Consider the following 72,089-nt stretch of genomic DNA (forward strand, 5'->3'; position numbering starts at 1 on the left):
TCTCACAGTCTATGGTCAGTACATCCTTTCCTGCCTGACCAATTTAAAACTTAACATCTCAGACTTTGCTGAAAAGAAACGAACTCCTTACCTACAACACCAGGAAGAAGCACCATCTGGATGTACCTTTTTGTAGGCTTAGTAAGTAGAAGAACTGCTATCCTAGCTTAGCGCTTCGCATGTATAATGCCCTTCCAGATAATCTCAAAGAAACTCAACCCTCCTCACTTTGAAACCCAACTTAAAAGCTGGCTATTGTGTAGGCCCTTTTATTCAGTCGGGGAGTTCTTCGATGCACTATCATAAGCCCTGGCGCCATGTAAAAATGTAAATATTGTAAATATTCTAAAATTTCATTTTACTTTGACGACGCTGTCTATCCAGTTGTACTGGTCATCGACTAAGGTGGAGGTAATTAAGGTAATTAAGGTAGGTACTCCTGTTTAAAAAATATCATAGAACTCTATATTACACCATAAATGCTTTCACTAAAAAGACTACGTCCTTCCATTTAGGGAATTGCATGTGAAGTTGTGGGTAACTACTAGCATAAAATAAAAACAATGAAATGGCAGCTTTGAAACCCAAGATCTGAACTCTTATTCAGATTTACAAACACAGATCATACCAAAGTGCTGATTTACACCACGGCACCTGCACAATATTTATGATGACTTTATTTGAAAAGATGATAAATCTAGTTTATCCCTGAGAATAAATATTTTTTGAATCCAACCTTAAATCAGGCTAATTCCAGTTATGTTCAGTGGAAAAATGTACTAAAACCTTCTAACTAGAAACTGGGAATGTAATTCTTCCTGTTAATTCTTGTATTGGCTATGTATGTAAAGTGAAGGTTAAGGAATGTTTTTAAGACAAAGGGACTTACTTTTTAGCAGAGTGAAAGTTTTGAGAATTGCCCTGAAAAGGAAGGAAGGTTGTACCCTGGGTTAAAATTTAAACATATTAACCCTACCTTACAAATAAAAAATCATTGAGAAAATTTAGAAGAAATAGTAATGTAGGGCAAAACTTTAAAATATGTGAATTGAACTTAATTCATTATATTTAATATAAATGAAATATTGTTACCTATTAATAAAAAATCATAAATCCAATTTAAAATTCTATATAATATAAACTAATAGCAGGACAGTGATTTCCCATACTACTATCCAAAAAAGAATTATTACTCATAACTAAGCCATAAGCTATCCGAATTATTTCCTTGTAAACCATTTAAAACTGTTTCAAGGCAAACAAATTCCTAAAATGTCTGAGAATGAAATTTTTACCTTTAAAGATTTGCTTCACTGATCAATAACAGCTAAAACTTAATTTAAAAAAAAAATTAAAAACAAAAACAGAAATTGGTTTTGTTAATCGGTTTAATTCAATCTTTAACCGAAATACCTTGAAAATAAATAGTATTGATGAGTTTAGATTTTTAAATCATTGTTTTTCATCCCTTTTTTCCGTATGTAACTGAAATATACCTATTTGAAAATGTTGAATTGATGAGCACTCTAGTTTGGAAGCAATTGCCTGAAACTTTGATGTAGCAAGTGAAAAGACAAAGTTTATGAACATAAAATCCTGTGGATCTCTGAGTATCAGGTCGTTCAAACTTTATCCTTTCAGAGGGAATGCCATTTTATAAATATCCAACAAATAATACTACATGAATAGTAAGAATCAGATACACAACATATGATCAAAGAAACATTTATTATACAAATATCTACAAGATGATGGAGTACTTGGTGTTGGTCTGGGGCTCCGGAGTGGGGAGAGAGGGGTATATCTGTATGGGCAGATCCCAGATCATGGTCTCAATGGTGAGGAAGCCTGGACCTTGCCAGGTGCTACTGTCTGTGGGCAGCTGGAACACCGAGTCGGGCTGTGTTGTCACAAACTCAAAGTGTAGTCTCCACCGCAACGACACTGGAAACATTAATGGATCAATTAAATATACAAAAAGAATGTTACAATTTATGTTTCATGTGATGTTAACTGTATAAAAGAAGCACTTATGAGACCTATGTTATCTAAGAAAACTACTGAAGAAAATTACCCACTCATAAGATAAATAACCATGCAAATTAAAAAGCTGAAAATTAAATTAATTTTAAAAAAGCAAGACATGCCATATGTTAGGAACTGTTTTGTAGAGAGCAAAGTTCAAAACTCAAAAATTACCTAGTCTAGTAGAGAATGTGGGAGTAGCATGTAGTGGTATCGGCAGGTTCAGCAGGCACTGTTTCATGCTGAGACAAACCTCATGGCAGTTACTGAAAGAGGCGATTGCTCGCTGCTGCTTCGTCTCAGCTTTATACTCCTCCCCTATTGTCTCTTCACTTTGCAGGGTTACTGTGAACTATAGACAAGTCAGTGGTCAATTTGGTATGTTGCCAGCAATGTATGTTGGCTGAGTACTTATTCTACAATGAACATTGCAGTTTCGAATCCCACAAAGACAGCAGCAATACATTAACTAGTACTCTTTCAGTTGAATTAAAAAAAAAACTGATTGTTAAATTTATATATAGTTATTTTTCATGTTACTAAATTATTACATGTTTTGAAATATATACTACACCTTGTTTGTATTTATCAGTATTTTTGCTTATTATTTAATCTTAAGTGACACCTTGTCATTGTTATGTTCATAAAATCATTTATAACAATAGTTTTGACTATTGGAATAAAGAAATCCTATTATTAATATGCGAAAGTTTAAGAAGATGTTCGATACTCAATCACACTAAATCTAGAGGACAGGTTTGGTTGAAATTTGAGATGTAAATTACTTATATCTAAGAATAAATTGTAGGCAATTCCAAAATACCATCCAAAAATATTATTAAAAGTAATTGAAAGAAAATATATTGTTACAACTGACTGATATATGTGCCAAGCAGTTCTCGTGTTTTTTGTACACACACACATATATATCTTTTATTTTTTACAGTATACCAGCTGTCATAGTGTGATACAAATAGTAATGACATGTAGTATTATCTAATTTTTATTAGATGGCAGAAATGCCAAATATAAACCAATTAATTTATTTAGAACAATTCTGGAATTTTATTTCAAAAACAAAATTTTTAATGTGTACATGTGGGGTACTCAACATTGGTTTCCTTTGATATTGTGGGATGATATATTTGCAGTAGCTGAAGAAAAAACTGAAGCCGATTCTACTAAACATTTGTTACGTAACTACAATTAAACAAAGCATGCACTGTGAGCCAATGATCATATCAAATTAAATCACAAAGCAATACAACAGACACTAAATGTAATGTTTTATGACAGAAAATTATCAAAAGGCCATTGTGTCCATGTTTCACTGATGAGAGATACAAATATTGATGTAATACCAAATACCTAGACTGAACAACAGAAATAGAATGATATACAATAGAAGGTATGTAGCAGTGTCCACGACCTTGGGGTGAAAATTGTATGCCTTTCTGCACACATAGACTAGCCAATACCACCCCTTACCTTTCTGATTATATACAGACTATTGATATTTTTACACATTAATGTAAAAGTTTGGCCTGCTCCAGTCTTGTGCACAGCTACATGTCTCCTACTGTATTGGTCTGTATCAGGTTTATGGATATTCATTCTTTCAGAAAAAGAATACCGAGGCTACAAACAAAGGCAGCTAGCTGGGTAACATACATTCCTTTTAAGGAATTATAAATACTTTTCATAAATCACAGTTTGAGAAGTAAATGTCAATTTAGTGTTTGTGTGTATACCTGCACACATTATCTGTTGGTCCACACATTATGTCAAGAATCGCTTGGCGGACAGTGAAGAGATTAAGCACTAATGTAGGTAATAATTTGCTACTATTAATAAGTAATTACACAGCTGAAGTTAAGATACCCCTATACCCAAATTGGAATACTAGTATCAGAAGTAGACACTTTTTAATTGTAGTCTTCAAATTCTAACGTAAGTATGTAAATAAAATGAAAGTATGTAATATGAATAATACACCTGTAAATTTTGTTTCAAAGATTATATTGGTAAAACAATAACTCTTTTAAGAGTTAGAATGACTAATCATTAATTTTAAATTATTCACAATAATTCCGAGAGATATCTGTAGATGCAATTCAACTTTAACAAAATAATTTTGAAAATTGCTTCAACTAAAAAGGAATTTATCATTTAGAACCAAATCCTGAACCTAATTTAAATCTGATAGATTTCAGGAATATTAAAATTACTCATCTGCTAATTTGAAAATCTAGACAACCAAACAATCTAAGTATACAATCAATCTCTATTCCTCCTTTTAACATTTTATATCTTTTATAAAACTTACAAACATTCTACATTAGAGCTTATGGAAAATTTATTGTTTATGATGTTTATTTGTTTATTATTACTGGTTAACCAATTTGTTGAGTTGAATTTACTGATTTTTCTGTTTTGTTTTGAATTTGATCTCACTATATATAGTTTACCAGGGGAAATACACGAACCCAAATTTGGCTTTGGGAATGAACCAGAAGTACAGTACAACCCCGATAAGTCGGCCCCCGTTAACCCGGAAGTCCGGCTAACCCGGACCGATTTTCAATTAAAAAATAAAAAATCAGACAAACATTTCAATAATAAAAACGTAATATTTTTGAGTGGTATAATATCCATGAATCGATGTTGCATCAGTATTTGATGGGACTGTACGACAGAGAGTGACTCATGGCACACGGCGGCCGAGTGGTGGTCATTGTCCCGGATTTTCGGAAACAATAACAGATGCGTATTTCCCCAAATCCTCTCCCACGCTACCGCCACGCCTGGCCCCTCAGTACCGTTTCCTACCTCGCTCCGATCGCTTGTGCCCGTGTTGTGTATGTGTAGTGTACTGTATTGTTTGCTTCTATTCTGCAATCGTGCTTCAGATAGTGTGCTTCATTTGTGTTGTGCGTTTGTTTTTATCTACGCGATGGCAACAAAACGTAAAAATGTTGTAGTGACAATGGAAAAGAGTCTAGAGGCATTAGGCAGGATTGATAAAGGCGAATCTTTAAAAACAATTGCAGCATTTTTTTTTGGAGGTTAAGTGGTAGAGAGGACTTTTAAGTCCTAACTTCGCCTCTGTAAATAAAGTCATTTTTCATTTCACTTCAGCATCTTTTAGTGTCGGTACATCTACAGTATTGGATTGGGAAAAAAAAATAGGACAAAAATCGAAGAATTTTGTTTCAAGATGATAACAAAAGACAGTTTGGGCAATCGGTGCAAAACTAAGAAAGCTAAAAACGAGACTCTTGACAACGCTTTGTATGTTTGGTTTTGTGCGGAAAGGGACGTGGTTTGCCAGTATCTGGGCCTATCATTCAAGAAAAGGCAATCAAGCTGAATAAACAGTTGCCTGATTGTGAACCAAATTTTACTGCGAGTCAAGGATGGTTGGATAGGTGGAAAAAACAGCATGGTATTCGCCAACTATCTATCACAGGAGAAAGTCTATCTGGGGACAACAGCATTTCTGAATACTATAAAAACAAGTTTTTGGATTTTGTTAAAGATGAAAATTTAACGGCAGATCAAATATATAACGCTGATGAGACAGGTCTGTTTTACAGAATGTTGCCGAGCAAAACTTTGGCCTCAAAAACTGAAAAAGACACAAAGGGATACAAAAAAAGCAAAGACCGATTGACAATAATGGCCTGCAGCAATGCTTCAGGGAAGCATAAATTTCCTCTACTCTTAATAGGAAGAGCAAAAAATCCATGAGCACTGAAAAACGTAAATCGGGATTCTCTACCAGTTGTCTACAAGTCTCAAAGAAGTGCATGGATGGACAGCAACACTTTTAAAAACTGGTTTTTTGATTGTTTTGTGCCAGGTGTGACGAAATATTTAAAAGATTGTGGGTTGCCAATTAAAGCTGTCCTAATAATTGATAATGCTCCTTCACATCTGTCTGCAGATGTGCTGGTCAGTGGTGACATTACCGTCAAGTTTTTGCAGCATAATGTAACAGCGCTATATTACAGCCCATGGACCAGGGGGTTCTCGAGAAAATCAAGAAGGTTTACAGAAGACAGATGCTAAGCACAATCATTGACAATGAAGGAGAACACGGTGTAGTTGAGATTCTCAAAACATTTAATGTGAAAACGTACATGAAAATGTACATGATTGCAGAATCTTGGGAACAAGTGACAAGAATCAGCTTAATTAAATCTTGGAAAAAACTGTGGAAGGGTGTATGCGACTTGCCTGAAAATATAATTCAACCAGTGGGGAACTGTAATATGGAAAATGACTCTCCAGACGATGTCCAGCCCTAAGAACTTTTGGATGGTCCAAAATATTGATGGCTGCTCTGAAGTCGATGAAAATGACATTACTCTGTGGTTAGGGGCAGACAATAACGGAGGCTATGAGCCACTTACTGACGAGGAAGAGATCGCGTTGTTTTTACCTGATGCTAATGAATCAGACGCTGAGGAGGCAGACGGGGACATTGAAGATCCAGTGATGAGTCATGGAGATTCAGTGACCAAACTAAACGAACTAATGGTTTATTTCAAGCGGCAGGCAGAAACGTTGCTGGCTGAATTGCTCATGTTGAAGAGACTGTGGGATCGCACAGCATGCAAGCGGCAGACGACATTAGCATAACCAAAGCTGACCGAGTTTTTTACCAGGAAATGAACAGTTATAAATGTACTGAAAGGATTAATAATAATTAAATGTACATATGTTTGATGTTTTTACAATTATAATGGAGTTTATCTGTAAGTATACCGTATTTTATTAATTTTTACCTAATTCTGCGGCTAACCCGGATTTTCGTTAACCCGGATCGGCCGCGGTCCCGATTAATCCAACTTACCGAGGTTCTACTGTACTCCTAAAAAGCAAATATTCATGCATGTTTCAATTGTCATTATTTCTGCCTGGAATACTGTAGTATGGTTTTCTAAAGGCACAGCCAGTCTGACTCCTGGCCCATATACACAAAACTCTTTTAGAACACCTTTAGAGGGTAGGCGAGGCCTCCCTTGTATTCCAATTGTGTCTACTTTCTGTGGAGACAGCATGGTTTATTATTATTTTACCATGTGCTCAGACACGTTAGTTATCATATCATCATCCAGAAATTCTTTTATTGTTGCCATATTCTGAGGAAATAGGATTGATCAACTTTCTACTCAGATGCTTCATTGCACATAATGTAGCTCCTTCATCCATCTCATGAACTAGAATAAAAACATTCAATACTATAAGATCATCAAAATAAAACAATATCTTGAATGACAAAATAAAAGAAATAATATCAATAGTAAAAACAGAACAAAATATTCTTTGTTTAACCCTAGAGCTGGTATGAAACGAATTTTTGTTGCCAAAAGCCCGTCCGATCTGGCAACGACGAATATTCGTCGCCAAAGTAGACATGTACAGTTATTGAAATTGTAGGCAATTTTTATTTGATATATTCTGGAAGAGCATTAACTATAGTACCGATTTACTGTTCTTACTTCGATTATTTTCTTCTTTGTTTCAATAAAACATCGTTTTTTTTTTGGACAGCTGACGTGAACGTAGTACGGGTCAACCACATTGTTGTGAAACTGTAAACAAGTGCCGGGTTTTGTGTTTGAGTTTACAAATCCAATAGTATTTGGTGTTGTTATTATTGTTTTTTTAAGCTTTCTTAGGTTATAGTTTTAGTTGTTCAGTATGGGTGAAAACTTTAGAGACCGATCAAATGATCTTAGAGAGCTCGCAGGGCGGGATCTAGTGACGTTGAGTGAAAAATGAAAGTTTGTATATATTGTACATATGTAAATAAAGTAAGATAAAAGTTTATTATTTTATTTTATTTTTGTTTTAACTGTCATACTTATATATAAGTATAAATGCAGTCAAGAGATTATCTTTACCCACGAACAATATTATTTATTTAGAAATGTACGCATTTTTGAAAATAAGTAAATATGGGTGCTTTTTTATACAAAGCCCTGTAACACTGTAATATACTATTACTATTATACACTTTAAATAAATGGTTAAACTTAATTTGTATTCTGATGATTATAGCTAGAAATAACAAATAACTCAGTATGATATAAATGTGAACTTTAATGATGATAAATTAATTGACATACAAGTTTGAATTTTGAAACAAGATGGAGGATACAATAATAATGGTAAATTTTTAAATACAGTTCTTAAATTTTAGGGCAGGGTGGTCGTGCTGGCTTAATGAAATAGAAATATTGGGTATTTTTTTAAATAAAAGATATTGTAATTTTGAAAAATAATTTTGTTAAAATTTAATTATATTAATTTTGAATTATTAACCAAATTGAATGTTCCTGGGTTTTATGTTCTTCCAATGAATCACTGTTAAACTTAAAAGAATTTTCTCACCCAATGTCTGTCTTCTGCTTCTTTGTACTTCAGTGATAATAAGAATTTAATAAAGTAACCCTTCAAATACTGCTGAATAAATGTAACCAGTTTCTTTATTTAAAATAATAATCTTGCTTCACTTCTTCCAGATTCCTCTCTCCTCTTCACCTTTCAAATCTCTGCTCTCTTCACTCTTCAACAATCATCCCTGCACACTGTATCACTGACTTTAGTTCACTTTATAACTTTTGAGTTTTATATGTAATAAGGTGGATTTTGATTAATTTTTATTTCGTATTTATTATTGTTTGTAGTTAAATTTGAGACAATTTATAAATAATTATTCCTTAATTATTATTACTAATAAATTTCTAAATTAAATTAGGCCTAAGTATTGAAATGAATGTGAGATGGGCGTATGAAATGAGTCATTACAATATCCCCTCAGAAATCATGTGAAATAAATGAACATGGTTTCGATACAATGACGAATGAATAGCAAATGATACATATAGATTTGTGATACTTAAAGAGAAGGATGAACCACATTAAATGAGTGAATTAATTGATGATCTTACATACTATTTAATAAATTGAATTAACAAACAAACAATAGGGAAAAAGAGAACAAAATTAACATTAGGGTTAGGTAGTATTTAAGCTAAGCCAACGAACAAAGTTACAAGTTTCTTAGTATACAATAAACAAACAATAGAGAAACATTGGATTAATGGCAAATATTTACTCAATGTCAAAGGACATAGTTTTATTTTTGAAAATACACATTTAATGAATTGTGTACCGAATAGCGGTATATTTTCCACTAACAAATTATTATCCCCTCCTGATAGGAAAATGTTTTATATAGTATTGATTAAAAGTGTCTATGTCACTGGGTATATAGTTGCACTGTTTATTTGGGGAAATAGTATTAATTACACGCACGTCCCAACGCGTCAACTTCAGTATCTTCTGTAGCGTTGTTGACCCGAGTTTTTTTATATGGCTTCAAAGAGGATATATGATAAGGTCCATATACATGCTCTTTGGATAAATCTGAAATTTGGTAGGTCGATTTCCCGAGGATTTCTTGAATATGAATGGTCCTTCGTACACTTCAAATAATTTTGATGTTTCACCAGCTATAGCTTTAGAAAGGTGATGGGACTTTTACCAATACTTGGTCATTAATTTGGAGAGAAACTGGTTTTCCTCTTTTCATTTATCTTATCAGATCTCTTCTTTCTACTTTCTTCAAGTTTACGCCCTTGCAATCAGTAGTTTTGTGTTCGATTGGTACTTCTTCAGCTAGAGGGTTTGATACATATTTTTTCCCAAAATCTGACATTTTGTACAGCGTCTTGGTATGACTTGAGGTACTGGATAGGTTAATGATTTAAAATTTTTAGGATTTTCTATATTTAATTCGTGTTCATATTTAGTGCAACATCCGGGTTTGTCTGAGAAACCGTCCCTATATCGGTATAGTAGATTGATCAAACATTGTTTTTGTTCTTCATTTATGTAGTTATTAGGGATTAGAGTTTTCATTATATCTTCCACCGACATTTTATCTTTGATGATATATTGTGTTGTGCATCAATGTAATCATTATTCTCATTATTAAATCTTGTTATCTTCCCATTGTTTTATAGTGCCATAACTCATGAAATGTTGAAATGAGTCCATTAAAATCTTCCATAAGCATAACGCCTTGTTGAGTGGTGATTTCACATAAGTGCCCTTCATTTATTGCCATTACAAACTTCATTATAACATTTGTATTGTTTATTTTCATATTTATTGTATTATTATTAAAGTTTAGCTCTGCTTTCCATAATACTAGCAATATCCATTCCTAAAATCACTGGTTTGACAAGATGCGGTACTATAAGGAATTGTATGTGAGTAGTCTCGTCAGCTACCGTGACAGGTACATATATGACTCTGTTGATTCGTTTTGAAATGTTTCCAATAGCAGTTTTAATGGTAGTATTGGCTAGAGGCACTTCTTCAAATGGCTTTAATGGTTGTTGGTTATCCATAAACCAAGACTCTGACAAACAAGTAAAATAGATGATCCGGAATCAATTAAGGCATTAGTTTCTACATTATTAATTTTTGATGTTAATTTCTGGACATCTTATTTGTATAGGATTAGTTATTATGGATGTTCTATTTTTTCATCAAAAAGGAAATTTTTTATCACATATTATGTTGTTAACTTGAAATTCACTACTAGGGTTATATTTAGAAGAATAATTCTGATTTAAATACCCGAGGTCGTTATTTTCTAGCGCTGTAGTTTCGTATATTTTATTTCTGGTGCGATGTTTCCTCGGTTCCGTTCTACAGCGCGCAGCCATTTCCCGCCGCTGGAACGTCTTCGCTGCGGTCGTTGCCCGGTACTAGAAGGTGGATTTCGAGCATTTTCTCCCTGCCGCACGATAGTGGCATACTTGTGCCTGTTCTGTGGTGGGGTAATGTCTATCGTTTCCTGGGTAGTAGTGGGTATTCTGTCGAATTTTGGTAGTGGTCTTTGTATGGTTGTGTCTTACTCTTGAATTCATTATCATTACGGACTGTTGTATGGGTGGTAATAGTTCTTGTTATGTTGGTTTCGATCATTATGATGTTGATTTTGTCCGTGATATTGATTCCTTGGCTGATATGCTCTTTGTTCAATGTTATTATGTGGTATAACTGGGGATTGATGAGATTGGTGAAGTTTCTGGTGTATTGGCTTATAACCAGATGAATTGTGATTTTGGGGATGAAATTAATTTGTTCCGTTTTGGGCCGTCTCGGATGTCTTCTCGTTGAAGTAATCGTTCGAACTCTTTAATGGTGTTAATGTTTTTTGAACGCTCCGACTGTCCTGAATAATTTGTTCAAACCATTCCGATAAAATGGTGACGATTTCTTCTTCGGCTTATTGGTGGGGTAATCGATTGTAGTGTGATAACACGCTCAGTGAAGTATTCAGCACGAGTCAATGTTCCATTATTCTTGTAATGTTTCTGATTCTATTTTTGCACGTATGCCGCGTTGCACATCACGACTCCAAATATTTCGTAGTAAATTCTTGTGCAAAATCCTCCCAGCTTTTAATATCGTGTTTTATTAATTGGAACCATCGTGACGCGTGACCTTCGAGACTACTTTCTAATATGTCAATGAGATGTTCAGTGTTAGATGTGTGTGTGAGTTTGCACACGACCTATATTTTTTTCGTAATACCTTCTTTTTTTTTGTAAAAATTCCATTGGACTGGTAGAACGTCCGTTGAATTTTGGCACTTGTCTGTCTACAGAATCTCCTCCGGTACAAATGACTTGCAATGGTTCACATGGTTTCGTCTCAATTTGAGATTTAGATTTTATATTTTCTAATTCACATTCATATTTTATTAATACACTCGGCTAGATTGTTTATTCTATCATGATTGTTTTGGATTTGTGGTTGAATTTCATTTATAATGGTTTTGATTTGTATTTTATTTGTTTCCGCGTTTTCATGTCGTACTTGGTCTATAGCATTTTTTTATTTCAAAAGTAATTTTATTTTCTAGAGTTGATTTTTGTTTTGTACCGATTCTAATATCTTGGATTGTTGGTTATTCATCTGTTGGTTTACAAATGTCTTATGTTCTTCAAAACTATGATTTAATTCTCCTCTAATGCTGTCAGTGGATTCTTTAATTTTCAGGTCTATTTTTTCAACGGAATTGATTTTGATTGTCCCTTATAGCGTTCAATTCATTTCGGAATTCAGTTTGATTATCCCGCAGTTCATTAATTTGTCCCCTCGAGTGTCTCCTTACAAGGTTTTGATTTCATGGCTAAGTTCGATTTTAGTTTTAGAAATACAATCCCTTATTGCGTGTAGGTTTTCGTTTAACTCAGATTTAGAGTTAATAAAATTTTCATTAAGTTGTTTTAAACCGTTCATGATAGCATGAAGAGCTGTCGATTGGGATTCGTCAGCGGGTTTGTTTATTTGACCTGTCACTGCCAATGGCATCAACTGATTGAGTATAATGAGAATGTTCAACTACGTTTTAGTGTGGGGAGGCGCAGTAGCTCCATCTTCACGTCTCTGCAGGGAATCAGGGAAATTTTGCCGCGTAGGTGTTGGTAGCACTGTTTTCATTCATCCGTGATTGGTTGTCGACCGCTGTGAGAATGTTGACTTGGTTAGCGCGAGGAATTGTGGGAGTTTGTTCTGCTTCTTCTCTCTGTCCGCTTTCGCCTTCGATACCGGGATTAATGGCGTCTTTGTTTACGTTTAGCACTTGGTTATTTTCCCATATTATCTGTTGGAAATGGGTACCGTTTAGGGTATCTTAAATTAAAATCACGGGACATTAATTGCGATAAAATATAGAATAATAATTACAGGACTAATGTATTGTTTAATTAAATGTTTATAGTGAGTTATTAAATAACCTATAGCCTATTGACAGACAATATTAATAAATGACAACTAACTACGTACAGTACTTATGTCTAGGCTATTGTTACGTTCTAGAAAATTGTCTCAAATCAAAGATTATAAATATTTCATTAAGCCACTACGTTGGACGCCAATTTTGTAATATACTTCTATTATTATTATACACTTTAAATAAATGGTTAAACTTAATTTGTATTCTGATGATTATAGCTAGAAATAACAAATAACTCAGTATGATATAAATGTGAACTTTAAATGATGATAAATTAATTGACATACAAGTTTTGAATTTTGAAACAAGATGGAGGATACAATAATAATGGTAAATTTTTAAATACAGTTCTTAAATTTTAGGGCAGGGTGGTCGTGCTGGCTTAATGAAAATAGAAATATTTGGGTATTTTTTTAAATAAAAGATATTGTAATTTTGAAAAATAATTTTGTTAAAATTTAATTATATTAATTTTGAATTATTAACCAAATTGAATGTTCCTGGGTTTTATGTTTCTTCCAATGAATCACTGTTAAACTTAAAAGAATTTTCTCACCCAATGTCTGTCTTCTGCTTCTTTGTACTTCAGTGATAATAAGAATTTAATAAAGTAACCTTTCAAATACTGCTGAATAAATGTAACCAGTTTTCTTTATTTAAAATAATAATCTTGCTTCACTTCTTCCAGATTCCTCTCTCCTCTTCACCTTTCAAATCTCTGCTCTCTTCACTCTTCAACAATCATCCCTGCACACTGTATCACTGACTTTAGTTCACTTTATAACTTTTGAGTTTTATATGTAATAAGGTGGATTTTGATTAATTTTGATTTCGTATTTATTATTGTTTGTAGTTAAATTTGAGACAATTTATAAATAATTATTCCTTAATTATTATTACTAATAAATTTCTAAATTAAATTAGGCCTAAGTATTGAAATGAATGTGAGATGGGCGTATGAAATGAGTCATTACAAACACATACGTTTTGATGTAAAAGTTACATAATTACATATTTTTGGAATCAGAATAAACTTTCAAATAAGTTATAAATTTACGGTTTTGATGTAAAGCTTATTGCTAAGCAGTTACACAACGGAATATTTACAAAAAAATTTCCAAAAAACATTTTTCTTACATTTTGTAAAAAAAAATAAAAATATGTTTCCATGGAAACAATAAGATATTTTTATTATAATGCTCTCCATATAGTTGTGAATACACTGACATATAATAGTTTATATTTGGACTAACAGTTATGAAATGTGATACATTATAAGAAACATCTGCGAGGCTGTTAAAATAGAGCCGCCAGTACAGAGTGACACCATTGCCAGCTCTAGGGTTAAGGTTTGTTAACGATGGAAGTTTAGAAAGAATAAAAGGATTTTGGACATCATTATATGTTACAAAATTTATAACACAAAATTTTGAGGATTTAAATCTGTCCTCTTCGTCAGGTGAGGATATAATTAGTTCATGATAAAAAGAAGAGAAAGAAAAGGGGTAAAACATGTGAGTTTTCAGTTAAACCAACATTTTGACAATAATAAATCATGCCATACAAGAACAGCTCTCTGCACTCAGTCAAGAAACTAACCACAGAGCTGTAATGGAATATACAGGTAGCCAACCTGATAGCAGATTGCCACAACAACTGTAATAACTTTAGCATGAGTCAAAGAAAATACATTTAGTGTAAATAATTGAAGATTAGAATATATTCCTCAGTTTTAAAAACAAAGTGAACTGGGTTCCTTTCAGATGAAAACTAAAAACCTGGTTTTCAGTTCTTAGGTTTGCATGGCCCATGTGTCGTAACTAACAAAACGTTTTCCTATTCACAATCAAAATATTTCTACTTCTCTGTAGAGTTTAAGTCAACAGTTGTTAAACTAAAAAATATTTTTGTTACATTGTGACTTTACTGAGCACTGTTTACGTGGATAAAACATTTTTGTAATTGTTATTTGAACAATAAATAAATATGTAGCAGACTTTTAAATTTATCTTTGTATGGGCCTTATCTTCATAAATCACCTACAGACTATGACAAAAATCTGGTGACTCAGTTGAAGTAAGTACTAACTAACCTATATTATTTACCAAAACTCACTTGAACACAAGGCACTGTAGCATCAGAGAAGTCGAAAGTGCCGATAATGTCTTCGCCCAGTTTGTAAGCCTGTTTGAATAGGCAAAACCTTGCAACTTTCCCTTTACTGTTGGTTATGTTGTAGAAATTTGGATTTCTGCGAGCAGTTATATTCTAAAACATAAGATATACAAAAAAAACATTAGACCAAGTACACAATATAAAAATTCAACACTGTAGAAAAATAAACAAACAAAAGAAGAAACAACTGGTAACACAATTTCTACAACGTGAATAAAATGTTTAACAAATTTTTGTGGGTTTTTTATTTTCAAATAAAATAATATGAAGTATTTGGCTACCACTGCTTAAACAGACATTATTCTTCTTTTACAGCCTCATGACTTTAACAAATTAAAAAATCATAGGAACTTAAATAAGATTAGTAAGACAGATGGTCCAAGAATTATTTGTATAATTCTTGTTTGTCATCTTTTTGGTTTACTTTGTTTTCAATAAGTTTAAATGTATTATTTCTTATTTGATAACTGACGGAAAATTTAGAATTATAAAATCTGGAGAATACAAAATTAACTGTAGTGGCTTTAAAAGCTAATATATTGGACAAACTGGCAGAAATTTTAGTAAAAGGTTTAAAGAACATATTCAAGCTTTGAAAACAAATAACATATCTATAATAAAATCAAATTTCGCTGAACGTTTAGTAGAAACCGACCATAATTAAACAAATATAGAAAAGAATATGGAAATTTTGGATATTGAAAGGAAAGGAGAAAAATTAAACACAAAAGAAGAATTACATATCTATATAAATTATACAAATTTAAATTAGCACACAACATTTGCTCAATGCATTAGCTCACAACATTTTAAATAGTAATCTAGAAAATAAGATAAACCCAATCTTTGAAAAAATTAAGTTTAAATACAGAATATTAATCAAAATAGGTGTCATATAAATTTAACATCTATTCTGTTGAAATGGTCCACATGTGTATATTAAAATTTTTTATTGTTTATTATTTATTTAGAGGATAATGTTCACATCGATGATGAATTAGATCGATGAATACTGAAACACGTGTCTGGAAATAAAATAACTTTTAAAAGGGTTCTAGTTAACTATTCATTATTCTAATATTTATTATATGTATACAATATGCAAGTGAATAAATATAAATAATAGAATTACTAATACAATGTAAACTAGTTAAATTTTTGTTGTTAACATTTTGTACAATTTTCTTTATTTAAAAAATATCGTAAAAATAAAAACAAGTTCATTGTATATAAGCAGTCAAAATTCATTAAACACTGGAAGTAGGAAGGGCCATCCGGAAAGTAGTACCCGTTTGTGAAATAAAGACACAGAAGTAAATATTAACAAATATAAACATTTTTATTGAAAAGAGCATACCTTAAACTACTTCTCCACATAATCTCCAAGCAAATTTAAGCATTTGTCATAACGTGTGACGAGTTTTTGTATTCCAGCGTCATATTCCTCCGCCGCCAGCCGATTGAAATACGTAGTCACGTCTTCTTTAAGTTCTTCATCGCTGTCAAATCTTTATCCCGCCAAAAACTCTTTAAGTTTTGTAAAGAGATGAAAATCTGAAGGGGCCAAGTCCGGGCTATAAGGTGGATGGTCGAAAATTTCCCAATTGAATTGCTGCAGAAGTTGTTGTGTTATCCCCACTGCATGAGGCCTGGCATTGTCATGGAGGAGAATGACGCCATCAGACAATAGACCTCTCCGTCGATTTTGTATTGCCCGCCATAATTTCTTTAATGTTTCACAATACGCATTAGCGTTAATAGTGTCTCCACGGGCCATAAAATCAATAAGCAGTACACCACGTCGATCCCAGAAAATGGTTGCCATAAGTTTCCTGGTGGACAGAACAGTCTTGAATTTTTTTTGTTTCTTTGGTGAATGAGTATGATGCCACTCCATTGACTGTCGTTTACTCTCAGGTGAAGCATAACAAACCCACGTTTCATCACCAGTAACTATGCGATTCAAGAACGTGTCTGCTTCATCAGAATAACGTTCCAAAAATGTGAATGCAGCAGCCATACGCTTGGTTTTGTGCTCATCTGTAAGCATGCGAGGGACCCACCTTGCACAAATTTTTGAATAATGCAGATGGTCTTTGACAATTTCATGAACAATTGTTCAAGAAACATTAGGGAAATGTTCACAGATGTCATCAATTGTGACGCGCCGATCGTTCCTCACGAATTCGTCTACTGACCTCAACAGTTGATCTGTAATGACAGATGGTCTCCCTGAACGCTCATTGTCGTGTGTGTTCCCCCTCCCCAAGTTGAAATTACGACACCAGCGCCGAACAGATGACTCTGTCATCACATTGTCTCCATACACTTCCTTTAATTGGCGATGAATATCACAAGGTCGAACGTTTCTTGCGTTGAGAAATTTTATTACAGCCCTCACTTCACAACTGGCGGCGTTTTCAATTTTTTTAAACATTATGAACTGCCACAGAAACAACACAGGCAATGCTAGCGTCACGGAACTTGTAACAGAGAAGGCAGACAAGCCACTGAAGCGATCTGACCTTGACCGGCGGCTACTCGCGTCGTCAGCGCCTCACGCGGCGGAAACGGGTACTACTTTCCGGATGGCCCTCGTACATTAAAGTACAGAATAACCTTGAGACTCAGTACCTGTAGTAGTTGAATGGTGGGGTCCTGTTCCTGATCCTTGGTTGTACTCTCCAGGAAAGGGTTGCTGGGAGACAGATCTTCACTGTCCTCACAGAGGTTTATCTCTGGCACACCTGCAACATTGGGTAAGCTCAAATCTTTTCCTGGTTAAACTACCAATACTGCAATCGTATCTTGATCAGTCTTAGATTTTCTTTAGTACTTTATTGTTATCTACTAGTTTAGATAATTTCTTAGCTATATTTAATGTATAGTAGTGTATATAATATATGTGTGTGTGTGTGCACGTGTGTGTATATTGCTTAAGTGTGTAAACAACAACTGTTATCTTAAACAGTAGGCTAAGTGTGTAACAGGTTTTGATAACAACAAAGCCGGGAGTAACAAATATGACAAACAGCTGATATCTCTCAACGGACAAAGTGTTTGTGTGTTGTTTAATGAAAAGAATGGTTGGGTTTTTAACAATCTTTCACTGCCTGTCTTTCGCTGCATTGAGGTATATTGTCCTAGGTCTAATGTATGCTCGTAAATAACTGTCTTGTCCTTCCGTTCTTACTCATCAAGGGTAGGTCTAGTGTCACCCAGTTATTGTTCGGTCTGAGGAAGGGTCAACAATTCTACATCTATGGTTAAATCCATGCAGGGGTGTGTTTCTATACCAAGATAGCTATACCAATAAAACATCGTACATTATTACTGCACCTATAAATCTACTTTTTTCAGTAACTACCATTTTTTGGTCATGTCAGGAGGATGAGCCACAAGGAATAAGAAGGAAATATTCAATGAAAGCATACATAAAATCCAGCAGTACATACAATTAAAGGTCATTATGAGTAGAGTAATATGCCGCAAATCTGACCTCAAAAAGTTTACTACTTAAAAAATTACGCTGGTTAAAGTTTGAAACATTTACAATATAGATACTGTTCTAGATGGTTTAATATTGTTGTCTTAGCTCAAGTTGTGATAATTAAGCTTAGTAAATGAATACTGGAATTAAGAAATAGTTTTTAAGTTAGTTAGTGACTCTTCACATCCAATGAAGGATGGTTTACAAGGAGTTCGGCAAACAAATTTAACATAAGCATAGCTCAAGAAGTACATCATTTTAAAGGGGTTGTTTAGCAGGGATGAATACAGCAAACAGGTTAATCCTGTACAAAATAGATGTTCAATGTTGTAAACTCTTTAGATTTTTGGTACTCGTTGTACAAAAGAGGAAAATTGGAACTTTAAAAGTACTAGGGACATTGGACTCATGCAGAGCAGCCTTCAAGGAACTGATGATCCTGACTGTTGTAGTACTCTACATTGAAGATACAATCAGGAAGATACAATAAAAACAGAACAAGCAAGGACTGGTGGATAGTCACACCTACAACACCAGATATAGGAGCAACTTCCTGCTACAACATTATCATCTCAGCCTATTTGAGAAGAAACCTTCATATAGGAGGAGCTATGTTCTTCAACATTCTATCAGAATGTCTAAGAGGATTGCCAGAGAAGACCTTCAAAACTTCCTTGAGAAACTGGCTGCTGGAGTGTCCAGCTACACTAACAAAGAGTTTGTTCAGTGGAGAAGACACAACTTTTGACAAACACTGACACAAACACAAATTGTAACATGTAACATAAACATGTAAGACCTTTGCTCTGTTCTCCAAGAATGTATGAAATAATATGAATATATGTTCTATTCTATACGTTATTAATCCAAATTCACTTCTGAAGAGATACATTTTTATTAATCAAATTTCAACTTAATCATATTTTTTTATATGGCCCCTACAAGGGGGAAGGGCGGGTTCATGCATGAGGCATTTTAAAATAAGTTTATTGAAACATATAATTAAATTCAAATTACAAATATAGCCTCTTTCAAATAAAAATACCTTCAATACCTAGATTCTACTCTACTGTAACTATTTAAAGCTTAAAACTTAACACTAATATTAACATATTGGTTTTAGTTAGTAAAAAAACAGTTGTTAGTGGTACATGTTTGTGTGCGTCGTGCGTATAGAGGCAAGGCGCAATATTGAGACTGTGCCGGCCGCCACCCCCTCCCTCTACAACGTAGACCAGACCGCAACTACTTTGTTGTACTGTCGGTTATCTTCCCTGTTCTAAAAATAGACCCATCGCTTTCTTTCTGTACTACTACGACCGCTCGTAGTTAGGCCACCTGTCAACTTCGTTAGACACAGATTGAATGCCGTAATTTTGTCTCATGCAATCAAGAGTAAAAGTGAATTTTGATTGGTTTCCTACTAATTTAATAGTGATATCTTAACCAGTTTCCTATTAGTTTTTTCAGTGCTTGTGCTTCATGCATGATGATTGTTATTTATATGAAAGTATTCCTTTATCAATCTGAATCAAGAAAAGTTAAGAGCAATACTCTTTACTAATAATAACACTAAGATTTATATCTAGAGGGGTAAATATAAATCTAAAAAAGAGGATGGGTTAAAACAATAGGCTTATGCTTATACAACCACAATAATTAGTAAATTAAAAGTAAAAATATGTTATAGCTGGTTTGTATTGTTTCAGATAATATTAACACAAAGCCAAATCGAAATTAACATGTCCAGTTATAAACACAAATCTGGGGCATTGAAAAGAAAACTCCAAAAAGAAAAATAGGAAAAAGTAGCTAAAGGTTGTCAGGCTATAAAAATGTTTTTTTTCCAGTGATGGAAATCTGTCCACATTGAAATCTCTTCAAATACCATTAGCTTGATGTCGTACTCAGGGCTTTGACAATGGGTCCAACATGCGGGGTCACACTAGTGGTGTTCAGTTAAGAATACTTGAAAAAAAAACAAGTTTGCTATTTTTCTCTTTGTGGAACACATTCTCTCAACAAAATGAATTCTAAAACTAAAATGAATTCTGACACTATGACATTTATTTGAAACATTGAAAGTTTTTACTATGTATTCTCTAGCAGCCCTAGCCGTTGGGAATTGTTCAAACAACATGTACCGTTGTCTTTACAAAGCCTTCCTGAAACTCGGAGCGAAAGACTACAAGTTGCACGCACAATTGTGAAGCATTATCCTTCAATCCTCAAAGTTTTAGACATGCTCCTGGAAGATAAGGTACCTACATTCACTCCATCAGCAAGAAATACTGTTTTAGGAATCAAAAATTATTTGGATCTTTCAAAGGCCTCTTGATACCATCATTTTGGCTCAAGATCTTGGCTTCTGTTGATAAAAAACCTGTAATAATACAAAAGAAATGTATTTGTTATATTTATTGAATGAGATGCAGGTCCTACCAGATTCATGGTAAACCAACCGCCTTAAATGAAGCAAAAGTAGTTGTAGAGGTAGTAGGCATTCCATCTAAGTTTGCTGTTAAAAGAAACCCCGATACAGACGCGTGAACCTGAACAACTTCAGCTATCCAATGCATTCAAATCTTCTGTTGTTTTTTCTGTTTTGGATTTCATTATGGCTGATTAAAAATGAGGTACTTAAAATAAAAACCAGTGATCTTGTATCTAAGTATCCTTCAGACTTTATAGATTCAGACAGCTTAGCTGAAGAAATTGCTCATATGAAGGCCGTTCATAGTACAGTATTCCAATCAGAGAAAGACAGAATGAAGCTTCTCAACTCCATCCACGAGAAAAATCTTCAAATGATTTTTGTAAATCTGTGTACTGTAATAGGACTTGTTTGTAAAATCCAGTAACTGTGTCTAAGACTGAAAGATCTTTTAGTAGATTGGCCAACTTATTAAAAACCTGGCAGAGAAGTACGACAGGCCAAAGTTGATTAAATCATTTAGCACTTCTGTCAATTAAGAATGAGTTGGCTAAGACTTTTCTGATGTGATTGACCTTTTTAGTCAGAAGAAAGCGAGAAAACCCATTATTCAATAGAGTTATTATAATGTACTCCACGTTTAATGGCAGATGAACAGCAATGATCAAGTGACCTATTATAACTGAACTAAATATTTGTTTTAGTCTACTAGTGAGTTATATAAACAATAAACACGTCATTACCATTTAAATAATAATTATGTGCTATAATTAAACTCATGATTGAACTTGTAAAATATTTATAATTATACACTATATTTTCAGTTTTAATTATATTATAATTTTATTGGTAAAAAATAACCATGCAATTATACTTTAGCACACGACCGCAAAAATGGGGATGGGGCCCCAGGCCGTCACTGGTATTGGGACCAGGGCCCGTAGTCATATGTGGGGACATTGCCCCCATCCCATGGACTAATCTACAGAGTAAAATCTTGTTGTACCAACAAGTTCACACGTCCCATCATTAAAAGAAGATTAATGCAATTATTCAACTCAAACTAAACTTTTAATTTTCATATTCCAGTATTGAAACACAATCCCCATACTTCAATTTTGACCTTTTCTCTTTTACCAAATTTACTATAATTAATTCTCAAAAATAAAATGCAAAGAAAATATTAATTAACTGATGTAAAAGAAAACAAAACCAGACTATTTATTTAGCATGAGTATTCTTAACAGTAACCATTTTCTTTGGATGAAAAGGAATCTTTCAGTAAAATAGGAGACTAATACCTACGTCACTATGGTTATAATAAATACCACCTTACACAAACTCAAGCATGAAAAGATGACTTACCACTGATGTCCAAGACACGCAAAGGCACCCGTAACAACTTAACAATACCATTTACACGCTGACTTCCTATAGTTATCTTGTAGGAATACTTCACCAACTGTCCTCTGTAGGAGGGAAGAGCTTCCAGTGGCAAACTCTGTGAGTAGAAAACTGTTAGAAAACAAAAACTTTTATTACTCAAAAGCCATGGTGTTTTAAATACTTGACCAACTGTCCTCTGTTGTAGGAGGGCAGAGCTTCCAGTGGCAAATTCTATGAGTAGAAAATTGTTGGAAAACAAAAACTTTTATTACTCAAAAGCCATGGTGTTTTAAATACTTCACCAACTGTCTTCTGTAGGAGGGCAAACCTTCCAGTGGCAAACTGTGAGTAGAAAACTGTAGGAAAATATAAATATTGTTATTACTTCAGCCATGGCATGGTAAATAATTTGCACAACTGGATTTGAATTATCCATCAAATTAGTTTGAAAAACATTATTATTGTTTAGTGACATTCTTTTATGATATAGAAATAAGAACAAGAATAACAAAAGTATGTTGTTCAAATTGTATAATCTAGTTTAGTAAATATGCTAGTGAAATTCACTAGTTGGTAGAATGGGTATTTTACGAAGCAATTCAGTAATCATCAAAACTGCAAACTTTGTCTGGAAGAACACTCAATAACTTAGATCTACATAAGTTGCTTTTATTGCTGTCAGTCTGTGCACAGGGAGCTGATAGCTCGGAGTTGTGTCTAACAATCACAATGACTTGCAATTTGTTTGGATTGTAAGTCATACCACACTCGTTCAAAACTGGGAATTACTTTTCTGAGTCTGTGATTTCACATCAGTTGGCGGGTTTCTCCACCTTATTCCACTATTGCTAGAACTGATCGGGGCTGTAACTACTAAAACATATTATGAGTTGAACCGTTGTGTTGCTTTGGTTTTCAATAGTTCCTGCTTTTTGCATTATTAACCCTTTCCATCCCAGACACTTTTTTTTAATTTGTTCCAAAAATCCTAAGTATTTTTTACTAATGACATACCCAAAAATCCCAGGCTCTTTTAGTTAATTTTGTTGTATTTTACTAGAAAACCCATAAAAAATTTATTTATGAAGCAATTTTATTAGTTTAGGTGTTATTAGCTTCCTAAATATGTTATATATACTATAAAATAAAATATAAAAGGACATGCAAATATTTACAATAACTTTTTTTTAATAATATGTACTTACTAAAATATATTTTGAGGATTTTTTACTTTGTTTCGTTGTGGATGGGCATAAAAAAATTATTTAACCAAGATTGATAACACTTTACAAAACCACATTTAACAGTCTTCAAAAAAATCCATACTTCACACTGATATGTTGAGAAATAAAAAAGTTCTGGATTTTTTTTAAATCACTGTAGTTCGGAGTTTTCCCCAGTTATAACAACAATATGGCATATCATGTTCCACTTCTACATAACATATAGTTCTAACCAAATATATTGAATGTCAATAGGCAAACAATGAATTATTTCATATTTTTAACTAAAAAAAAACTCCTAATCCTAACAAAATAAAAACTAAAAATTACCATCCGAGTCAATAAAATTTTGTTTTTGTTTACAAACATCTATGGAAAGGATAAAAATTTAGTGTGGCAGGGCCCTTTTTGCAGTTAACACAAATAAAAGTAAAACTTGTTTTCTTTTCCTTCCAGTTCTTGTACTTTTTGCACTGCACTAACAGCAGTTTTTATCTTTATTTTCTGGTATTTTTTCAAAAAATTATTTTGTACCACCGTTGTTTGCATTACTGGCTTCATTTTGATGAGTACCTAGGCCTACTCCTCTCCCATGTGCCTATTTAACTGTCAATTCACCAACCAAGTTTGATATGTATTGAAGCCTACTTACAGGATTATCTGTGTTGTTTTTGTACAAATGTATATAAATTTAAGAGCATTCTAGAAATTATTAAATGTAAGTTTCTTCCAAAATTTGATGGTTTTTCTTTCATTGAAATAATGATATAGCATCTGATCATTTCCATCAATCCCTCCCATAAAGTCATTGTACTCCCTTATCATTTTTGGTTTACTTGTAATACTTATGTTATTACCCCTCTCAACAACAAGCTGGAATGAAACCCAACAAATACAGCTGATAAAATTCAACACAGTTGATGACACAACACTAAGAGAAAGAAGTAAATAAGTTGTCAATAATAAAACATTATAGCGTAATAAATCGATGTTTTTATAACGGTATAATATGTTATTGCGAACATTTATATATAATTTATATAAATATTCCGAGTTAATAAACATTAAAAAAAATTTTTTTTCTTAAAGTCCGGAAAACCGGACGCCGGGATTTTTTGCGATGTTTTTCAAACGTCCGGAAAACCGGACGCGGGGATTTTTTGCGATGTTTTTCGAACGTCCGGAAAACCGGACGCTGGGATGGAAAGGGTTTAATGTAACCTACAGACTATACTTCATGCAATTCGCAACTCATCTTTAGTAAATATTTTTTTATTACCTGTTATCATTGGTTTTAATTGATTATTAAATCCATCCTTAAATATTTTGTATTGAATAATGACTGATTGATAGACTCACATCAAGAGAGAGAAATTTGTTGAAGTTTCTCATGTGCTGTTAAGCCTCAATCAGAAGTGGTGAGAGATGGGTATTTTCATGTCAAATTTAGTGCATCAGCCCATGTGCTCTGTCCAAATTGACGAAATAGTTACAAGTTCATTAACTTTAAAAAGCCATAACAAAGTTTATTTGGTCATAAAGAGAATGTGGTGAGTTATAAATATTTAACCCTATGTGCTCGAAAGGCCAGCAGTACTGGCCACACCAAGGTTGCAGACACCTCGTGTTAGTTTTGCCGTAGTTTGTCCTCGCAGCTCGTATGGCCAGTACTAGTACTGCTGGCCGCACTTCTTTTATTGACAGCTCGGCGGCCATATTTGTTGTTTGCCTCACCAGATCGGAATTATTTTTCAATTTCCTCCGCGTTATTTACATAGTAATTTAAAATGTTTAAAGAAGAATTGAAAAATAATTTAAAATTTATTTTTAATAAATATTTCTATTACAAAGATAAACTTACATTTGGAAAATTTAACTCTTAAACATATATTTTTAACAAAGATATGTAAATAAAATGTTAAAAAAGTATGCCTTACATTTATGTTACACTCAAACATAAACTATTTTACATTTTTCTTAGTCTATACATTTTTTTACAGAATTAAACTTTTAAAAATACATACCTACGTGTAGTCAAGAATAGATAGCACACGTCTTCTAGTAAAACTTTCTAGATTTTCTCTATTTTCCATCTCTTCTATCATTTCAGTGTATAGGCCCACTACACGCCATTTGTCTCATTTGCACAGTCAATGTTTAGAGAAGAATTATAGGCTAATTTTAAATTTACTTTTATATAAACTTTTTAATACTAAGGTAAGCCTGAATTTAGGAAATATAAATCTTACATTAATATTGTTAACAAATGTAAGAAAATAAATGTCATTACAGTTCTATGTTTTATTACTATATACACAGTCACAACTATTTTACAATTTTCTTAGTCTTTAAATTTTTTTATGGAATGAAATTTTTCAAAACATTTACCGATGTGTAGTCCGGGTTGGCTAGCACAAGTCTTGCAGTAAAATTTACTACGTTTTCTTTCTTTGCCAGCCCTTCTGTCACTGCATACTGCGCAGTCTTTCGTACATAACCTTACTGCCTGCACTGAGCTTTGGCGCTAAAACGATTGAAATGAAGGCTTGGTTGTTTAATTCAAAAGCTGCTCGATAAGTTTCAGCACTCACCATTCATTATAAAACAAATAAAATATTAGAAAATAACTGCTATGTTTAGTGGTGCTGGCCTTACGAGCTATGGACGTATTATATATTGGCCAGTACAGCTGGACATACGAGCTGAGATAACATTGCAGCAAAAATTAATCCGCGCTCCCGACAAAATGGCGGCAGCCAGTAGAGCTGGCCATACGAGCTCCAAGGATAAATAACAAATACTACCTTCGAGCGCAAAGGGTTAAAGATTGCATTTGGTGTCAGCTACCACATGGTCATGTGTCATCACATTATCAGAGTGTATAGTGACAAAAACTTTGTTAATAAAAATTAAATTAAGTTTGAGAATATATAATTAAATAACCACTAAAATGTCACTTGTTAATAGAACAAAGATAATTGGTTCACAATTTCTCTGCTACTTATATTTCCATGTATTAAAATATTACGTAAAAGAACAATGTTGCAAAGCAATGTAACTTGAAAATTCAGTAGAAAATTCGATTACATGATAATCTATCAAAAGTCATTAAGGAATTAATTTTAATTTAACTTTCTGGAATACTTGTACAGCATGAGTTAAATAACTTACATGATTTACTTTCTCCGGGAGATAGTCGTAGGTCACAGAACAGGATCTTAGGAGTGGTAGACAAAACAATTCGTCCCTTGTCTCCTTGGCATGGAGCAAATGATGTCTCTAGAATAAAATGTGAGTTTATTACATTTACAATTTGTGCTGTAAGAATTTTTAAACATAGTTTACAAATTTAACTACTAACATCTCATGATTGGTCTCAAACAATATTTCCCAACATTCAAGAATTCATGTAATCAGAGCTATAATTTGGAGGTCTGTACCAAACAAAATATATATATATATATATATATATATATATATATATACACACACACACACACACACACTATATAATACAGTCAACTCTCAATTATCCATGGTAATCAAGGGTAAGTGTCCCACAGTTAAACCAAAAAACACAGTTAAAACAAAGGGAGCCATTAACAAAGTTAAACTAGTAATTAATAGCTAAATAATATGATTTTTGGCTAAACTTAGCTAATAAGAGCATTTGTAATCCATTTATATTGTCTATTTAGTTGAACAAAAAAATGTAAATCAGTCACGGAACTGATCAATATAAGTGACTACTACTTATAACGGGCTGTGACTCTTGAAAAAGTATGTTTGCTAATTATTAAATTGTTATTTTTTTATATTTTAAAAAAATATGACACTAAATTCTTTAACATATTAATTCTTTAACACTAGTAATTTTATACATATTTTTACATTTCATATATTAGAATGATTACTGACTTCTAAATATTAAAGTAATCAATATTTATCGATTTTCATTATTATCGTATTAGTTTTTATAATTTTGCCAGTATCATATTCATTACAATCTTGCATTTCTGAAAATAATTGCTTCATTTTCAATGTCATTACATTCTAAAAAATGAAATTATGGGTTTATAATAACTTAATCCGATAAGCTTTAAATAATGCTATTAAATGATGTAGTAAGTTATTCAATTTTATGTTAGATTCATTAATAAATAAATTAGTAGTTTGTAGATTTATTCAAATCAGTATTTTATCATATATTTTAGTCTCTTTCCAATGATTGTTTGGTAGTAGATCCGAATGAAACCAACAATAGATAATAAATATACAATCAAACAAAACAATATCAAGGTATTTTAACAGATAGGATTAACTGAAAAACAGAGACTACGTAGTTCATGCACCACACATCACTTCCAGTCTCTCAGGAAACTAATAGCATCCGTCCTGTAAGAAGAATTCCTGAAGAAATTGATGGAGGAAGAAGCCGCTTCAACAGTCCTCAGGAGTCTGGATATGACGTGGTTTTGAGTATGATTAGTTGGCTGGAAACGCCTACTGAAAACTGACTTCGAGCGAGTCTTTCTCGGCACAGTGAAAGTCACAGCTCCCAGCAGGTCAGGACAGTCTATATCGCCGTTGACCAGCCCTTGCAGAAAGTTTAATGTGTTAAAGTCAACATTGCTACTAATAGCAGAGTATGAATTGATTTTGTAAACTTTTACAGCTTTTAAATTGGAGCTTAAGTAACCTAACCTGATTAATTTCATAACCAAGGAAAGCATACAGAAGCAGGTATAGATCGAGATGATGTGATATTTCGGGCAACATTAACATCAATAATAATATGAGTAAAGTGATCGAACATTTAGAAAACAAATCATTGTAAAACATTACTAGATTAAAGAAGCGTTCTGTTATTTTCCTTATCATATACAATATTGTATGTTATTGTGGTTTTTTTTCCTTTTTAATCTCTTCTAACAGGTTTTTCATTAACATAAACTTTTCTTGGTTCAGATCAGATGTTAGATGTTTATATAACGGTTTGTGTACGTTTCGGTAAAGCTGTGATTCTACTTTGAAAACATGCGCAAAACATAGATCTATAGCCCGCCAAAAGAAGTAGTAACCTCAAGAAGCTATACATATTTAATACCCACGAAATTAATAAAGAATGTACAATATTTACAATTCAACTGATGAGTTATGATTACTTCTCCAAAGATTAAATAATCATAAAGAAGAAAATAATATTAAGGATATATATGAACACGAAAAATATTAACAACCAAGAACAACTGTATAGGAGCCCATTCTTAATAACTGTAATTAGTAATATAAAACAAAAACAAATAGACAATACACTAAATAACAAACAAAAATAAATTGGATCAAGTAACAAAGATAAGTTAACAGGTCATTAATTAATAAATTATGGTATTCAAATTCAGAGTACCTATTAAAGGTACATTTTTCAAAAGTCTTTTCTATTGTCTTGGTTGTCTCTTCATCAAGTAGGATACATTTTAAATTGTCCGGTAGATTCAGCTTTCGTCTGTATCTTGGATAGCGAAAGCAGTTGACAAGCACATACTTCATTGTAACAACAGTGTCACATCTGGTGCAGACTGGATGCTTACCTTGATTCATAAGAAGCCAAGAGCCAGCAGCGAGTGACCAAAATGCAGGTGACACAACATCACCTCCTCACGATTCCTGCGGTAAGCAGTTTCTCAAGGTGTAATAGTCTTTTATTAAGTGCAGCTTGTTATTTATGACTACAAAACATTCAGAGTTCCAAGTTGCTTTTAATTTGGTTTTCACCACTGCAGTAATATCTGTTGCTATTAAGTGGTGAAGTTCTAATACTTCTTTAGCGTCTTTATCTGCAGGTTCATTATCCAAGATGCCCACGTGACTAGGTACCCAAACAAATGTAACAAAAACCCCATTACACTGCAGGAAATGAAGAGAGCTCCATACATCTCAAACATGGATATCTTGTGAAAACATGTTACTGATAGCCAGTAAGCTGCTGAGGGAGTCGGTACAGACAACTAATCTTCCAATTCTAAACCACACAATACTGAGAGCATTTTCTATTGCTGTTATTTTAGCTGAAAATATAGATTAGTCATTGGGAAGGCGGAAGTCGTAACAACATCTGCAGTGACAAAAACGCTTGGCAGGGAGACTTGTGCTTGGATCTGTCTGTATAGATATCACATGGTGTGAAGCTAGAACTGATCTGACAGAATTGTTATTAATATATAACATCTGGGGTAGAAGACCTTTTAAGACTGGCTAGGTTTAGATTTATCATGGGTTTCGAAACACACCAAGGTGGGATGTTGCATTGATATATCACTCTAAATTCGTATTCATATAGGCCTAGTTACTCCATATAGGCTTTTGCCCTAACTTCAACAGATGATAGAGTCATGTTTGTAACCAGGATTGTCTATCTGTTTTGCAGAAAGAGCGTGATCATAATTAAGAGACAGTTATCAATGTCTATGAATAAGAGAAGGCTCTCTGGTTTCTGCAATAAGACTGACCAGAAGAGTAGAACAAAAAGCTTCAGTTGCCAGTCTTAACCCTAGAGCTAGTATGAAACGAATTTTTGTCGCCAAAGGCCCGTCCGATTTGGCAACGACAAATATTCGTCGCCAAAGTAGACATGTACAGTTATTGAAATTGTAGACAATTAAGGTCATATAAATAATTTTTATTTTATATATTCTGGAAGAGCAATAACTATAGTACCGATTTACTGTTCTTATTTTATTGTGATTATTGTCTTCTTTGTTTACCATAAAACATCGTTTTTTTTTGGACAGCTGACGTGAACGTAGTACGGGTCAACCACATTGTTGTGAAACTGTAAACAAGTGCCGAGTTTTGTGTTTGAGGTTACGAATCCAATAGTATTTGGTGTTGTTATTATTGTTTTTTTAGCTTTCTTAGGTTATAGTTTTAGTTGTTCAGTATGGGTGAAAACTTTAGAGACCGATCAAATGATCTTAGAGAGCTCGCAGGGCGGGATCTAGTGACGCTGAGTGAAAAATGAAACTTTGTGTATATTGTATTATGTAAATAAGGTAAGATTAAAATTTTATTTTATTTTTGTTTTAACTGTCATACTTATATAAGTATAAATGCAATCAAGAGATTATGTTTACTCACGAACAATATTATTTATTTAGAAATGTACGCATTTTTGAAAATAAGTAAATATGGGTGCTTTTTCATACAAAGCCCTGTAACACATACGTTTTGACGTAAAAGTTACAATAATTACATATTTTTGGAATCAGGACAAAATTTCGAATAAGTTATCCATTTACGGTTTTGATGTAAAGCTTATTGCTAAGCAGTTACACAACGGAATATTTACAAAAAGAATTTCCAAAAAACATTTTTCTTACATTTTGTAAAAAAAATAAAAATATGTTTCCATGGAAACAATAAGATATTGTTATTACAATGTTCTCCATATAGATGTGAATACATTGACACATAATAGTTTATATTTGGACTAACAGTTATGAAATGTGATACATTATAAGAAACGTCTGCGAGGCTGTTAAAATAGAGCCGCCAGTACAGAGTGACACCATTGCCAGCTCTAGGGTTAAACAAAAATTATGAACCGAGTCCAGCAGGTACATTGGGTCTTGCTGATCCATATGCATAACACCCATAATCCAAACACGAACAGTGGCAATCTGTAGAATCTGAGATGCAACCTCTTTCAGCTCCCTATTATTTGGTTCCAGTAAAGGCTCTAAGTATGTTAAGCCACATTAGGCATTTGTCCGTTAAGTTTTCAAGATGTAATAGGCAGTGACAAAAGAATCAAGGATGATACCCTATAAATTTAATATTTTTGCAAGAAATTATTATGTTTGTCCCTTCAGAGACAATGTTAGCCTCTAAACAGTTGAAAGTCTGAAGAAAAGTAAGCACTTTGTTTTTAGTAAAGAAAACAAGGAATCTGTAACAGTAAACCATTGGTTACAAAAAGAAATAAAAAATGTACATGGATTCCTAAAGTTTTAAAAGATAAACAAAAACATATTATCCAATTAACAAAGGAATATCGAAATAAAAGAAGTAATAGTTTAAAAACATATTTAGATCAGGAAAAGACTATTTACAAAAAAGAATTAAATAAAGCTAAAAACAAATATTTAAAAAAAAATTGAAAACAACAACATTCAAAAAACTGTCTGGAGTATAATTAACTCTTGGTTGGGGAAAATGAAGGGAATCCATTTAAAAATATAATTTTAAAACAAGATTCAGAAATAGTTGTAGACCCTAAAAAAATTGCAAATATGTTTAATGATTACTTTAGTAAAAGTGTTACAGATTTGAATGTAAATAGTAATAATTATTGATGCAGTGTTTGTAAAACCAAAGTTTGAACTGAAACCGATTAATGAAAAGGAAGTGGAAAAAGTCATTCAATCTTTAAAAAATAAACACTCCAGTGGGCATGATGAAATTCCTGTGACGGTAATAAAAGCTGTGAAAACCAGCATCAGTAAAATTTTGTGTCACCTAATAAATTCTTCATTTGTATCAGGTATTTTTCCAAACAAATTAAAACAGGCAAAAATAATCCCTTTACATCAAAAAATGACCCTGAAAATATATCAAACTATCGCCCAGTATCTGTTCTCCTTTCAATTTCTAAAGTATATGAAAAATCGGTCCATTTACAATTATATGAATTTTTGGAAAAATTTAATATTTTAGATGATAATCAGCATGGATTCCGGAATGGAAAATCAGTTGTGAGCGCCACTGTTTCTTTTATTGAATCTGTTATTGAGTCCGTTGACAAAGGAAAATATACAGCTGGTATATTTATGGACCTTTCCAAAGTGTTCGACAATGTAAAACACATTAAATTATTAGAAAAACTTCATGTCATTGGAATATCTAAAAGGACTCTTAATCGGTTTTCTTCTCATTTGACAAATAGATCTCAATCTGTGTAAATTACCCATTTGACAAATCATAACAGAATTATCAAATCATCATCAGCTCATCAGCCAATTAAGTTTGGGGTGCCCCAAGGTTCAATCTTGGGGCCTCTGCTTTTTTTGTGTTACCTTAGAAGATATCTTATCTCTATAGAATCTCTATAGAAGATACCTTAACCTATAGGCAAAATTCAAAACTATGTCTTTATGCTGATGATTCTAATTTGATCATGTCATCTAATTCTCCAGAAGAAACAGAAATCTTTACATTTGTGGAATTGAATAATATTGGAAACTATTTTCACAATCACAACTTATTGTTAAATTCACAGAAAACCAAATTTATAAATTTTAAAACAGCGCAGAACAAAATCACAACAGAACCAATAATAACTTATAACACATTTAACATTGAAAAGGAAAATCAAATTAACTTTTTAGGTTTAACAGTTGATGAGAATTTAAATTGGGATGAACATGTACAGAAAATTTTAATTAAAATTAATTCCGGAATCTTTGTATTATCAAAAATGTCCTTTTATTGTAATTTGGAAACCTTAAAAAGTATATATTTTGCCCATGTTCACTCCCACCTTTTATTCGGTATAGCGTTATATGGATCAACAAAAAAAATTAAATATGGATAGCATTTTGAAGCAACAAAAAAGTGCCATTAGAATTATGCTTAAGCTGAAACGTGATAATTCGGCCAGAGAACATTTTTAAAAATTAAAAATGTTTACAGTTTTTGATCAATATATATTTGAAACAATTCTTATTGCCAAAAAAACAAGAACTAGAGGCAAAATCAATACCATTATCCCACTCTTATAATTTTAGGAGGAGAAATGAGATAGTTCAGCCTCACAGGTTAAAATTTTTCGAGAAAAAGCCCTCATATGCAGGTAACAAATTTTAAAAATATGTTCCTGAAAATATTAAAAAAGAGAATGATTGGTCAAAATTTAAGAAAATGCTCAAAGAATATATAATAAATTTAGCAGTTTATTCATTAGATGAGTTTTCCACCTCCCATAGTTAGCTGTAGTTACACAACATTTCTGTATGTACAGGGAGCGGCAAAATGATCTTTCGGTTTTATAATGTAAACAACTCAAACGTTTAAAGTGGTACAAAGTGTTTTATTGCAGATTTCAGATTGGTATTTATGAACATTTATAAAAATAACCAAAAAAGGGCGAGTTGATCCGTTTAAGATTTGAATACAACGTCTTTCAAATGATGTCCGTCTTTGGCGATGCATTCTTCCAATCTTGCACTGAAATTGTCAAACACTTTCCCTAACATTTCAGGAGAGAGGTTGGCTATTTCTTGGTGTATGGTTTCCTTCAGTTCATCCAATGTGCGGGGTTTGTTTGTGTATACTCTAGATTTCAGCAATCCCCACAAGAAGAAGTCACAGATGCTGAGATCCGGGGAGCAAGGTGGCCACGCAATGTCCCCGAAACACGAGATGACTCGGCCACGAAACTTGCTTCTTAAGAAGTTTCTTACCACATTGGCTGTGTGGGCAGTTGCTCCATTCTGCTGGAACCAAATTCTGTGGCGGTTGAAGCGATTTATGCGTATTTCGGGGATCAGGAAGTTTTTCAACATAGTCAGGTATCGTTGTGAATTGACGGTTACAGTTAGACCGTTGTCTTCAAAAAAGTATGGGCCCATAACACAATTTTTTGTTATGCCACACCACACAGTGACCTTGGGACTGTGAAGAGGTCGTTCATGCAGTTCTTCTGGATTGTTTTCTGACCAATATCGGAAATTCTGCTTATTAACATAACCATTCAAATGAAAATGAGCTTCGTCGCTCATAATGAGAATTTTTTCATCTGTAAGCAAATCAATCATTTGCTCTGAAAATTCGATGCATTTTGCATAATCACTGGGCTTCAACTGTTGCACGATAGCCATTTTGTACGGATGAAAGTGCAGGTCGTACCTTAATATTCTTCTTACCGAGCGGTCAGACATCTGCAGAGCTGCAGCTTGTTTACGTGCAGGCCGCCGAGGACTGGCTTCCACAGCTCCTCTCACTCTCTCGACATTCTCTGGCGTCCGGGCTGACCTTGGACGGCCTGTTGATTTTCGTTTTAAAGCTGAACCGGTAGCTCTAAAGTTACCCACCCACAGCAAAATGGTGTTTCGAGTTGGCACTTTCCCTCTTGGAGCCACATTAAAACGTCTGTGGAACTGCCGCTGAACAGCAACAACACTATCGCCACTTTTAGAAAATGTTTCCACAACGAACGCACGGTGCTCAGCCGTCCACCGCTCCATGGCTACTAAAAATGTTCGCACGTAGGCTTTGCCACGCCCCTATCACCACCGCCCCCCACCACTCACTCGCTTGACAGCGCGGCAGCGAAAACCGTCAGATCATTTTGCCGCTCCCTGTAGTATGTATTATTTTTTGTTTTAGGTTTATATTTTATTTTGACACTATTCACTGTACCACCAATGTACATTATTCATGAATAAAGACGTTTGACTATTGACTATTGTTCTAGCCGGTTATGGTAAGCTTTAGTACTCATTCTAAAGTAGTCAGCTTCTTTATCAAGATGAAAATAGCAAAATTGTACACAAACAAAGAACAGCAAACAGGAGGAGTAACATGTGATGCTATTCCCATTTTTTGGAATGGGAAACAGAGTGCAGCTTAAGACACTTCCTTATTTAATTAAAGCAATGCCGTTTTCTTGCAAAAAAGGGTCAGAGAAATGATATAACAGGATAACATATGACCCCTAACACCCCAGGATATTAACGTATTCACAATACTTCTCCAAGCAGTGTCATAAGCTTTAGATAAGTCAAAGAATACTACTGCAGTTTTCTTTGAATGAGTGAATTTAAGATTGCTATCTCTAGAGCCACTAAATGGTTGTAGCTGCCTTAGCAAAATCCACACTGGAAAGGTGAGAAAACTTTTTTTTCTATAAAACAAACGAGTCTCTGACTCACCATTCTTTCTAGGACTTTACATAGACTACTAGTGGGGGAAATAGGCAGATAGGGATCGGTTACTATGGTGCCATTCAGAATAATACATATGATGGAAGGTGGAGGAACCTTAATAAAAACGCATCACAATATTCACAGATATTGGATGCTGGAGTCGTCCTCTTTATCTGATTGGTGAATTCCAACTAGAGCTGCCACTGGCTAATTCTAAAATATTTGGTTATGTTTTAGATATTCTATAGCGTTAAAGATTGTTCTCTGTAGGAAACTTATTAAATGTTCTTAAACATTTTCTGCCGTCCTTTAAAGCCCTAGAACATTTTTTGGACCACCAGAGGACTTGTAGCTGATTTTTTTTCCTGAGGTTTTTAGAATGTTCACTTCAGCAGCTGAATAAGTGATAATCTAAAATAAGAAGTTGCAGTTTTTATGTCTTTATTTTCAATATAACAAGTGAGAAGATTTATGTTATTTCAAAAATCATTTCAATTTGCTCTGTTAATTTTCCGTCTTAGAGACTTAATTATTGCAAAAGGAAAAGTCAAAAAAATCTACAGCAATGGGTAAATGGTCACTCCCTGACAGGTCGGCAAGTACAGACCAATGGATTTTGTAAATCGAAATATCTATTGCTGACCATACTTCTGTCCTAGGACACATATAGATGGCCGATTTTCATTAAGCAGCTCATCCTACAAACTCGCAATCATAACATTATCCCTCCAATTAGAATGGCTAGAACTCCAAGAACTGTGATGTGCATTACACAAACTACTAGATAACAAGTTGAAAGCTGACCAAACAGATCACGCAATTAGATGCAATTTAATTGGGAGGTCTATTTATATTGCAATTGTCTAAGTCAAGTCAAGTCAAAGTCAAAATATCTTTATTACATTATCATCAAGATAAGTATAGTGTCACATTAATAAGACATTAAAAGATCTTAAAGTTAAGATGTTAAGAATTGCAACAGTCAAAAATTTCATTTAAAGTATAAAAGGGTCAATCTTTTAGCCAGTTCTTCAGGTCTCTTCTAAAGAGCCTCTTGTCCCTTTCCTTCAGCGCATCTGGCAGGACGTTTCACATCTTGGCACCGATGTAGCTCATCTTCTTTTCAGTGGAGCTGAGTTTGTGCACAGGTAGGCAGTAGTTGTTGGCATGTCAGGTGTTGTACTGGTGGAATTGTGATCCACTTCTAGCGGATTCCGGTTCCTTGATGTGGACGTGGGTTATTGCCTCCAGGAGTTGATCACTGTAAGAATCCTCAGTTTTTGGAAGACTGCTCTACAGGATTCTCTGAATTGTAGATTATACAGGATTCTAATGGCCCGTTTTTGAAGGATAAGAATGCGCTGCATGTTCCCTGCTGTAGAGCTGCCCCATACTGCGATCCCATATCTGAGATGTGGTTCAAATAGAGCATGATAAGCTGTTTTTGTGATTGTCATATCACTTACATTTTTCATTCTTCTTATAACAAACAGTCCTGTACTTAATTTATTGCAGAAAGTGTCTATATGCCGTCCATGAGAGTTTGTCATCGAGAGTTATACCAAGGTATTCTGTGGTTGTGACTTTTTCCAGTTCAGGTAGTCTTCCGGTTTTCTCGCTTTGCTTACCCAGCATTAGCTGCTTGGTTTTACTTTTGTTGACAAGGTCATTGTTGTGACAGTATTGTATTGCCATGTTTAGGGCAACAAAGCTGTCTACTTCAAGTTGGTAAGCTCTTGGTCTACCAAGCAGCAATACTGAGTCATCAGCATACATTAGCGTTTCACTGTAATCTTGCATGTACCTGGGGAAGTCATTTGTGAAAAGTATAAAAAGGACAGGTCCTAAGACCGATCCTTGAGGGACTCCTCGAGTAATTGGCTTCGGTTTAGAGCTAACTGTTATAACCATGCATATAGCTCTACAGTTTACAGAGGAATCTGATAAAACAGCAACAATGCCACCGGCTATTCCTTAGTGATGATCTAAACATGTCATAGCCATACTGTTTAAATTGTGTATGGGGTACTAGCTAAGTTTCTTTTATAGAGATGATTTTATACCTTTTAGAATTTATAACTAACTTTAAGTCCTTTAAGTGGCTTCTAATACCATTAATATTATATATCAATATTGTTCTAGCCATTGAAGCTATTTGTTGAGCATAACCATTATTTATTTATCATTCATTTCCTCTGTTAACTTTATTTAATTGTTATTCTATTTCTGTTTTTCCTTTTTTTGGAAGAAAGTTCCTGACAGAGTTTTAAATTCTCTCTGAAGGCAGGGATCTCCCATATTTTCATCATTGAAGGAGATCTGAGAGGTCTGAGATGAAGAGAGCGATGACATTTTTGTTCTCAGATTAGATTTACTTTTTATGTTAGCTCTTAATTTGAGAGATCATTTTTTCACGTATTAAGGTTGGATTTTCGTACATATTCTGTTATTTGAGAAAGGAAGCTTCTGTTGGCTCCTTAGATGAGATGGTTTGTTTAAGTTTGGATAGATTACAAGCAATTCCATAATCAGTAGGAGCTATTTCGTTGTTGGTTGGAGCAAAAGGTATTTGATCGTCAAAGAGGCAGAACTTGTGAAGCAGCCCTAAACCAGTTCGAAGGGCCTGGTTTACATTGTTTGCCAGTCATTTGAAAAGGCTGGCTTCTGATACACAGCTTAAACCATGGCAGAGTAAGTCCATATTAAAAAGACAGGTAGAAAAGGAAAATGAAATGACTCATCGAAATTTCCAGTGTCAGAAATAGAAGACAGTAGCTAAGGTTGGCCAGAAATAGAAAGAAAAGTGGGATCTCATTTGAAAAGGAAGATTTCATGGAAAGGGTATTCAAAATGGAAGTCATGACCAACTGGAGTAATCTCTTGATCGCTATTCATGTACTCATAATGATTATGAGCCCCAGGGGGCTGTAATTTTTTACACCTACCTGAATTGGAAACAACCTTTTCTTCAGGTAAATATGGTGTTTTGGATGGTAATGGAACTTTTCCATTGGTTGAGCATTGGCAGTGGATCTGCGCTGTTGCCCAGGCAAGAACTTCCAAATCATCTCTGAAAATCACTCTTTATTATAACTTTTACCTACAACTCTGTTTTGCACATATGTAAATATATAAACATGGCATAAACAAAATTTATTAAAAAAAATAAAATCTATATGAAAATTCAATGTATGTATGGGTGATTCACTGTACTCCCCACATTACGCTAGAAGAGCTAGCTACTTGTGCATTTATTACCTGAACCTTCAACGTACTCAGTTTCGCTTAACCCATTGGTGTGGTATGGTTATGAAATCGTGAGTTATCTGCATATCTAGTCAGGATGGCTGTATGGTCTAAAGCACTATTCTCGACATGGGAGTTGACCTTGTAGTCACATGTTCAATCCCTGCACCTGAGTTAGGTTTTTTGCGGTCTTGTGTACACTTATATGAAATTCACTGGTCTTTGATAAAGCTAGCAGGAGGGCCCACATTCAATTAAAACCATTTTGCTTGGATGGAAGGATCAGTTTATTCTTATATGAGTTCTTCAGACCCAAAACATCCATATATCTTAACAACATTAAAAAAACACCTGATTTGTGCTTTTATGTTTTACAAAGCATTTATTATTAAACCTGGCTATAATAATAGCTTTTAAGAGGTAAAAAACCTTTAAAACATAACACTAAACCATGAAAATCCTTTTGATAAAACTACTGCATAAAAGGGTTAGTTTAAATTCTTAAAATCAATTTGTATTGCCCAAAAGGTTTTTATTATTCCAATTTTTCATTTTAAAAATCACTCAATTCCAGGATATTTAAGTTACCTTGTATAATCACAGTTTTTGAATCTACAGAGTTGAAACAAAAACGATGTATATACAATTTTTAAACCACCTACCTGTGACTCCTTGATCGAATATCATTCGGTAAGGGAGGATTCATAAATGTTATGTAGCATCCAACATTCTCTCCTGGTAAGTACACTGGACCTCCAATCAGCTTTGCAGATATTTCTATCATTTTTCCTCTTATGTCTGAAATAAATTAAGTTTTAAAATTATATGTAAAACTCATTCAGCCTGTTTCTCTTCATATAAAGTATTTTTGCATGCATGAAAATGTTTTTGACTTCTCTATACTTTCACAAACGACTCTGAAAGTCTTAAGACTAATTGTACAGTACATAGCCCTGTAATATAAATTAACATTCGGATGGTACTTTTTTGTGCTCTTGACTCTTGTGCAGTGGCATTATTTTTATATTCCTTTTCTCCAGCCTGGACTTCATGCCATTTATGTATAGATTTCAATCCTCTAAATCTAATTTTATAATTTATGTAAACATATAACAATGGCACATGTCCGAAATCCTACTATCCTTTTACTTGCATTGCATTTTTTCTCTTAAAAATAGAATAGTTAATGCCTTCTAATGGTATATTATTAAAGTTAAATTGGAATAACAAATCAAAATAAAGATTGCCTGAACTAATTAATTAATTAATAATAAATCAAAATAAAGATTATTTTAACTAATTAGTTATAAACTTTTGATTATGCATCTTTTACATGACTAAATCTCTGACTGACTGGAGTGGCCTTTTCCTCACTGATATCGCTTCTCCTCCGGGAGACAAAAAACAAGAACTAATCTTCATAATGACAACATTTTCACAGTAACTCAAATAATATATGTTATTTCTAATAACGTTGTGTTTTTAGATCTCCAGAAAGAAAAACTTTTAAGAAAATAGTGGCCTCTAGATAATACCAAAATACCAAATTTTCAACTTTAATGCATGAAAATGTTAAAAGCCTTTTTTTGTATAATTTCTTTGAATATTCACAATTTTTTTATAATCATTGACAAATGATTGCAAAAATGAATTTAGGTCCCAAATAAACAAAACTGTTTTTCAACAATTTATAGCCCTTACAGGTCTGATAATGTGCATCCAAGGATGTCTTAAAGGACGATCTATATCTAGAAAACCCTACTTCTCTTCTGTACAATTACAGAGATGACCTGCATGCAGGTTAGCTGTAATGTCACTTTTTAAACTTTGTTCCACAACCCTCCACGAGCTTTCAACTGACTGTTATTGTCTATAAAAGATAATATGTTTATTATATGAAAATAAGTGTTTATACAAGTTAGTTATCATTCAAAATCAGTATTAGTTGGTTATATCGATAGTTACAATTAAGTAATATCGTTTGTGGCTACAGTATAATAAGCGGTGGATAGTGTACGATAAGCGGACACGGTTTTTTATATTGATATTGACAAACGATATTATTTTATTATAATTTCCGATATATCTAACCTATAAAATTATTTTTAACAAAAACTAACTTGTATCAACTATAACCACTTTTACATGTAGTAAACGTACTTTCGTTTATATATAATAACAGACAATCTAAAGCTCGTGGAGGACTGTGAAACGAAGTTTGAAAAGTGGTGTATCAGCCGACCTGCTTGCAGATCATCTCTGTGAGTATTCGTGCAGAAGAGAAGTACGGTTTTCTAGAGAAGATGCTTCAACAACTTCTCGAAAACAGTTAATCATTGCTACTCAGGAGAAAACATTAAAATAACTACGTATATTTGTATTTCCTGTTATAAATATTTTTTAAGTTATCATTTCATTACTATTTATGAGGTTTTCCTATTTCCAGTTCTAATCTTTGGTTCGATCGTTAGAGCTCATTTATTATTTATATGATTATCATTAGGTGCATTATATTAGTTATTTTGGTACTTTGGGATTATACCACACCCAGACATGAATCGTTATTCGACATTTTGCTTCTACTGATTACTAGATTAGTGTAGAACAATATTTCGTCAATATAAAACAGGAATTGTCTTATCGCAAACCCCTCCCCATCCTCAGACAGAGGTCAAAGTCGAGCGGTTTAGTATATAACGTGATTGCAGAGTCTCGCCGCCTGTTCAGCTGGTGCGTCGCTATGTTGTACTTCCGTGTTTTACCTCTACATTTCTCCAAACACAAAAATTCAACAAAAACAAACATTACCAAACTAAAACTAAACTCTTTATTGAAAAAACACTCAAAACTTGTTTTTATTCTTGATCACATTCCGCCACCCAAAATGCAAGTGCGGCTTCAAGCCCGCGCTGATGTCAAGGAAAGAAAAACATCCCTCGAGATAGTACCTATCAGTAAAATATCAAATTCTAGAGGGGCTGATCAGAAATATAAATTGAATTGTAATGGAAAGGCAATTATGTACCGTGCAAATCATGTGATGCCGCGCGACCTGCCGTAATCGGGATTCTCGAGAAAGATAAGATAACAGCGACAACAATACCGATCACAATACCTGGAAATGCTTGTAAGTTTATAATTTTGTAATCAAAGAGTTGTTTTTTTCGTTCTATCATGTTTTTTTCTATAAATTTATATTTTTGTGTTCTTTATACTGGTGTGGTCGGTATAATCCCAAAGTACCGTTATTTTAATTTAAAATACGATTATGAATATGGCTAGATATGTTGATATGATTTATAAATGTTTATTCGATAAATAAATATTAAGTATTGATGATTGTCCTAATCGATATAAAAAACTGGGTCCGCTTATCGGACTGTACCCTAAGCGGCCACCAACTCAATAATGAATGATGATGATTATCCATTTTATATAATACAAATTTTTTATTCGAGCATTTTTTTAATGCTATCAATCATGTGAAGTAATAGTACTACGCAGTTCAAGAGTACTTTAAATACAATTTAGTTATTTTATACAATTACAAAAAAATTCTTTTACATATAAAAATATAGCTTCTTTATATTAACATTTTAAAGCCAAAAACTATATCCAATTTGACATCATTGTTCAAAATGTATTCAAATTAAAAAGATGTTAGGAAATAAATTGAAATCATGTGTTTCTTTATTGACTAATGGCAGCAAGAACAGTGATGTACGTGTCTTCTTTGTTTCAGAAGCAGTGACATTTACCCTTGAAAATAAATAAGGTAAGCAAATATGTTATTGTTTTGTTGTGATTAAAATATTAATTATATATTTTATTTTAATTTTTAAATTATATTATTAAATTATATTAATATTTATACATTAATTCCTTAGACTGAAAACTAGCCAAACCATAAGAACAATAATTGTTCTTTGAAATATCTATTACATTATTTGGTCCAACATTTTTTGTCTTTTGGATGGTCATGAATATCAATGACTCCATATTATTCGATAATCATCATCCAACTGTGTTGGTAGCCACTTATTATACTGCAGCCTCGTTTGTGAATATCTATATAAAAAACTGTGTCCGCTTAACTGCTTACCATACTCTACCCCATAATTCTGTAAAAATCAATATTTACATAGAAACTAACAATAAGTTATTGTTATTATAGGGTAGACATTAATAAGCGGCCTACAATCATTAATCGATTGTTTTAACAAATTGTTCGATGTTTTTTATCCGAAGGCATAATTCGATGTTACAATTTATTTAACTTAACATATGATTTCCCCTTATTACTTATAGCAGTTGTAATGTAAACAATAAACAGCAAGAAGTAACTAATATTTTGAGACTGAAAATGGCGATGAATATGAGGAAAATTTGTGAGATATTTCTAACAAGTGATGAGATTAGTTTAAGTGGCTTAAACATGTACGATTGGCTCCTGGTAACCCATGGGGAGAATTCTTTCCTCAATTTCACAAAAGCTGTTGCGCATTGCTACCAAGCTGGGCAAGTTACAAATATTATTAGGTTTCTTTGATCATTAAGTCTAGGCCTTAGTTGGTTTTGTTGTTTTGTAATGTTAGTGTTAAATTTATGTTTTAAAATTGTAATAAATGAGATTCTTCTTGTTACAGTAATTTATTAAACTCTTATTGTGTACGGTTTTTCATATTGAAGTTGTATAATATATCAAACAATTCGACAAAAACAACCGAATAACGAGTGTACCCTAGGCCGCTTATTAAAGTCTCCCCTTATTATAATAGGCATTGAATCACAAAAAGTACTTGCTCCGCCGGGACTCGAATCCGGATCTCTCACTTGCCAGGTGAATATGCTACCATTACACCACAGAGCCCTTACTTTTTACGATTCAATTATTTTGTATTTGGCCGTTTCTTTCACATACCTGTGATTAAATAACCAAACTAACATATGATCGGAAGACCGAATACCTGTCAAATGACTTTTATTTTCATTGGGTACGGTCCAATAAGCGGACCCGGTTTTTTATATCGAAATTGGCAAACGATATTACTTAATCATAACCATCGATATAATCAATCGATACTGATGAATTATTTTTAACAACTTAAATAATCTATATGAACAGCTGTAAACACTTTCAAATAATACAAGGTAATATTTTAAATTTCACGTAACATTGTGTATTAAAATGGCCGTCAATCTTAGGAAGCTTCACGAAATTGCTTTAAAAGACGATAAAATATGTTTTTTTATGGCTTCAGGATGTTGGGTTAGTACCTAAGAATCCATTATGTGATATTTGTGGAAAGGTAACAAATGTAACTGTCAGAGGAGCTAACATGATCGTCTTCAGATGCAAAAAAAGAAGGTAATGGTGGACACAACTTTAGTAAAAACGTTTTCGTTCTGTTTCATTTAGTTAAAGTTATGAGTTTCCCTGATTTTGGTTATGTTCATTTATTATTTGTTATAATTAAATTCACATTTTAATTTAAACATATGATTGTTATTACTTTTATATCGATTGATAGTCTATGATTCGATATGTGAATATTAGGTATCGATGATTATATTCTTCGATATAAAAAACCGGGTCCGCTTATTGGACCCTACCCTTTTCATTAAATTTGTATAAGTGGCAATAGCCTAATTTAATTTCAATAAGCATTGAATCACAAAAATTCATATATATATATATATATGTATATATATATATGAAAAAATTTACATGTAATTGTTTACATTTGAACTGATGGTTATGAAATGGGATACATTATAAAAACCAACTGCATGGCAATTGAAATAGAGCCACCAGTACTGATTGACACCATTGCCAGTTCTAGGGTTAAAGTCTACCCTAGATATACAATAAAAGATCAATTATGTAAGAAAATTAATTCAATAATAATCAAATACAACTCCTAAACATGAAACCAATCATTCTTGAACAGCTTACCTCACTAAAGTGCAGGGTAGCAGGGTAGAAGTTTGTAAAAGTTATTCTACGTAACTTGAATTACTTACTGTTGTTAAAACAATATCATTTTAGACAGATAAACAGTCTAAACCTTATTTCATTAACCTTATTAACCCATTATAATATTGGTTAACATCAAAAACAAAACACATGAGGATCAGACGTCTCTCTGCCTGACGTTTGACAGCAGTACAGAGTAGCCAACTGCCGGGGTACGTCGTCAATGAGATGTCATGTACGACAAAAACGTAATATTATTGTACATTTGATTACATTTATCTATTTTAGTCATATTTTTCATCTCCTTTTATAAAAAGAAGAAAAGAAAAATCTGTTATTACTACTAATAAGACAGTTTAATTGTTAATGTAAATTAACAGATGAAAAATGTACAAAATCCTTATACGGTACGTTAGCTACTTTCAAAGTTAAATTCTCACGCATATGATTTCAATATTACTTTCAAATACCAGAGGTATTGGACCTACTATATAACTGTATTGTTCAGAGCAACATTATGTTATAATTGACCTTTTAAGAATTGATTGTTATATTAAGTTTAGCCTGGCTAATATAAATTAAGATGTATGTTATGATCTATACGTATCAAATTTATAAATAATGTTTACTTTGCTGTGGACTTGCAATGGTTGCTGTTCTTCTGAAATGATTTCTGTCACCCATTATGGTTTGAGTTGCTACATATGTATACAAGCTCCTTTTTAATCTTTTGAGCAAATTTGGATTATCAATGACCTATGATGAGGCTACTAGGATTGAAGGCTCGTGTGTATTTCAGGCATATAGAGCCCATATTAACGAGTCAGCCAGTTCTTTAATCAGTTTGTTTTCGACAATGCAGACCAATGTTACCATTCTGAATGGACATGGAACGTTTCACGATATAGGAACAGTGTGATCAGGCGCAAATTCCCAAAAGGACTTTTTGGGAGAAAAAGGAGGACACTAAGCAAAAAGGAGGACAGTATTAAATATATTTACAATCTTTGCTGAAATATTTATTTATACATTATTAAAAACACGCACATTATAAATTACGGAATTACTGTATTCCCTGTTATGCAGATAAAAATAACTTAAATTGGATTTGTTTTGACACAACATCACGGATGACCTATCTTTAAAAATTGATCATCTGAACGACCAATTCGCTATAATAGTGCAGAAACTCGATAAGCTTGACAAAATTGACGGTATAATTGCAGGAATTTCGGAAATCAAGACCGATATCCAAGCTATTAAGGCTACTGTGGATTTATTGGAACCGAGAGTGACCTCAAATGAGACGGATATTAAAGTAATCCACGACGAAATAGCCAAAATCAAGCAGACACGAGAAAATTACAGTGGGGGTGAATCTGAGGAGATTGTCATCCAAGAAATCAACGAGCGTCTATTTCGGAAACGGAATATCATTATCTTTAACCTCAAGGAGAGCTTGAGCAGGGACACCAAAACTAAAAAGGAGCATGACACTTTGCTGATTTCAAAGGTAATTGATGCCTTGAATATCGGCATTCATGTCAACGGCCTGAAAATTTTCAGGTTGGGCAAGCCATTAAAAGATAAAGATAGACCACTGAAAGTTGTTTTTTGTTCGGTAGAAGACGCGATGCAGTTCGTTAGCGGCTTCTCTAAAGAGGCAATTTCTGAGGTTGATCCCGCCCTCTCTGACATTTCTATATCGAGAGATCGCACCATGAAGGAACGGCAATATCTTAAGAAGCTGAGGGATGAACTGGGGAGACGCAGGATGAATGGGGAAAGTAACATCACTATACGTTACTTGAAAGGATCACCCTGTATAACTACCTTCGAGCCAAAAAACTAGAAAATGCTGGGGTAAACCAGTCAGCTTTGGAACTCTATTTCCAAAATGTCAACGGCTTAAGGACAAAGTTTACCTCATTGAAACAATCAATATCTGTCTGCCATAATTATGATATATTAATACTGGTTGAAACTAATTTATCTGCCGACATTTGTAGTGCTGAGCTTGGTTTGCAGAATTATAATATATTTCGTTGTGATCGTTCAGAACTGACCTCATCTAAGGTTAGCGGGGGAGGTGTTTTGCTTGCAATAAAGGATAACATACTATCCCAAGAAATCATACCAAAGAATAGATCTGTAGAATGTGTTTTTGCTACTGTCAAATTATCATCTAGTCATCGGATGCTGGTCGGCGGAGTCTACCTTCCACCTAACATGCCCTCAAGCCAATACTTTGATTTTGCCTCAATTGTCGAAGAGCTGCTCTTCACCTCTGAAAATTTTGAACCTATCCTGTTGTTGGGCGATTTTAACCTCCCCAACGCGGATTGGGATCCTCTCGGCTCTCAAATTCATGATCCTGCGAGCCAGCCAATCAAAGATCTTGCCCATATCTTCAATCTTACACAGGTCAACGGTGTTAACAACGACCGTGGAATATTACTGGATCTAGTTTTCTCTTCCAGGATAGACATCAGTGTCCGAAGGTCTCTTGATCGCCTTGTTCAGGTGGAATCACATCATCCAGCTCTCGATATTACCGTTCCATGTTTCAGACCAGTCACTGATAATAACAGGACCCATATCTACGACTTTAGGAGGAGTGATCTGTTTGAGATATTTAGAGTGATTCAGGGTTGGCCGTATCCGGAACTGAGCAACGTGATGGGGGATAGTGTGGAGACAGCATTCATTGATTTTTGTGGTTCTCTCAGTGGGGTGATCAGGGACTTGACCCCCACGAAAGTACTTGGAAAACGCAACTTCCCTTGTTGGTTTTCATTAGAGCTGAAGGCACTAGTCATTTTGAAAAAGAAGCTGCACGTCAAGTTCAAAAAGTCATTAAAAGACTCTGACTATTTGGAATATCGTAGTGTTCGTGCAAGGTGTAGGACTCTATCCGCCTCCTGTTACAGGGACTATATACTTCGTATTGAAAACTCCATACCAAGCAATGTGAAGGTCTTCTGGGGACACATCAGGAATATGAAACGCAAGTCTTCAGCACTTTCCAACCTGTACCTTGACAACGTGACAGCGGACACCCCTAAAGGCATATGTGACTTGTTTGCTTCTTATTTCTCTTCTGTATACAGGCTCCCACAAACACTTCCAGTTCCTTTGGAGCTGGAAACCTCATTCCATCTGTCAGGTTTTCACATCTCATGTGAAGAAGTGGAGGAGACATTAGCTGGGCTGGATGAAAGGAAGGGCGCGGGGCCAGATGGGATTCCCCCAGTAGTATTGAAGTTTTGTAGTGGTATCTTGGCTCCACATGTCACCCAATATTTCAATGCTCTTCTAACTCTGGGCATTTTCCCTAAGAACCTGAAGTCGAGCTTTATTGCACCTATCCTGAAAAGTGGTGATCCAGTAAATGCCAAGAACTACAGACCTGTTGCAATTCAGCCTGCCCTAGCCAAAGTTTTTGAGTCCTTGGTCTTACGTAGACTTTCATTTGAAGCCAAGAACATCATCTCTCCAGCTCAACACGGTTTTATGAGGGGAAGGTCGGCAACAACCAATCTCGTGACTTTGCAGAATGACATTACATCCTCCTTCAGATTGGGCCACCAGGTCGATTGCGTTTATCTTGATTTGTCAAAGGCTTTCGACAGGATAAGCCACATTCATCTCCTAGCAAAACTTAGGACTTGGGGAGTGACTGGATCTCTCTTGATGTGGTTCGAGAGTTACCTGGCGAATCGTCTCCTCGTCGTGCGTCATGCCGGTGAGACATCTTTTGTATTTGAGGCGGTGTCTGGGGTGCCTCAGGGTTCTCTGCTGGGACCTGCCCTTTTTTCTATCTTCATTAATGACCTTCAGAATGTCGTCACATCGTCTAGCCTGTTAATGTTCGCGGATGACGCCAAGGTATATAGGGAGATATCCACAGTTCAAGACTGCGCCTCTCTGCAATCTGACTTGGAAAGTGTCGTCTCCTGGTGTGTGCGGGATGGCATGGATATAAATTTCGCAAAGTGCTCTGTGGTCTCATTCCATCGCTCAGCTAGGGTCATAGTCTTCAACTACGAGATGGAGGGAACCATATTGAATCGCTCAAGTACAGTTAAGGATTTGGGAGTTATCTTGTCCTCGTCACTGAGCCCTGAACAGCATCTGTCTGCAATTACTAGGAAAGCCACTATTGCCCTCGGTCTTATATTTAGGACTTCTCGAGATGGGTTTTCACCATGGACACTTCGGGCCCTGTACGTCCAGTTGGTTCGACCAATATTGGAATACTGTTCGCCTGTATGGTCTCCCTACCTGTTGGGTCAGGTTGAACTCGTTGAAAGAATTCAGATAAGATTCATCAGGGTGATTGGGTTGAGACTTGGATTTGCCTACGACGGGGTTCCTGTTGAAGATCTGCAACGCCACTTTGGGCTCCTACCCTTGAGCACCAGACGCCAAATTGCTGACCTGATGTTCTTGAAGAAGATTTTGTCGTCGTCTTGTGATTCCCCGAGACTTTTAGAGAGGATCAATCTTCGTTGTCCCCGACCATCTTCAAGATCTGTGCAGCTTTTCGAGAGGGAATTCCTCGCTACGAACTATGCGTACAACAGTACAATACCGAGAATTCACAGGTTGGGAAATGGTCTTCCTGCGCATATTGATTTGTTCAGCATGTCCGACACATCATTCAAGAGGGAGGTCACTAAATATCTCTCTGGCCACACGTGAAACTCTGACACTGAACGTTATATTTTGCTTGCTGTTTTTCTGTTTTTGTTTTTTTTGTTAACACTTTTGTTTATATTTAATGGCATCAAACCCTGCATGTATTGTCGCATATTGTATATTTCACTGAATAGAGATGGTTTCTTGTGAATGTTATATATTGCTTGCTATTTTCTTAACACTTTTGTTCATATATTATTATAATAGCATCAAAATTTGCATGTATTGTAGCATGTTTTATATTTTGCTAAATGGAAATGGTTTCTTGTGATTTTTTTTTTATATATATCAATGAACATAGGCTACGCTAATCTTTATTTTTTTCTTTCGTATTGTATTTGTTCATATGCATATGTATGTCTCAGTAGTATATAAGTAACTCTATATTTTATACGCTACCGGTACTTTAATTAAGTCTTTTTTACGGTTCCACCTTCATGTTGCACTTGTTTATGAACTATATTGCTGTTGTAATTTTTCTTTTTATTCACGATGTTGATGTTATTTGGCACTTGTTTTGCTTATTTTTTTGCTTCTGTTTGCTTTAGCATGTATGCATGTAAACTATTTATGTAAGTTGTTTATATCAAGCCTCTTGTATTTTCTCAATACCTATAACAAATGTGAAATGGTGTATACCGTATGTAAATAAATAAATAAATAAATAAACATCGAAAAATAAAAGGAGTTCATATTATTAAAGTCTATATTGATGAATTAAAGTATTATTTGAGGCTATTATTGTCAATGTGGCATTAGACTGAATTAATAATTGTTAGACATTTTCTCTTTGAAATTATAACTGATTTGAACGCACATTTTTAGAACTATATTAAAAAAATGTTGTGATATAATTGGAATTAATTTTACTGCATTGATTAGAAAGCTATAAACTTGATTATGAATCCTGCTCAGAAGAATCCATAATGAAGGGCTATATTGACATACATATATCAGAAATGATCACTATAACATAAAAATATATAATGTATTTAAAAAAATTAACCTGTTATTCATAATACATAAATATAAAAACAAGGGGTAGTTGTGCCACCGCAGCTGAGCGGAAGAAGCAACAGAAAGTCCGTGACACTACAGACAACATAGAACAGAATCTAACAGCAGTTCAGATGCCATGGCATTACGTGTCCGCTGCAAAAATCTTTCATGGTCTAATTCGGGACTTCGAAAATCAAAAGAAACGTTTTATGTGATGCTACTATTTTTAGAAATTTAAGCCGGTTATTTTACATAATTTTCAAAAGCCGGGAGGACAGGAGAACAAACATTAAAAAGGATATGCCTCCTAAAACCAGGCAGCTCGTCACCCTATGTGAGAGGTATAAAAGGTTATTACACCAAGGGAGTGTATTACCAATGAACACGGTGTGATGCGCATTACGTCAGCTAATATAAATAATTGAAAAAGCTAGTATACACGATTACCAAATGTAGGATTGTTAACCGACACACTGACTGAAATCATCAACATCAACCGGATTCAAGGGATGAAAATGGTGACGATTTGCATAAAAAAAAAATCCGATTGGTTCGTTACAGGCAAAATGTTTTAAATTTAAATATATTATTACTTTTCTTTACATTTCGATTCTTGTTCTAAGTTTAAATATATAAATATTAAGTAATGATATTGTTCTATAACTACCTAATCGCTACATATTTGTACAATAGGAGGATTCAATATAAGACAAACGAATTAATAGAGAACAGTTTTATGTGCATTTGATCACCGGGCCCAATTTACCCTTGAAACAGATTTCGTGCTGTGATTGAAAAATGTACTAATTTTTTTGGCCAAAACAATGCATTTTATGAGGTATATCTCCCTCCATAACGGCGATCAAGAGAGTGGAGATGAATGGTAAATAAAATAAGATATATACATAATATACAACATATATGTTTAAAAAATATAAATAGGGATCGAATATATGCATTTATAGGTAACTTTTACATGTTGAGAAACTATAGAGAATTGTACCTCGATATCTATTAGACTGAAAAATTTATTTGACCAGTGAATTTTCAAGGAAATTGAATGCTTTTTATCTATTTTCTGGACGCATTTCCCCATAGGATGGTTCGTTTTCGTTTTATTGGATTTGGCTCTCTTGAATTTTCCACAAGGAAATTTGGGTGGAAAATCATGTACTACACCCTTATACATCTCCAAACGACACCTCAAATTTTCGCTTTGGAATTATGCTCAAGTAAAACCACTTGACTTTATAATATGGATTAGGTGAACTGCAAAGTTTTACTTTTGTTGCTAATTTAATGTCATTTTTCACTATCTTTATTATAGTTATTACTGTTATAACTTTCATATTTTAACGCCATTTTCTAAATAAAATTGAATATAATATGGATGATAAATATATTAAAGCATTATTAGAGATTTACAATTACATTTTTGGTTGCTTTCTTGTTTTAAGTAATCTCTAAATTGGCCTTTGTGAAAAGGTTTTATTCGGGGACGGCTCGATTACTCCACTGATCGTTGGCCCAACGACCCTCCTGGAGGAAATGTAATTTGTACAGAGGATCGTTGGCCCAACGACCCATTTTACAAACATTTAGAGGTTCGATTACTTCACTGGTTCGTTGGCCCAACGACCCTATTTGCTTCATTTCTGTAAATTGTAAATATAGGGTCGTTGGTCCAACGAACCTTATATTTTTTATTTACTGGTAAAGGTTCGTTGGGCCAACGATCAGTGGTGTAATTAGACCATGAATTAATATTAAGCAATAATATTTGAATGGGGTCGTTGGGCCAACGAACCTAAGTGAAACGAATCGTACGATGTTCAAAAGAGGGCCGATTACACCACCAGGCGTTGGCCCAACGACCCACGCCGCTACATTAGATCATTTCAGCGGCCAGAGGGTCGATTAGTCCACTACTTCCTTCTCCTTCTTCTTATAAGTCCCCTTGCAAGGCAATATTTTACTTTTTTAGCACTCCAGTTAATACGTTGTTTTAGTGTTGTTCTCGAGATACTAATGTATGTAGAAAATATGTCATAACTGATAAAGTAACCACATTAAATACTAAAAATCAAATATATACATATTAGTAGGAGTATGTACTAATATATTAGTATTAGTATCCACAAATGATAACCTACTATGAGACGACATTTTGTTTTTATAATTACCTGTTTAATATTTATATAACAAGGTTGATATAAAGTATAAGTGGTTTCATATGTAACCAAATATTAGATTATTAAATTTCGTTGACAGTTATATTTTGCATGGTTAATAAGAAGTCGGTAAAATGTATTGAAATTCCGTAAACGTTGTTAGACGCATATGTTTTACAAGTTTAGGAATAATTATAATAGTAATATCATATAACATCTTAACGCCATTTCAAACCCAATTATTTTCCATAGTAAAATGTATCGAGAATTAGTTTGCATCTTAAAAACCTATTATTGTAAGATTTCTCAGGGTCCATAATCCTTAATATCATGTGAAAATTAATAATTGTTAAACAGTTATAACTACAGTTAGAAGCATTATTTACATATTTTATGGTTTTTGACATTTGACACAGGTTATTAAAATATTATTACACAAGAATGGAATTTTAAACGACTGTTGTGTATAGTTCGATACATGAACCACTTTCACTGAAAGATATTTTTTAATCATTTTAATTTTCAATCTGAAATCTTTGGACTCAAACAAATTATAAAATACAAATAGCATAACAAGACACACAATGGAAATATATAACACAAGATTTATACATAAAGAAGAACATATAGTATTTGTCGATTACTACATTGCCAGTGACATAAAATAATTAAGGTTGACTGAGGTTTTGAGCAGGACGTTATGGTGTTAAATAATTTCGATAAGATGGATATTATTATGAAATAATGAATAACTTTTATAAACTATATCAGGACTCCTCCTTAATATAAACACTTATTCATTGATATGGAAAAGAATTATGCAATAAATCTACACTATTTAACAATGTGTTATTGTTTGACCACAATAAATCGATACTGGAAGTATATGAGATATAATCTAAATAAAAATTTATTTTAAATGATCAAGAATTAGTGCAGTTTATTTATACCAGTTTATCCATAAAAATATTTCTATGAAATATAAATATTTTATACTTTGCTTACCTTACTTTGATAAATTTTCTTTCATGCATACAAAACAATCAGGTAATATAATCAGGTACAGTGTTATTTGTTAAGCCAGACCGTTATTTGGAAGCAACGTAATATATAATTTTATTTTAAACATTAGGTCTGTGGTAAAAGAGAATTGGATACAAGCAAAATATAAACATCAACTGATATGTGTAAACTGTTGATGGTTTTTGAAATATCAAGCAAAGAGAATAACAGTATAATAACAGGGTATAAGCAATTTGAAAAATACTACAGATTTTAAAAGAAAACTTAATTTTAAATTTAAGAATTATATCAGGTTTGGTTTTAATATCACACACATTGTACATTTCTGACTTCTACATTTCAAACTCGATTTAGGCTAATATTAAATCTGTTCAAATCAACAGTTAGGCCAGTGTAGTAGTTTAAATTAATGAAATCGCTGAATTTGTTTTTATGTACAAAAATTAAGTAAAATACAGTTCTTTTAAAAGCGTTAATTCATAAACTGGCATAAACAGGTGAAAAGATTGCAAGGGATATTTAAAATTGTAATACTAATCTTATAAATGAAATGTTACGCGTTCATTTTTATGGAGAGGCTGGTCTCTTTCGAATCCTTATTCTGCTCTTCCTAAGGTGCCATTGGCATTTGCAAGGATCTTAACAAAGATTATAAGGGGAAGGGGAAAGATTATAAGTAATGCTTTTGTTTTTCAAACAGTTGAAGTGGTTGTGAAGTTCCAAGCTTTGTGCTTGAGATTGGAGGAATGAAATGAAAGAATTTTCAAAGCAGCCATAATTTAGGTTATTGATCTACAATTATTATTATGCCCTCGTTCCCGGAAGCCAGCTTATCCGTGTGGCCTTGCACTTACTTCCTGGTCTCTGTGCTATTGTCTTGTCTTTTCTGCTCTTCTTCGTTTGATTGACAGAACATGTCATCACAATTTATTGGTGACTAAGGAAATACTTCAGTTTCCACGATAAACGGCTCCGTGAACTTGTGCACAAACGTGATGGAAATATTAAAAAAACATTAAGATTTTTGTATTAATTTTGTGCCTTAAAAATAATTCTGTGTTTTAATTTATAATCAAGTCTATTTACAAATTTTGCTTATAAAAATATTTTTTTCGTTTTCATAGTGGTTACTTATAAGATAAATATATAAACATGTTTCCTAACGCTCAGGCAAATCCCATGGCATGCATCATCGAACCAATGTCCTTATGCAGAAATTAGGATTCAAGCAACATTTCATGTCAGTAGGTAAGTTAATCCTCACAAACATTTATGCACCCACACCCACTGCCATGAAGAGGAAGTTGTCCGAAAAACATTTATGATCTTGAACTACGCCCTTTGTCTCCAAGGGAAAGGAGATTAAATAATTATCGTCATTTATCCCAAGAATCTCCATGTCCATTTTGGTTAAAATCCATTTGTCCCTAAATCCTCTATGATTGTTGTAAAGAAATGTGGAGTTGGCCCTAGAACTTCGTATCTGTAGTTTAACATTTGGACCGTGTCAATGTTGGTCAAAATCTAAGGATCAGAACACCGTCCAGCAGTATTGTTCGAATATGGATTTAGTCACAGGGATTTACTATACTTGGAATAAGAAATGATGTTATATGTGTATGTTACAATATTTCCTCATGGTTCGGCGCCTCGTAACGAGGGTTGTATTATAAAGACAGTTTACTTTGTAATATTTTGAACAGTCTATCAGTTATACTCAATAATTACACATCTCGTTAATATATATACAAGTTTTATTATTTAATAGGAATCAACCTAACCTTTTCCAGATCAGAAGGTTAAGTATTCAGATCAAGTCGAGGTCATAAATATAGGAAAAGGTCGGGTTGATTCCTTTTAAATAACAAAACTTTTATATACATGGTAACGAGATGTGAATAAAATTGATAGACTGTTCAAAATCCTACAATTATTTAGACAAACAAACAGTCTTAATAATATCAATCCTAGTTGCTAGGCCCTGAACTATGTGAAAATAAGGCTACATGTATATTATTTTAATATTATATATTTCCACTGTACTTTGCACCTGCAGCTCCGCTCTCCCCTCCACGCTTTACTACATTTCAAGAGCCCGACAACCCTAAATATACACAAACACACAACAAGAAGAGTGTTCTTAATAGATGACGTTCCTCTACATCTATTTAGGTGAAATTTCACATTTTATTATAATATCCATTTAAAGCAAAACTAGATGCGCAAAGATTAATTTTTATTATTGTTTAAACAATGAAAAAAACCTAGATAAAGAATTTGATAAACATTGCAATTTATAGTATGAAAAACAAAATACCACATCGACCTTATAAATGCATTCACTGTAGTTGTAATCAGAGATCAAAACCCCCAGGCGTTCCACTATAAAGTCTGTTTGTGGAATGAAAGATTGACAAAGTAAGTGCTTTTTGCTCCATGTTCAAAATAGAGCCTTGGATGAGCAGGCAGCATCCACTAGCGTGTCCTCTTACGTACGGGATGCTCGCATGATCAAGCTACATTAGATACCGCTAATAAAAACTACACAGTGGCAATAAAAAAACCCTCAAAACTAGTCTAATGACTGATCGATCCTCCGACTTGAGTAAAGGTTTAGACAAGTAATAATAATGGGGTTATAGAAGCGATGAGACAATATGCTTTTCAAGGCCACATCACAGTGTCATCACGCCCAACTCCGAACACAACATTAACACTGTTGCCGTCTTCACTTTTACATAGAGGGTAACTACAAAGGTTTCTTGTACTATAGTCAATTTACCTAAGGTTTACGCTGATTCTCTAAGTAATGTTTGATATGATAAAGGTTGAGTTTTAAAGTGACACGAGCCTGTTTTATGTATTTTTGGCTCGGTTTCTGTAAAGTAATTTATGTTCTTTTAATTTTTCTTCTTTTAGCCGCCCGTCAAAAACCTGCCGTTCTCGGTGGCCGCCTAGTTTGCCTAATGGGAACGATTGATTCTCCTTCTGTACAGGTCTACTGCTTCACTATCTAAGTCATACTGGACAATAATATAGAGTAAAAGTAAATAATGTACACTAATTTGAGGGTTTTACAAATTTCATAGAACACTTCTCGGTAGTTGTTAATATAATTACAATAACCTTAAATACTAAAAGACAAGCTACATGATTTGATAAAATCTAAGTTGTGCAGTTCACACAACGTCGAAACGATGCTTATCCAATTAAATTCTTACAATTATCGGTTTTTATGTGGAGAACTATCTTAAAAAACAGATATTAAACCGGAACAATATTGTGACTGAGGGTAGCTCAACGGTTAGGCCGAAATAGTGTAGTTATGACACCGGCCGTGTAAACCGAAGAACTAATCAGTTTACTACTTTTTATGATGTAAATTAACTGTAAAAGAAAACCACCAGGCTCAATGAAAACTGAATAAAATCATGTAAATAAAATCGTTGACTGCGACTTCATGTTACGGTCGACAGTAAGTTGTCACTCTTCACATCAGCCATCACAGCGTACAAAGCTCAGATCAGATCAGATCAGATCAGTTCTTTATTGCTTTTAGACAATATATAACATTGTATAGCAGTCGTCATATATTCAAACAGCAAAATATACTACACACTCACACACAGTCAGACTTACATTTCAATCATTCACACTAATTCACACTATCTTTTGGATCCAGATTTTAAATTTTGGTAAATTTAAGATATTTTTAGATATCCCAGCGACTCATCATAAACTCCTCTAGCGAATAAAATGCTTTTGACACCAACAGGCGTTTGAGACGAGTTTTGAATTGGTTTTGATTAGTTGCATTTTTTACACTTTCAGGAGCTTGTTGATTAAGCCGACGCCAACCTGATGCGGTAAATGCTGAGATTCCGCCCAGTCTATGACTATGGACTCTAAAGTTGTCCCTGGCTCTAGTCTCATACTGATGAAAGGTCCCTGCCCCGGACTAAAGTGCACTTCGATTGACAGTACAGGATCACATGAAAACATGTAGAGACAGGGCAATGTCAGCAAACCTAGCTCCCTAAAAGAGTCCCTACACGACTCTCTGTAATTCAACTTTGCAATAATTCTAATTGCCTTTTTTTGAAGCCTGAAAACGCGTTCCATCTTGTGTTTGGCACAGCCCCCCCACAGTCTCAAGCCATACGCAAAGTGCGGATATATGAGACCGAAATATGCCGTCATTTAAGACTTCAGGGGAACAGTATTTAGCTAGGCTTCGCAAGGCAAATATGCCAGAAGTAATTCTAGCACATATATTGTTAACGTGGTCGTCCCAGGTCAGACCTGATCAATGTACATCCCCAGGAATTTTGTGGATCCAGTTTCCTCTAAAAGGACATCGTCCACAAATACAGCAGGTTGCCTTGCAAATTCCCTTGGTCTTAGGCAGAAATTGATGACATTTGATTTTGATTGGTTCGTTTTCAAATTCTGTCAGTAAAATACTGAATGCATGAAGTCAGTTCCACAAATGATGTGATTTCCAAATCTTGTGTAGTTTTTTCCTTTGAAGCAAAGAGTCGTGTCGTCGGCATACTGAATCAGATCACCATGCTGGATCACTGAGTTAAGTCTACAGACAGACGTAAACTAAAAAAAGAATAGGCCCAAGAATAGAACCCTGAGGGACACCGTGGGCTATTTTAATTTTGCTAGAGATGACATTCGAAAATCTGCACGCATTGATCTCGATTCTTAAGATAAGAAGCAAGCCACGCGTTTGGCAGACCCCGAACGCCACATTTTTGTAACTGGTGCAACAGTGTTTCATGATGCACACAGTCAAATGCTTTGGATAGGTCAAGAAATATGCTGAGCACTTGTTCTCGCCTTTCCAAGCCATCAACAACATTGTTCAAAAGACTGTTTACAGCGTCAATTGTTGATCTTTTTTTTCCTGAAGCCAAATTGTTTAGGATTTAGAATTTCATTGCTTTCTAGAAAAGCTTTCAAGTCTTTCACAGAAAACCTTTTCAAAAATTTTGCTAAAAACTGGAAGAATTGAAATTGGACGATAATTGCTGGTTTTGCAAGGATCGTCTTTTTTAAAAATCGGTATAACTTTAGCTGTTTTCAGTAGACATGGAAAAGTTGCAGATTCAAATGAAAAATTTATCAATTTTGTGAGTGGCCTCAAAATGTACCTAAAGCAAACGTTTGAGTAACCAAACTGACATCCCGTTAGCGTCACACGATTTCTTTGAATTCAACCCCTGTACGACACGGGCTAACTCCTCCACACACACAGGGGCCAGAGCCATGGATGCAACCGGTTCCCTAACACCAATTTCATGATATCGAGGTTCTAAAAATTGACGAATCAGTCGAGGCCACAGAAGAAAAAATAATTATTAAATTCGTTGGCAACCTGCAACTGATCATCAATTACGCGTTCATTAATTTTGATTGATATAGACTCAAGGTTTCGGTCCAAGTTTGATTTATGTGCCGATTCATTGATTATTTTCCATTGCAGTTTTAGAAAAGTTTTCACAATTTCTCAGGGCTCTATTGACGTCATGAGCTTTAGCAGCTTGAATGACTTTTCTATAGATCCTTCGATATGATCTGTAAAATGTTTTAAAATTTTCGTTTTGTGTTTGGACAAATATTGAGTGAAAAAAATTTGAGTTTATTCTGGAAATGAGAATCCCTTTAGTTAACCAGGAATTATTTTTGGGTTTGAAATTGTTTTTGGTTTTTATAAAAGGACACGAAACGTCTAAATAATAAATGAAACGGTCATTGAAAGCTTGATACATGTCAATTGACATTCTCAAAGCTGTTCAAAAAGCTCCAGGTTTCATTTTTTAATAAATTGTTCAAATTGGAAATGTTTTGGAAATTGAAAGCTCTTTTAATTTTAACAGATGATTTTTGAGTTTCTATTTTACATCCATGTATCACAACCTCCTGCGCAAAGTGATCGGAGACAGCCGTATTCAAAAACAGAGACCGTGACATTAGGAATGTTTGTAATGACGTTGTCGATGGCAGTACTCGTCATAGCAGTCACTCGTGTTGGGGAGTTTCACGGACCAATTTAGATTAAATGAGCTTAAAAACATCCCGCAGCCCGCTGGGTCAGGGGGTCGGTGGGATCCAAAACGTTGATATTTAGATCGCCAATTATAGTAAATTTCGATGAGTTTAAGAAAAGACAATTTATAAGATTTTCAAGGTTTGTAAAAAAAGATTCAGCACATCCATTGGGTGATCTATACAACCCTACGATTGATATTTTTTCCAAGAGTGTTAGATATGATCTTAACACACTGGCCTCAAAGTTTAGATCGGTAATGTGATTAATTTTAAAATTTTCAAACTTCAATGGTGCTTTCACGAAAATTGCCACACCGCCCCTTTAAAGTGCGTTCGACAAAAATTTGATGCCAATTCATAATTTTGAATTTTGAAAAAAATTTATTGTTTCAGTTTTGAAACCGTGTTCCGAGACAACAAATACATCAGGTTTGAGTTCGTCACACATGAGCATTTAGCTCATCTATTTTATTGGTTTGCACATTGGGGCGTTTTGATGTACCAATATAAACTTTTCATTTTGTTTTGAATTAGAAAAACTTTTGAAATTTTGGCAAATTTTGAGTTGGGTATTTTTCTAAAATTTTAACTGGATCCAAAGTTTCTCCTAACCTTTCTTTAAACAGGTGTCGACAATTGAGTTTTTTTGGTTAGGAAAGCGTCCATACATTTTCATTTTCCCTGTCAGTGAAGGTTCCTGCTACGGCACGGCGTCAGCGTAGGTGTCAAAATTTCCGGGACGAACTATTGGATGATGTGGAGTGTTGTCCGTGCATGGAGTGTCTAGAGAGGGCACTTGAATGGAAAGAAAAGAGAGCTAGTTGATTGGAAGGGGGTGGAGATTGGTGATGACTGCAGTTTGTTTGGAGATGTTGAATCAGGATTATATTTTTGTTGAATCAAGCTACAATGAAGACGCCAAAGAAGACGTTTACTTCAGATTAAAACTATTAATAATTATAACAATGTTTGTCACGGAGACATCAATTCAAGTTTGCATGTTTCAAATTGGAAAGAAACTGAGGAAGACACCATCAAAAGAATAATCTTGAACTTATGGGAAATTAAAGCTCTAGTAGTGGTCAGTTGCATGTGAAACTTGAATTATTTTTTTCGATATCACTAATAACATTGTATTTCTAATATATTACCTCAAATTACACTATTCTACTTGTAACTAAGAGTCTAATAGCTGCATTACGGTTATAGATTACCTCATATAGAATACCCATTATAAGATAATGTAATGCCTTCTCTCACATCCCATTAACAATCAACATTACTTCTTCAGAGGCTTCTATTTTAAAGTTGGCAACATATTCTCAATTAAGTTTTAATGATTGATAGTTTTCTTTAATATGTACTGTAAATGTAGTTTATATCCATCTGAAGAAATGTACCAGATACACGAAAATGTGTAAATGCTTCAGAACATTATACATTGGCTTTTTGAAGAGAATTGGCCAGTTCTTTTACTTGTACATGTATATGTATATGATAAAATATCGATACTAATATAGTTTCAATAAAGATTAAATCACGCTTTTGACGTTTATACAAATTTTACATACACATATATATGTTTAGTCACGTCAATGACGTAAATAAATGGGAAATAAAAATATATTACGTTTATATTAACCAATGTAGTTTTCTCTTTACCGACAAACAATTAATGATGTACAAGTTACCTCATACCTGCATTTAATTAATATATAATTTATAATAATATTTATAGTTATATATATATATATATTTGTATTTTCATCAAATATATTCACGCTCATAATGAAGATAAAATTACTACAGTGCAGGAGGAGCGGCTGCCGTACCGCCTGCCTGTCCTTGTCCATAGTGGACTAATCGCTCAGTGGAGTAATCGACCCTTTTCATTTGAAATGCAATGTTTTATTTGATCGGGTCGTTGGGCCAACGAACAGTGGTGTAATCGAACCTGCATTCTACAATTTAACTTGTTACTGCAATAGAGTCGTTGGCCCAACGAACCATATACGCTATTAGTATTTGTGAGTAAATTTTGGATCGTTGGGCCAACGAACCTTGATTGTAAATTTACTGTTTAAATTGTAAATACGGTTCGTTGGGCCAACGACCCATTTTAGTTATGTTTTAATTTATGAAACAAATCGGTCCGATTACACCACTGATCGTTGGGCCAACGACCCTCTTATTTAAAACTAAACTAATGTTTCGGTCGTTGGGCCAACGATCGGTGGAGTAATCGAACCAGACCCATCTACTGAATTACAACTGAGTTTTGTTGGCAACATTGAGTTGATGCTGACTGGCTAGTGGTTATGTTTGATTGCGACGTGATCGTGAGAGTGAGAGAGAGCGACGAGTAGAAGATATTAAATTGAGAAAGTATTGTATTTGTATGACTTGTGTGGAATGGGTGACTGTTAGCACGCTTTGTTCTAGCCTGAAGAATACGAAATTTCTGGTCTATTGAAGAATGTTAATTGAGCTTTATAGTTAGACACTTAACCGAAGAGTGATTCGACTATACTTATGAAGCAGGTAAGCGGTATCATCAGTACCCTAGTTCATTGCTCCATATCTGAAATTCCTTATCTTCACTGGTCCATGTTCTGTCTGGTGTATCCAACAGTATATTAAAGCCATTTTAATTACATTCTGTGTTTTATATGTATTATGTTTTATATTAAATATAAAGTCTGAGGCAATGTAAGGATAGAGCTTTATAATTGAAAATTAGTATGGTGATTAACTAATACTAGACCTACATAACCTATAACTGGTCATGAACAACATATTTTTCTTAAGGTTTTGTACCTATTCCCTATAACCACTGGGTAGGGTACGATAAGCAGACCCGGTTTTTTATATTGTAGAGTGTAATCATCGATACCTAATATTCGTATCTCAAATCCTAGACCATCAATCGATATAAAATTATAGTCCTCAATAACAATCATATGTTTTATATTAATATATTAATTTAATATTTACAGTGATTAAACAAATTATTATAAAAAAATTAGGAAAACTGAAGACAACGATATTTGCTCCTCTCACAGTTACAATTGTTTCTTTCCCATAAATTTCACATAAATGAATTTTTGGTAGCCTACGAGTTGAAACCACGTAAAATATGTCATCATTTTTCAAAGCAATGCAGTGTATTTTTCTACAATTGACTATCATTTTTAATGATCAAATGTTACTTATAAATGTAAAATTGAAATATTACCTTACTTGTATTATTTGAAAGTGTTTACAGCTGTTTAAATAGATTATTTAAGTTAACTGTTCAAAATAACTAATCAGTATCGATGGATTATATCAATTGTTATGGTTAAGTAATATTGTTTGCCAATTTTGATATAAGAAACCGGGTCCGCTTATCGTACCCTCCCCTAACAACTTTTTATTTCACGAACCATGAAGATTTTTACTAGGTATACTCCCAAGTCGATTAGGATAGTTTCATCTATATTTTAGATAGGTTGTATGATGGACTGCTAATAGCAAAGCTGAAGCTACAGCATTTCTGAATCTGCTTCAGTATCTTGAGAGCTATTTAATGATCGAGTTCTGATTGTCAACTATATGATAGGGGCTACAGCATAATAAGTGTCCAACACTTGAGTGATCGATAATATCGAATCATAAATTAGAATGGTTTAATGCTGTCAGACATATATAGGTTGTATAATGGACTGCTAATAGCAAAGCTGAAGCTACAGCATTTCTGAATCTTTGCTTCAGTATTTTGAGAGCTACTTGATGATCGAGTTCTGATTGTCAACTATATGATAGTGGCTACAGTATAATAAGTTTCCTACACTTGAGTGATCTATAATACCGAATCATAAATTAGAATGGTTTAATGCTGTCAGACATGTTTACCCTGTTAAGTACTTGTAAGCACTACACTGCTCAAACTTAGTGTAAACAAAGTTATATTATTTTCTATAATCTACAATGTGTACATTCCTTTGACATGTAGCTTCACCATACTACAATCTTAAAGTCTGTAACGTAATTCAGTTTGATATTATTTTGTGTTTGGAGTTGTTAAGGTTTTAAAGGGATGCAGTATAATAAGTGGCCACCAACAACCAGTGATGATTCACATCATCAATATTCAAAATCATCCAAAAGACTGAACGTAAAATTTTAACATAATAGATATTTCAAAGAACAACATAATTTTGCTAGGTTTCAGTGTTAGAAATTAATGTATAAATAGCCTATTACAATATAATTTATATAATTACGACAAAACAATACTATTTACTTAAGGGGGCAACGTACCCAAAAAATGTATTTTTTCTAAAAAAAAATTTTATTTTATTTTTTAGTTTCTAAAATGTTTGGAAACAATAATCAATTATTAGTTTTGCATTATCATTGCCAAAAAGTGTGTTTTTTTTAATAAAATCTATTAGCGTGTAGAGCTGATTTTGTCTCCTCAAGGCGGCCATTATAAGTGACAAGCTTTATATCATATATATATATTCATAATTTATCATACAACTATTTATTACTAATGTATTTTATTGCTGTATTCAGTATATTAGAATGTCTTAGTTTCAGAACTAAGATCCCAGCTTTTTTATGTGTGGTAATCACTCAGTAGATCAGCTGTTGTCAGTGATCAGCTGTTAGTTCCAGTTATTTTACTCTAACTTCACTTTGTGAATGACATGTGTTTTTTTGTGTTTTGTTGAACAATTTTAATGATTTAGACTATTAGATTTGATTTAGTCATGAAACAATCAACTAAAAATCAATACTAAGAAGAGTGTTGCAGTCAAAGAAAAGACTGAGCTTGAAGTATAAAAAATACCGTCAGGAAGTTAAATTGAAAAAGATGAAAAAAGAAGAAAAGATATTAAAAAAGAAAGGTGTTACCTATGGGGCTGGACTCTTTTAAGTGTAAAATATATTTACACTAAACACAAAAACAATGATTATGTAAATAGTCTTACTTTTCATGGTATAATAAACATATGAAGTTTTTTTGCCTTTTCCCGTAAGTTTGTTTTTTCCGTGTTTTTCAACACGTTTTACAACGTAACTTCTTTATTTATTGACCTAGAGCCCTCATATTTTGTACATATGATCTTCAATATATAGTGCACAAAGTGTAGTATGGGATCAAGTATATTTTAAATTATACTTCTAATTTATAGAAAATTATAATTTTTTGAAAAATTAAAATAAAAAGTCACTTACCTATTTTGATAAGTACACAAAATTCCATACTACACTTTGTAAGGCTATTTATTAGCTTTAAAACAATATCTAAAAATTTGGAATAGGTGCAATACAAAAGCAGCTATGGTGTAAAACAAGAATTATAATTTTCTTGAAAACCCCCTCCCTTTCCCCTGAAGAGGGGTGGTTGGGGGTTAATAATATATTTTCTTTAAACCCTGTCCTAGAGAGACACTTTAATGAACAAAAAGATTAATTAGTGGCAGAAATTAAAAAAACATATGTTTTGGGTACATTGCCCCCTTAACCTATGTATTTTCTAGGATAAACGTGATTGCTTGTAAAGCAAAGAAGACGCCATTAATCAAAAACAAAACACATATTTTAATTTTGTATTTATTTCCAAACACATTTTTACTTTGAACAAATTTTGAGAACTAATGTTGAACTGAATTAAATTTTATGCCTTTAAAATCTTATTATAGTGAAGCTATACTTTTTATATGTAAAATAATAATGTATTTGTTTTAGATTAGATCAAATAACTAAACTTTATTCAAACGATGTTTGAGCAGCGTAGTACTTATGATAGTACACGATTTTTCATTATATTCATAATACCAAGTTTAGAATGTTCAAAAAAGTTTTCTCAAGATGGTTTTCAGATACGTCATGTCTGTTTTTACTTTTCTTGCAGTGAAACACTATTCGATTTCCACCATCAATTCTAGTTTTTCATCTCCTAATATACAATCTGGGCAATTCGAATTTGAAGGAGCTATGTCATTATCTTGTAACCATTTAAAAACTTGCTCAGTTTTTATAAAACCATGTTGAGCCAGTATCTGCATATTCATCACCATTGTTCCTGTTGTTGCCTTTCTACATTGCCTTCTTCTACATAAACGAAATAACATCAACTGGTAATACGTCACTAGCAACAGCTGGTAATGATGTTACTAGTCTAAATAAGGAAGGCTGGCATTGATTAATTATGAATATCTATAGGTCAAATGTTATATTCGATAATATGGATATTTAAAATCAATAACCATAATCAGATTGTGTTGGTGGCCCTGCAGCCTTCGAAAGGATAACAGGATTGCGGGCATTTGCTATTGTTATATGTCACAAGGTAGGCTATAATACAATGATTGTTTCAAGGATTAGAGTCTATCCTCTTCGTTAGGTGGGGGAGGTATAAATACATAAAAAACAAAAAGTAGAAAAGAAGGGAAAGAAAAGGGTTCAAACATACCCAAATAGCTGTTTGGAGACCAGTCCAGGCGTCACTGCACTGATTCTGTTTTAAAGTGTAAGAAACATGAAAATAAATGCTGGAGAGCTGTGATTCTATATCACCTTAATTTTTTAAATATTGTAGCATATTACAAAGTGAACATTTTAATAAAACATTGAGGGAAAACAGCTATTGTAAAGATGACATAGGCTAAAAATGAATAAGATTGTGTAATATTCTGTTCTTCTACCATTTGTAGTACAGAATATATCAACTTGAATGTTGATGTGAAAGTATTGACTAGAATTTTTAAATATGAGTTTCACGTTATTAACCTATTGGGTTGCAGTATAATAAGTGGTCAACACGAAATCTAAACTACCCAACGATAAAAACCAAAATTGTGAGCCAAATTAAATTATACTTAATGGGCCTATTTCAATTTATGGTATCATTCAGCTATGGTTTTAAATCTGTAAAAGTAAGGTACTTTGGGATTATACCGACCACACCCAGACATGAATCGTTATTTGACATTTTGCTTCTACTGATTACTAGATTAGCGTTAGAACAATATTTCGTCAATATAAAACAGGAATTGTCTTATCGCAAACCCCTCCCCATCCTCAGACAGAGGTCAAAGTCGAGCGGTCTAGTAGATAACGTGATTGCAGAGTCTCGCCGCCCGTTCAGCTGATGCGTCGCTTTGTTGTACTTCCGTGTTTTAGCTCTACATTTCTCCAAACACAAAACTTCAATAAAAACAAACATTACCAAACTAAAACTAAACTCTTTATTGAAAAAACACTCAAAACTTGTTTTTATTCTTGATCACACTCCGCCACCCAAAAGGCAATTATGTAGCCTACCGTGTAAATCATGTGATGCCGCGTGGCCTGCCGTAATCGGGATTCTCGAGAAAGATAAGATAACAGCGACAACAATACCGATCACAATACCTGGAAATGCTTGTAAGTTTGTAATTTTGTAATTAAAGAGTTGTTTTTTCATTCTATCATGTTTGTTTCTATAAATTTATATTTTTGTGTTCTTCATACTGGTGTGGTCGGTATAATCCCAAAGTACCAAAAGTAATATTGAACGATTAATTAAACTCTATCTAGTATGTATTTATTAAATGGGTTGCAGTATAATTAGTGGCCACCACATAATCATCGATATTCATGCATAACGAATCCTTGATATAAGTATTGAAATCAAATAACATTATAGTTATATCAAATTATATTATATTTCAGCTGTTTTTATGCCTTAAAAATAATAATGTAATTATAAGTAAAAAACTATCTAGGCTACAACTACTATTTTGAAGAATGGACACATCTGATATCTAAATAACACATGTATGAGCGCGTACCCAAAAGTTCCGGGAATAGCTGTGCTGTTGGTGGGGCTTGAGCAGTACAAACTTCTGCTGCTAGGTGTCGGTAGCTAGCATTACTTAACGTCATTCCAGTGCTGCTTGAATCGTCGATCTGGTTTGTTCTGTTCTTCTGTAGTGTCAGTTTTTGCTATTGTTGTTTTATGCTATTTTCCTTTTTTATGATGGCAAGTTTGAGTGAACAGCATTCAGCTGTGAAATTTTGTTTCCCAATTAAGGACCTTCGTTATGATGTTTTTTCCTAAATTAGGACCTTGGTCATATGACATAATTTTACATTACTTTAAAGCTCAAAGCTGATTCGATTGTCTTGGCTTTGGATTCTGTTGTTATTGTGGTGGCTGCTTATTATGATTTGACATGGATTTACCCAAACGTGACATCCACACAAACTCAAGGGAACTTCACCATACCAATGAATATGAATGCTGTGGATCTCAGTGTCTGGATGCGTCTTGTCATTGAATTCAGCCATGTAGAAACACAATATACTTATGGTTACAACATCTAGGGTACCAGTCTGGTAGTTATTGATATAGTCTGAGCCCTTGGAGTGAAAGTGACATCATACATCCAACAAAAAACTGCAACAGATATATTTTGAAATCATCATAGCTTTTCTCCTAATTGATGGAAGTAGGATTGTTTTACTCAGTTTTAAATGCTTCTTCTTTTGGTACAACATATTTTGTCATAAAAAAGTTTTTAATCGAATTCAAACATTTTGATTTTCTCAAAAGTTAAATTTTTGGTAAGTGATTCTCAGGAGGTTAATGGGTTCATAATTAAATAATAATTTAAGAAAGGGTTTTTACAAGTTTTTGTAAAACCATGCATCATTACTTCACTTAATTTCACTACGATGGTGATTATTATCATAATTATAATTTGAGTACTTAAAAAATGGTTGCCCCTGAGAAAGCAATTAAGTTGTATACAAAATATTTTTTGTAAGGGTTTTTTTTATATTACAATGCACTTTATTTGAATAAAAAAACACTCATTAATCAGGAGACTCTGATCTAGATTATTCTTCAAGTTGGGGAAAAAATATTAGTGATTACTCAGAAGAATGTGCTGTACAATATAAAAATAAGCACAATTTTATTAACTGATGCTATCATAAGCAAGATGTTGGTGTAGAGGCACAGTGATTATTATTTAACTATGAACCCATTAGCCTCCCACTTTGAAATTTTGAAAATCACTTATGAAAAAAAAATAAAATATGCAAAGAAATCTATTTAAAGACTACTTTCATTCCAAATTTTATCAAAATCTAAGGTGGTAAGTAAATTTTTAAATTTTAGTGTTATACAGAATGACACACAGATGCAAGGTCTGTTCAAAAAGAGTGCGAGTTTAATTTCCATTTGTTACATAAATTCATTTTTTTTCATTTTGGTGGCGTTATGTTGGTTCACATTTTTCTGACATGTACCAACAAGTTCAACCATTTTTAATGTTCAGTTAGTTGTTGAGAGTTTATTAGCTGAGAGCACGTATCGGGTTTGTCTTCGATTTGTATTTATTCAAAAAAATTGATCAGAGAATCTGTATCAAATTTTGTGTTAAAAACTAAATTCAGTCCGCGTTTGTATTCCGAATGTTGACTGTGGCTTATGGAGAAGCTACCTTGGACTGAATTAACCCTTGTATTGGCGGTACAAAACGTTCTCAGGGGGTTGAGAAGATAGATGTGAACGACGAACAGTGTGCTGGACGCCTGAGCACGTCAAGAACAGACAAAAACATTGATGAAGTGAAGAAAATGGTATTGGTCAATTGTCAAATCACCGTAAGACAAGTTGCAGAGGACCTGAAATTATTTATTGCCTCGTGCCATTAGATTTTTACCAATTATTTGGACATGACGGGTCCCTGCAAAATTCGTGCCAATATTTCTCAATTTCAATCAATAACGGCAGCGCATTACCATTGCTAATGAGCTGTTGGATTTTATCCGCGTTTTCCAAATTTGCTCCAGAGAGTCATAACCGGTGAGGTGACGAGTCATGAGTTTATGGTTATATAGAAACCAAAGCTCAATCATCCCAATGAAAGCTGTTGCATGAGTCAAAACCAAAAAATTGTGCCAAGTTAGGTTGAATGTGAAACTTTTGCTTCCAGTTTTTTTTATTGCAGGAAATCGGTCCATCATGAGTTCCGTTCAATAATGAATATTATCTGAAAATTATAAGCAATTTTCGCGAAGCAATTCGCCAGAAATGCCTGGGTTTGTGAGAGAACAAAAATTTGCTATTGCACCATGATAACGCCTCTGCTCACACATCGTTACTTGTGCACAATTTTTTGGCCAAAACAAACACACTAATGATTCTGCAGTCACCGTATTCCCTAGATTCCCTTCCTGTGACTTTTTCTTGTTCTGGAAACTGAATTTTCAAGAGGCTCTTGAAATGATGGTGCTATGTTACGACTGACGAGATAGAAGTTGGCATTGAAGGAGGAGCTGAACAAGATCACAGAAAATGACTTTCAAGTCTTTCGATGATTAGAAGAAAAGTTAGTACAAGTGTATAATATGTAATGGAGATTACTTTGAAGGAGACAAAATTGAAATTGATGAATAAGTAAATAATAAAAAACAAATAACAAAAGTTCTGGTATTTTTTGAACAGATCTTGTTGATGCTGAACAGGATCTAGGCATGTTTTTATAGAATTATCATATCGAGGCTTGGTTATCAATACTTATACACTTCAATACATGTCCAAAAGGAATAGTTCAACTTACAACCTCTTGTCTTAAGATGAAGAAGATACCAAGATCTTATATTTTGCATAGACTGGTGAATAGTTTCATAGGCTGCTAATTTTTGCAGTGTGGCATTTATTTTATTGTCCAAACAAGCAAAACACTTCAGGTTAGTCTTTGGTAGACAAAATGCAATCAAAATTAAGCTGTTACATTTTTTAAAGACATGTTTTTTTACCCATTTCATTAGTGTTATGAAACTTATCATTTTTTGTTTGTTACTGTTCTAACTTAAGATTAATTTTTTTATTGTTATTTGTTATACGTCTTTATATACGAGGTATGTTCCAAATGAACTGCAATTTTTATTTTTTGAAAAAACTATTTATTTGTTTACATTATTGCTGTCATCTTCAAGTAGTACTTATTATACATTATGCAGTTATGCCAGTACTTCTTCCAATCCTCAAAACACTTCCCAAACTTGATCTTTGGGATGGCATGTAGCTCTTTTATTGTCATCTATGCTTTTAAAATAACAGCTCTTTAAGGTTCTCTCTATTTTTGAAAATTACAAAAGTCACACAGAGCCATGTCTGGAGAATATAGAAGATTGGGCATTGTTACAGTACTGATTTCATGAATAAGCAATAAAGGGTGAGCAGGTGCATGTCATAGTTTGTTACAAATTCAGGCTTTTTTCGGATTGCTTCATGCAAATGGCGTTGAACTTGTAGGTAGTCCTTCTTATTAACCGTTTGACCTCATGGAACTCATGATATACTATGCCATTAAAATCAATCTTTATGTTTGACTACACTTGTTGAGGCTTTTTCAGTCTTGGTGATCCAGAATGCCGCCACTGGGATGATTGAGCCTTAATTTTGATGTCATATACGTAAACCCATGTTTCGTCACCTGTTACAACACGTTTAAGTAATTATTCATTGACGTTGACTTCGTTTATTGCAACTTTCATTTGCCCCTGTTTTTGTTTATAATTCAATAACTTTAGAACAATTTTACTGCCACATATTTTATACTCAAAACATAAAAAAAAACTTTCATGGCATGTGTCAGTTGATTGATATACCAACATCATCAGCGACTTCTGATCGTAATATGTTGATCGTTCATAACCATTTCTTCCACTTTTGACGTGACAACGTCTTAAATTAGGTTGCGGCTCGGAGTCACTCATGAAAAAGTGTAACGCCCGGTAACGTTACGATGCCCGTCCAGTGGGTCCGCCGCATGGGATCCACACGGGATAAAGCAGATAACTGTGGGTCCACCGCACGGGATAAAGCAGATAACTATGTTTATTCGTGAAAATGTGGAGTGCTTAGATTCGTCATTTACAACAACTACAACAATAAAGGTAAATAATTGTACACTGATATTTCATTATCGTAAACTATGATTGATTTATTAATTGTTAGATTGACACAAAAGTTGAGAAACTGAGTTTATAGGTTATGTCATACTATTGACAAATGTTGATAGTGTTAAGTAAATTATTAGTTTAAATCACTCTGCAATCAATCGTAATTCAGTCGATTGAGAAGAAACAGCGCGTATTGCTAGTCAAACATTTAAAATAACAAATTATAACCTCTAACCTGTCATAACAGTGCGACCAAACAAACGAACTAAACCGACCAATCACCACGCGCGGAGTTAGAATTTAACTGTTTTTAGCAAGAATTTCAAATTCCAATTTTAGTAAATGTTTTATTCAACTTTACCATTTACAATAACAAATTTTAATTAATTTCAAATTATGTACAATGTTTTAGTAAACAAAATATATTTCTATAGTTAAAATGTGTGCAATTCTTATTTTCATTCAATTC

At 33.7% G+C, this 72,089-nt stretch overlaps 2 protein-coding genes across 2 annotated transcripts; one reads left to right on the plus strand and one right to left on the minus strand.

Annotated features, from left to right (window-relative positions):
- Nucleotides 1–1,709: 1,709 nt before the first annotated feature.
- On the minus strand, nt 1,710–44,896 carry LOC124371093 (RAB6A-GEF complex partner protein 2). Its single transcript, XM_046829409.1, has 9 exons — nt 44,691–44,896; nt 39,397–39,532; nt 38,434–38,558; nt 26,736–26,843; nt 22,321–22,470; nt 17,666–17,778; nt 14,972–15,124; nt 2,200–2,377; nt 1,710–1,944 (listed from the first exon to the last, which is right to left on the minus strand). Exons 2-9 carry the CDS (start codon nt 39,516–39,518, stop codon nt 1,742–1,744), a joined length of 1,152 nt encoding a protein of 383 aa, XP_046685365.1. The 5' UTR covers nt 39,519–39,532; nt 44,691–44,896; the 3' UTR covers nt 1,710–1,741.
- A 576-nt stretch (nt 44,897–45,472) lies between these two features.
- On the plus strand, nt 45,473–60,123 carry LOC124353037. Its single transcript, XM_046802836.1, has 4 exons — nt 45,473–45,497; nt 45,938–46,498; nt 46,771–48,456; nt 60,059–60,123. The coding sequence occupies exons 1-4, from the start codon at nt 45,473–45,475 to the stop codon at nt 60,121–60,123; spliced, it is 2,337 nt and encodes a 778-aa protein (XP_046658792.1).
- The last annotated feature ends 11,966 nt before the right edge of the window (nt 60,124–72,089 follow it).

The sequence above is a fragment of the Homalodisca vitripennis genome, chromosome 1 (genome assembly GCF_021130785.1).
Source record: "Homalodisca vitripennis isolate AUS2020 chromosome 1, UT_GWSS_2.1, whole genome shotgun sequence".
Classification (NCBI taxonomy): Eukaryota; Metazoa; Arthropoda; class Insecta; order Hemiptera; family Cicadellidae; genus Homalodisca; species Homalodisca vitripennis.

Bases quoted from the DNA above. Each gene is read 5' to 3' on its own strand.
- LOC124371093 (XM_046829409.1), bottom strand. From the start codon at position 39,518: ATGATAGAAATATCTGCAAAGCTGATTGGAGGTCCAGTGTACTTACCA. The intron at 26,844-38,433 runs GTAGGTGTAAAA...ATTTTATTCTAG, and splicing joins AAAGGTTGTTTCCAATTCAG to AGACATCATTTGCTCCATGC. The intron at 22,471-26,735 runs GTAAGTTATTTA...GTTTTCTAACAG, and splicing joins TCCCGGAGAAAGTAAATCAT to TTTTCTACTCACAGAGTTTG.
- LOC124353037 (XM_046802836.1), top strand. From the start codon at position 45,473: ATGAGGCTACTAGGATTGAAGGCTC. The intron at 46,499-46,770 runs GTAACATCACTA...GTGATCGTTCAG, and splicing joins ACGCAGGATGAATGGGGAAA to AACTGACCTCATCTAAGGTT. The intron at 48,457-60,058 runs GTGAGACATCTT...TTATTGTTTCAG, and splicing joins CCTCGTCGTGCGTCATGCCG to TTTTGAAACCGTGTTCCGAG.